At 43.4% G+C, this 60,948-nt stretch overlaps 4 protein-coding genes and 1 long non-coding RNA gene across 7 annotated transcripts; all 5 read left to right on the forward strand.

Moving 5' to 3' along the window:
• The first annotated feature begins 8,955 nt into the window (after positions 1 to 8,955).
• LOC308661140 (zinc finger protein 197-like) lies at positions 8,956 to 18,636 on the forward strand. Of its 3 annotated transcripts, XM_081315930.1 has the most exons (6): positions 8,956 to 8,988; positions 9,891 to 10,319; positions 11,425 to 11,539; positions 11,654 to 11,721; positions 13,290 to 13,419; positions 15,350 to 18,636. In XM_081315930.1, exons 2-6 carry the CDS (start codon positions 9,903 to 9,905, stop codon positions 17,230 to 17,232), a joined length of 2,613 nt encoding a protein of 870 aa, XP_081172056.1. In that variant the 5' UTR covers positions 8,956 to 8,988; positions 9,891 to 9,902; the 3' UTR covers positions 17,233 to 18,636. The 3 variants fall into 3 exon arrangements, with proteins under 3 accessions (XP_081172056.1, XP_081172055.1, XP_081172057.1); XM_081315929.1 differs by lacking the exon at positions 8,956 to 8,988 and having other exon boundaries at positions 9,839 to 10,319; XM_081315931.1 differs by lacking the exons at positions 8,956 to 8,988; positions 15,350 to 18,636 and having other exon boundaries at positions 9,839 to 10,319; positions 13,290 to 13,504.
• A 5,710-nt stretch (positions 18,637 to 24,346) lies between these two features.
• Positions 24,347 to 56,186, forward strand: LOC308662196 (zinc finger protein 197-like). The gene is made up of 6 exons (XM_081317749.1): positions 24,347 to 24,361; positions 25,260 to 25,688; positions 50,475 to 50,589; positions 50,699 to 50,766; positions 51,982 to 52,111; positions 55,383 to 56,186. Exons 2-6 carry the CDS (start codon positions 25,272 to 25,274, stop codon positions 55,385 to 55,387), a joined length of 735 nt encoding a protein of 244 aa, XP_081173875.1. The 5' UTR covers positions 24,347 to 24,361; positions 25,260 to 25,271; the 3' UTR covers positions 55,388 to 56,186.
• LOC308661321 (uncharacterized protein) lies at positions 27,088 to 34,541 on the forward strand (the record flags this gene model as incomplete). The annotated part of the gene is made up of 4 exons (XM_081316244.1): positions 27,088 to 27,193; positions 27,303 to 27,370; positions 29,487 to 29,616; positions 32,300 to 34,541. 4 exons carry the CDS (start codon positions 27,088 to 27,090, stop codon positions 33,592 to 33,594), a joined length of 1,599 nt encoding a protein of 532 aa, XP_081172370.1. The 3' UTR covers positions 33,595 to 34,541.
• LOC308663549 lies at positions 34,713 to 37,592 on the forward strand. Its single transcript, XR_014025432.1, has 2 exons — positions 34,713 to 35,565; positions 35,607 to 37,592. It is a non-coding gene; the product is annotated as an uncharacterized lncRNA (long non-coding RNA).
• LOC308662197 (zinc finger protein 202-like) lies at positions 45,225 to 47,611 on the forward strand. Its single transcript, XM_081317750.1, has 4 exons — positions 45,225 to 45,251; positions 45,767 to 45,828; positions 46,287 to 46,715; positions 47,470 to 47,611. The coding sequence occupies exons 3-4, from the start codon at positions 46,299 to 46,301 to the stop codon at positions 47,509 to 47,511; spliced, it is 459 nt and encodes a 152-aa protein (XP_081173876.1). The 5' UTR covers positions 45,225 to 45,251; positions 45,767 to 45,828; positions 46,287 to 46,298; the 3' UTR covers positions 47,512 to 47,611.
• Positions 56,187 to 60,948: the final 4,762 nt, after the last annotated feature.

A 60,948-nucleotide genomic window follows, 5' to 3' on the forward strand; every position in this document is an offset into this window, starting at 1 on the left:
TTTGGAGAATTCAGTGTCCATTATGTTGATGAATTCTCTGTCTTCAACTGACATGGCTATTTTGTTGTCATGCATGGTATAAAACACTGTGCTGCCTAAGTTATCATCACAGGTGATGGGGATAACATCAGATGCCTGGATGATTTCAAGAGGCTTCTCCTTTACTTCATGGTGGTGAGGGTATTGTCTGAAGTGAGATGCACTCCCATTCCTTAACATGTTAGTTTTGAAGGAGTTGATCTCTGATGGTGTGCACATTCTATTTAAGCATATATCTCCCATTATTACCCAGCCTAGGTCAGGTCTTTGTGCATATGGGGCATCATAAGGTCTATTGCAATGCTGGCGTACTTTATGAACTCTAAGAATGTCTCTTCCCAGCAAGACTAAGATGTCAGCATCCATGTCCATTGGAAGAATCTCAGTAGCCAGGTGCCTTAAGTGGGGATGATGATATGCAGCTTCTAGAGTGGGAATCTCTTCCCTGTTGTCTGGTATTTGGTCACACTCCACCAATGATGGCAATGGTATGCCATTCTTTGTTTTGATATGAGAGATCATGAACCCTTCAGCTCTTCTGCCAGAGGTCTCTACATGACCAAAACAGGTGTTAAGAGTATATGGTGTTGCATGTCCCTGTATGCCAAAGATATCAAAGAATTTGAGTTTGACCAGGGATCTGTTGCTCTGCTCATCTATTATGGCATACATCCTGGTAGCTTTTTCAGGTTGACTCTCTGGATATATCTTGACTAGTCATATCTTGGCACAGCATTTGTGACTAAACCTTTCCCACACACTTCAGTACATGAAGATGAAACATTTATTGTGACTGGAGCATGACTTTGTTGCTCCCTGCCATGATTTGAAGCAGAGTTGGATGCAGGTGGTTGCTGTGGATTGCCTGGAAGTGGAGTAGGATGCATAGCTGTAACGTGCTTGTCACTACTGTATTCTGTGCACTTGACAAAGGCTTTACAGTCTTTAACAAAATGATCATAAGAAGCACAGCACCTGTAGCATATTCCAAGTTTTTGGAGAACCTCTTTCCGCTCTTGTATAGTCTTTGCTCTAAGCTCACGACATTTCCTAAGAGGGTGAGGTTTTTTGTGAATAGGGCACCGACGATTAGGATCTATCTCCATCACCTGAACCACTCTGTTGGGCAGATGGTACAGGAGGTGAGATGTCCGTCTTTTTTGTAAACACAGGTCCACATAAGTCTCTGTGTTTAGCTGCTGTGTTGTCATACCTTGATGATGGTGGTGGAGCAGGCACACTGGATTAACTGAAGTTGAAGCTGGGATCATTTCTTGTCCAGACTTGTTCGCTGATGAACCTGTAAAAATATGAGAATGGAGGGAAAGATACATTATAGTGTCTTTTATATTTTGAGCCTTGTTGTGTCCATTTCTCCTGCAGGTTGTATGGCAGTTTTAACATCTCTGGATTGACACCATGGGAGGTGTCCAGGTAGATTAGACCAGGTAGACGTGGGTCTGTTTTTGTCAATTCTATCTCCATGAGGATATCACTTAGTTCTTGAAGCTTGTGATTATCTTTGTTGCCTATCTTTGGAAACTTTTGCAGTCGTTTGAATGGAGCATTCTCTATTGCTTCCAAGCTTCCGTAGGTTTGTTCAAGTCTTGCCCATGCAGCAGCAAGACCTGCATCTGGAGAGCCAACAGGTACTGTTCTCAGTCTTTTAACACGATCTGCAGATTCTGGCCCCAGCCACTTTATGAGTAGATCAAGTTCCTCCTTGGTGGTATGGTTGAGATCAGCAATAGCAACTTTGAAGGTTGATCTCCAGGATCTGTAGTTATCTGGACAGTCATCAAACCTTGAGAGGCTAGTGTTGATGAGCTCTTGGAGAATCATGTATCTGGCAAAGTCAGAGAGATCTGATCTCTCACTCCTTGGTGCCAAAGAAACTTGTGGGACCCCTTGGGTGTGAAAGTTCTCTGGTGAATAAGGGTGAGGTGTACCAGGATTGAATGACATTCCAAGACGATTCAGCTGTGGTTTAGTCTCTAAGGCTTGTGCTGGCTGTTGATTAAACCATTGCTTGTTGCTGGAAGTCACCTTGTCATAGGCAGGAGGTGGTGCGGTTTGAAGTGTTGATGCACTTGTGGAGTTGAAGAGGCTCAGGCTTTTGCAGGTTTGAGGTCTCTGTGTTGAGAGTCAGAACAGTGTTGTTCATAGGAGGTACAGAAGATGGCTCTGTATCATTGCAAATGTTATGCTTTAGCACATATTTACTTGTGTGTTCAACTGGATCTTCCATTTCTGTTGGGATAGAACAATCTGAATCAGTGCTTTCCTTCATTGCTTGTTCAAAGACCTTTTGCCTTGCTAGGGCAGCTGCTTCTTCCCTTTCTATTCGAAGAATCTTTATTTGGGATTCCGCCTCTGCTTGGCGGGCCTCGCTCTGAGCTTCCACCTCTGCTTTGCAGGTCTTGCTCTGAGCTTCTATTTCAGCTTCCTTTCTGGCAAAGGAAATTTGCACTTTCTTTACTTCTAGACATGCACGGGCTTCTACCAGCTTGTCACTTAATGTTGAAGTCCTGGAGCGAGAGGATCTAGAAGAACGTGCTGTGTGTTTAGTTGATGTGGATCTATGAGATCTGGTCTCCTGCAGTTGAGCAATACGGAGTTCTGCCTTATCCTTTGCATCTAGCACTAGGAGAGCTCTTAGGTGGTTTAGTGCATCAGTCTTGGTTAGTTCTGCTGAGGAGTCATCTATATTAGAGTCCTTTAAGAAGGCTGTGTATTTTGCAGACAGCCGCTGGTAACGTTCATAGGCGGCAGATAGGCGATCTATAGTCCTTAATTCAGCAGGATTATCATTAAAGCATGGGAAAACTGACATGAAGTGTGCAGTTCTGTCGCATAGGTCTGACAGATTACTGGAGAATTCATCTCTAATTGTCTCATAGTTTTCTCTGATTTTCTGTGTTGGTCTCATTGTACGATTGGGTTTTACACTCTGCTCAGCAGAATCAGCTCCTTGTACATCTGTGTGGTCAGAAGCATGATGCATCTGCGTTGATTCAGCGATAAAAGAGTGTTCAGAGCCTTGTCTAGACATTTTTAACATTTTGCAAAAAATGGGTACTGTCTCTTTAAGAAGACGAATTGCAGCTTAGACAGGGTTTATAACACAGTCCAATGTACAGAAATAGTTTTCAGCATACACAGGAGATGTGCAGTAAGCTTGTGCGACCATGTGCTTTCACAAGATGGCAGATTGCACTGAGCTTGCTTGTAGATATGACACACACATATGGATTGCAGGCTGTAGGAATTCTACTGTCTTTGACTATTCTGACTCTGACTGTTGTTTAATGATGTACCCCCTTGCTGAGACCCCTGTGCCTAGCCTGTATAAGTGGATACTATCACTGTTAACAGCCTTTGCCAGATAGCAGAACTCATGAAATTACCATTTTATCATCCACGAGGACCTTTATTTGCATGCAGAGAAGATTACAGCAGACAAGATGTAGTAGATGATGAAATGGACGGTATTTCAAGGTCAAAGACAGTAATGGTCCTACCATGAGAGGAGACTGCATGTGAATGGTGCTCTGGAACTGATAGAACATTCAGGGTAAAGAAGAAACAGGAGGTACGTCACAAATGGGAGGGGTTGGCTGAACAAATTAACATAAATATTGTAGTTCGCAAACAACACATGGTGGCAGCACAATATGCACTGCATAATACTTTATGGCTGATGTAACAGCACAAAACGAGATTACAACATATCTATGGGAGGACTGTTATTTAATTAAACAATAACCACAGAAATGTAATAGTTGAAGGTTGCAATTATACTGAGAAAGTTACTCGGATTCCAATCAATTTTAAACCCTGTTCTGCAGCTTGTTCTTCTTGCCTATTTTTTATTTTTATTTTTTGTGCTGCTGTGTAGTTTATGTCTCATCCAGGTTCCTTTGCCTACATCTCCGAAGGCTGTCACTTCTGATGGATTTCCTCATCTTTGTGCAACCTAACTTCTATTAAAAACCATATTGCAATTAGCTAAAAATTGATGAGCAGGACTACCCAGTGAGTCGAGGAGGGAGAACTCTAAATTCTGAATCATGCATTGATACATCAAACCCAAAGATGAAATTTCCCTGGAATCATGAGCCCTATAAACTCAAATCTGTTCCATCTTACAGAGATCACCCTTCTGTTGCTTCCCATCTAATCTGTAGGTTAGCAATTCCACCACATTACCAGTTTTCCCTAGAGACGTCTATATTAAGTGGGTACAGGAGGTCCTGTGGATTTTACTCTGGTAGAGGGGCGGTGCTCATCAGCATTTCAACCCCATTGAGCCAGTACTGTCCAAAGACATTTCTGAGGTCAAGTGGCCAGCATGGCATCACAGAGCCCTGTCACGCTCTCACTGAAGTGGTACTTAATTTATCTATTGGCATTTGCATGCTTTCAAACTGCTATGTTGGCAGGAGCTGACGCAAGGACAGGAGCTCATCACATCGCAGGGCAACTGGGTCTTGAATCTGGACTGACAGTTTTCCACCTGACAAGCCTAACATCTTAACCACTGAGCCACCATCCTGCTCTATAACTAGGTATGATAATATGTAAGTCAGAGCTGAAGAAGCTTCTTGGAAGAGAAGCAAAATGTCTCCAAAGAAAAACAAGAAAGTCCAGCTGCCTCTTGAAAAAGCACCTTTGTGACATCCATGGAGCACACACAGAATAGATATCTCTTTCGACAGATATTTCCATAATGATCCATAAGTGTAACTACTGCAATGTCTATGTTGCAACCTGGGCAGAAAGTGATTGCCAAGGAGCTCAACAGTTTGCTTCCTTGAAGGATCTCTCCAATGGGAGGGTACCAGCCCTTTCAGGCAAGCAAGGCCAAGAATTGAGCACCACAAAGCCTATTGGGGCTCTATGATATTGTTGTGAGATATAATAACAGAATGTTGAAAGCCTGTCAAGTTTCCCACTGATCTCTTTTATGGGATGCAGAACCAAGAGAGCATTATTGTGACCATCTTGAGTACAAGGAACACTATATTCCATTTTGTGTCTGTTCCTTTGATCCCCGTTACCTTTATTCAGGGGTGTGGTTTCTACAGAATCGTTCTTAAAAATAGATTGTCGGGCCTGGCATGCCCGACATTCGGAAGGGCCGCGGAGCGACCCGCCCGGGCCCGAAAACCACCGCCGGTGCCCGCGGAGCGCCCCGCCAGGCCCCGGAGTCAAGCGCCAGCCCCCTTGTCTTCCTAGAAGGCCGGGACAACGCTCGGCCTTCCCCGCGCCTCAGCAACCGCCCGCCCAACGTCCGGGGAAGCCAAAAAGCACCTTACCGGCTTCCAGGGACTCCCGGCGGCCTCATCCTTGCTCTTCCTCCCTCGGTGGCGCCCGGAACGGAGAGAAGCGACCACGAGGTATCGGCTGCAGCCTCCCAGCCTGGGGCCCGCTTGCCAGCACGTCCCACAGCGCCGCGCCGCTCTTGCCGACTCCCGGAAGCGACCAGCAAGTCGGGAGGGAGTGCGGTTGGCGTGCAAGGCCATGGAGCGGCCAGCTGACTTTCGGGAGCTGGAGGGGAGGGCAAGAATGCCGTCGCGGATCAAAAGCCTTCGAGGCCGACCAGAGGGCCAGGGAGCAGCTCAAACGGCAGGACAAGGACGGGTGCCAGGAGGGTTCAAGGGGTGGTGGAGACTGCCGGCGAGTTAGGGAGGGGCTCGGGGCACAGCTCTCGTCAGACTGGAGAGACTGGAGAGATGGGGGGGGAAATGAAATTATGCGGAGCTCTGGGGGAAAGGAGGGTGGTTTGCGCTGGGGGGTGGCTTACCGGCTGCAATGGTGGTGGGGCGGGTGCCAAAGGGTGGATACTGTAGGGGGTGGTAGTTAAGTTAGGTGTGGGCGTGGTGGAATAATTAAGGGTGTGGTGGAGGGTGTTGACTTTACTGGCTATTTAGCAGCGTTGATTGTACTGTAAAATCAACGCTGACTTCGCCTGGTGCGCCAGTTGCGGCCCTATCTGGACCGGGAGGCCTTATGTACGGTCACTCATGCGCTCGTGACCTCTCGCCTAGACTACTGTAATGCTCTCTACATGGGGCTTCCCTTGAAGACTACTCGGAGGCTCCAACTGGTACAGAATGCGGCCGCGAGAGTTGTCTTGGGAGTTTCCCGGTACTCCCATGTTACACCTTTGCTCCGTGAGCTGCATTGGTTGCCAGTTGTCTTCCGGGTAAGGTTCAAGGTTTTGGTTATGATCTTTAAGTCCCTACATGGCATGGGTCCGCGATACCTCGAGGACCACCTGCTGCCGGCGTCGACTCCCCTCCGCCCTGTGCGCGCCCACAGAGAGGGCCTCCTCAGGGTGCCTCCTGTCAAGGAATGTCGACTGGTGGCCCCCAGGGGGAGGGCCTTCTCTGTGGGTGCTCCGGCATTATGGAACCAACTGCCGGTTGAGCTCCGGACGGCATCAGACCTCCGATCCTTCCGTCGCGGGTTGAAGACCCATTTATTTGAACTAGCGGGTCTGGCCTGATGAGGGTACATGGGTTTTTATAGGCTTGTTTTATTATTCTTGTTTTAACTTGGGCATTATTTAATTGTCTTTTAATTTTTGTATTGTCATTTATATTTATGCCCTGTGAACCGCCCTGAGTCCCTTTGGGAGAAGGGCGGTATAGAAATCTCAATAAATTAAATTAAATTAAATTAATCAGTCTTCGAGCATTTGTTTATGAAGCTAATAAACGTGGCTTAGAAGAACCAGCTCCCGTTCCGGTTTCATTTGTTTGGTGATTCGTCGGATGGGCCCTGAAATAGATGTTTGGAGAGGAGTCTTATATTGTCAAAAGCACATGGATTCATAAGGCTTCTTGCTCAGGGCGGACATAACAGCCTCCTTCCTCCTCGCCTCTCATGGGAAATGTACCTTTTCTCCCTGCTTTGTATGAGCACCTGCCTTGCACGGAGAGTCCACCAGGGGCTCCTCTGCAAAGAGAAGGCAACCCAATGGGCCTCCATCATTGAGCCACTGGAGGGCGAACGCCACACAGTGCTTTCCAGAGGGGAGATTGAAAGGCATTGACATCAACCGGTCTTGCCTCTTTAGGATGCTGTATTCACTCTCTTGAGCATTTGAGCTGTGCAGAACTCTTGAAGGAAAGAGATCCAGAAAGGGCCAGGATAAGTGGCCAGATTCTTCCAGTGTGAAGGGAGGGCTCTTGAACTTAAGAAGTTAGAGATACATCCCAAGTTCCTGTCTTAGTAATAAATAAGAAGGAACTAAGTCACTAAGGAAAGAAAGTAAAATATCACTCAATCCAGACAAAAGAAATTGGACAAGAGCTGATGTGAAAGCTCTCTCCAAATCCCATCAACAGCTACCAGGCTTGAAAATCAACAAGAATAACTGTCATCTGATGAATCAGCAAAAAGCAAGGATTTTTTTGGAGGAAAAGGATCCTGAAGTACACACACTTTTTGAATTGCTCTTCATCTAGAGTTGGCAGCTGGCAGTTTCTGTCCCTCTGGCTAGTGCCAGCCAGCCTAGTCGAGAAGGACTTAGGTAAGTATGGATGAGCGTGGATGTGCATGTACATGTGAAAAAGAACAAATATATATGTTGTACCAGTAAACGTCTGTTATTTTTTTTTTATTGAAAAGTTTTAACATACAATTTTTCTTTAAAAATCCCCCCTCCCCCTCCCTTCTCCCTCCCCCCCTACCTCTCCCCCCTCCCCCCCTCCCCCCCTGACTTCCCAGAGCTAAATACAAGGTATATATAAAAAAAACAATCATAAACAACCATATACTAACAACTATAAACTCTAAAATCCATCACTCTCTAGCTTATATAGGATAAAACAAACCTTAGTAATATTAAATATATATAAAGAAACTAAAATAGAAAAAGAAAAAAAGAAAGAAGACTTATTCAAATGCTACATGAAACTTCTTAACCCTATACTTGTTCTGGATAAACTCAATCCATTTTCTCCATTCCATAATATAGCGTTCTTGCGAGTGATCTTTCAAATAGGCCGAAATCTTCGCCATCTCTGCCAGGTCGGAAACCTTTAAAGTCCACTCTTCTATGGTCGGCAGTTCCTCTTTCTTCCAATACTGACCTATCAAAAGTCTTGCTGCCGTAATTAAATTCAACATCAACTTAGTGTCCACAACTGTGGCATCTGTAATTATTCCCAACAAAAAAAATTGCGGACAAAACTTTATCCTCTGTTTAAAAATCTTCTGCATGTTCCACCAGACTTTTATCCAAAAAGCCTTAACCTTTTTACAAGTCCACCATATGTGAAAATATGTTGCGTCTTCATCACCGCACCTCCAACATTTAGGCTGATAATTCGGATACATACTTGCAAGCTTTTTAGGATCTAAATGCCATCTATAAAACATTTTGTAAAAATTCTCTCTTAGATTTTGAGCTTGTGTAAATTTTACGTTCCTCACCCAAATCTTTTCCCACGTGTCCATTGTGATGACTTCCTGGATGTTTGTTATTTTAAATTCACTGACTCTCCCTGTATTTTAAAGAACCATTTGTGCCTCAGAGTGTGGGTGAAAGTGTGGCTATTTCCCAGGGCTGTGAGACTGTGAGTGACCATAAGCTTTAAATACAACATTCTTCAGAAGTGTAACATTGCCTAAAGCAGGTTGAGGCGGCTTCCTGATCAAGGGAAATGTGAGCGCCCCCTCCTGCCCCCGCATGGGAAATGCTCCGTCTCTCCTTGTTCCAGGAGCGCTTTCCATTCACAGAAAATCCACCAGAGGGCGGCCTCTGCAAAGAGAAAGGGACTCCACGCACTTCAGCGTTGGGCCGCTGTGGCCGGTTGGGAAGGAAGTGACATCAGTAAGCCTTGCCTTTCTAGGATGCTGGACTCGCCCGCTTTAACCCTTTGAACTTCGCAGGCGGTTAAAAAGGCTGCAAGGAAGTCTTGAAGGAAAGAGGCACAGGTGACAAAGGGGGTTGTTTGTCTGTGTTTGTGTGTATGTTTCTCTCTGTGTGTGCTAGTCTAGACCACGTACGTTGCCCTCAGGAAGAAATCCAGATGCCAGAAAGGAAAGGGGGGGGGCCCTACACGCCCTATTTCCTGGGTAGTGGGAGAGCTTGCATGGCAAATCTCAAGGAGGAAATAAGAAAAGGTTTGAAAATGCAAAAGATTATGCCTACGTTCTCACTCTGTGCTGGATGACAGTAAACTAGGTTCGACTCCTCTGCAGCTCAATTTGTTTTAGGACGGTAAACAGATCATTATGTTAAGCTTTGTGCATTTAAGCCTTTGTGTTTCATGTGGACTGAGCCCCTGGATCTGATTGACCTTTTTGTGCTTAGGACCCATTGTGTGAACCTGCCTTCCTGTGTGAAGGAACAGAAATGGAACATCCTAAGCCAGGGTCAATTGAATGGCATTCGGTTTTTTGTGAACTGAATTTTCATGCTTTGTTAACCTGTTCTGAGTTTTTGTATGCTGCCTGAACCCTGCTTATAGGTAAATGTAGATCTATATTTTTAAAAAGCAAGTCTTTCCTTGTGAGTAAAAAAAATAGAAATAATCCAAAATGCCAAATACACTGAATCTTCTTATTGAAGTTATCAGTTTACCAGGCCAGAAAAATACTTTCTTCTATGGGGATGAGTATCGATGAACAATCCAATCCACTACTTTCTATTTGTTGGAATTTGTTTTCTATCAGAGAGTTGCAAAAGGAGGTCATTCCTTCATCTTCTTTAGAGACAAAGTTATCTCTTTGGCAAAGAGGGTTAATGGCTTGTTTTGATTCCCATGGCTAGATGAACATTGCTATGAATGAAAAAGAATTTGGTTTCCTTGAACTCATTTGGATTTGTGTTACAGGACGGAGAAAGAATGGCGAGCCTTCCTTTAGCAAGTGGGGGAACTGGAAAAGGCCCTTCCAGTGTTCAGTCTGGAATCGGTGAGGAGATCTGGGCAAGAACTGGCCAGAAGATCCTGGATGATGGAACCATCCTTTCACCACTTCAGTCCTGGAATTTTAGGAGCATCCGGTATCAGGAGGATGAGGGTCTCCGAGGACTTTGCAGCCGACTGCACTACTTTTGTAGCCAATGGTTGAGACCAGAAAAGCACACAAAAGCGCAGATGCTGGACTTAGTTGTTCTGGAGCAGTTCCTGGCCATTCTGCCCCTGCAGATGGAGAGCTGGGTGCGGGAGTGTGGAGCAGAGAGCAGCTCCCAGGCGGTGGCCCTGGTGGAAGGCTTCCTCCTGAGCCAGGCAGAGGAGAACAAGGAGCAGGCTGAGTTGCAGGTGAGAGGACTTCCTCTTGGGAGCCCAGAAGGACTTGGATATAATAATATGTTCAAATTTTTGTTTCCTTTTAAAATATTATTAAGCTTATCAAAATATAAAAAACAAAGAATTGAAAATAGTAGGAACTGGTGGGAATTGAAGAGAAAGACGTATAGGGTAAAGGGGAAAAGGAAAATGATTGACTTTGACTCTTTAAGGTAAAGGTAAAGGTTCCCTCGCAGTCAAATAAAATGGTAACATTACAGCCTCTGACTTCTACTTTTACATCCTTAATATGTACTAGAACTAGCCATTCTATAACAAGAAACTCTAAATTTCATTATTTTTTTATCCCAAGAAAAAGATCCAGAAGTGATTTCCAAGTAGAAACAAGGTTGGATGTGTTCTTTTCTTTAACTAAAGCAGTTAATTTTTCCGTCTCTGCTAGGTCCGTCAGTTTTTCCAGCAACTTCTCCATTATGGCAATTAATGTATCCTTCCGTTTTTGTGCAAAAAGCATTCTTAATGCTCTCAACATATAAAACAGCAAAGTTTGAGATTGTTTTTCAATCTCTTTGTCTATTAAAGTCCCTGGTTTTGTTTTTATACCCACTTTGAGAATCTTCTGCAGTAAAATATAAATCTTACACCAGTATTTCTTCGGTTTGTCCACCGAAATGGGTTTCTTATTTACATTTATATTTTGAACATGTATTTGAATTTCCTTTATACATCTTTGGCCGGTTATCATGCATTAAATAGAATTGATACATCATTTTATAAAACATGTGTTCCAAATTATAATTTAATAGAAATTTTAAAGTTTTCACCCAAATATCTTCCTGTTGTTCAGGCATTATATTATACACAAAATTCTTTGCCATTGGATCAATGTATTCAAATTCTTAATACCTCCTTACCAGAGTTCTCTGGCATTCATACTATGTGGAGATGCTTCACTAATCTTTCTATAGTTGCTTATCCTTTCTAGAAGAAAGATTTTGCAGAGCCATTTATTTCTTACTTCTCAGCCTAATTGATCGATACTGAGTGCTTTGCAGTAAAAAACCACTTCATGATGTTTGATGACCATTAATGCTTTTCTCCTTCATACTATGTCAAGTCCTTTACAATGGACATCAGAGATCCTGAAAGAATGAGGCATCCTTCAAATCTCCCTCAAGAACTGTTTTTCAGGAGGATCTCTCAGGAAGATCCAAATCAGGACACCTCAAGAGGTAACAATAAGGTCCTTCCACTCCTCTGATAAATCCTAACTTTCTTACCTTCTGTGTTTTCCCTTCTATAGCATTTCATTAATTATGCTTCTTGAAATTCTATCTACCTCACAGGGAAGAATAGAAGGAAGTTGACATTTTGTTTTGGGGGAACGGAAACCATGATTGAACCTCCAGCTCAGGTAAGAGAAGAACATTCATTTACTAGATTTGTATTTTCCTTTTCCCTCGGGAAATCAGCTGATGTACATAGTAGAGGTAGTCCTTGATTTATGACCACAATTGAAACCCAAATTTTTGTTGCTAAACAACACATTTGTTAATTGACCTTTGCTCCATTTTACGACCTTTCTTGCCACATGTGTTAAGTCAATGACTGCAGTTGTTAAGTTTGTAATATGGTTGTTAAGTGAATCTGGCTCCCCTATTGACTTTGCTCTGAGAACGTCACAAAAGGTGATCACATGACCCAAGGACCCTGGAACCGTCATAAATATGAGTCAGTTGCCAAGCATCCGAATTTTGGTCATGTGGCCACGGGGATGCTGCAGCAGTCGTGGGTGTGAAAACTGGGTATAAGCCATTTTTCATGGTGCTGTTGTAACTTTGAACACTCACTAAAAACTGTTGTAAGTAGAGGACTATCTCTACTGTCTTCTTCCATTGTCCCCTCAGCTTTTGATTGGGGATTTTTTTAGGATTTTCTTTTAAGACTACTACTTTAAAAACAAAACTCTTTCCCGTAATTATTCTCCCAACCTTTCAGTAAATAATGTTTTACAGATATTTTCATGGCACCCATTCTTTCTGTAATTCTTTGAGTTGCATTTGTGCAAGGATCCTCAAAAGTATTTAATATTCACACCGGGATATTAACATTTTTAAAAGTTTTATTTACCATCATTGATAAGAAAATACGTGATTAAGAAGAAAGATTTTATAAATCCCAGGACATTCCTCCAAATAAAAATTGTTCTGAAAGCGCACATAATCAAGGCCCTGTTGGCTTGCAAAATACCTTTTAATCCCCTGAGTCCTGCCTGGATTTGCAGGCCAAACTATCCAGCTTTGCAAAGGCTAAGAAATGCCTTCCTCAAAAAATGTTCTCCATTTTCTTATTTACTGTCGAGTCAATGGCTCAGACTACTACCAGTTTCCTTGCAATCGGAGGAGGGGCAGAGTCTCTGGATATTGATGGCACAAAACACAGATCCATGGCTGATCTCTCCCAGCTCTTTCATGAAGGCGTTGAGGATGAACAGGATTGCTCCTTCTTAGCCACTTCATAAAATTCTACAAAGAATCCCTTCCTCTACAGAGACATTTATGCCTTTAAACCCAGGTTAAACAAGTTAGTGTCACTGATTGGTGGGTTTTCCAAGGGCCACCTGCTAATTGATTGTCTCCTGACACTGAGTCCCTTTTGATTGAGGATGGATGAATTGATCCTGGCTGGCTGGCTGGATATTTGGTAAATCCAGAAGGATCTTGAGGTTGATCCAGAAGGAAATTGGGGTTACTTAACTGAATTGCACTGAAAGTCCTACAAAATCATTCAAGTTGATGAAACCTGTCTAAAACATTTCTTCAATCAAAAGTTTTTTTCTTCTGTCCACTTTCTCACCTAAACTATGGAATCCTACTAAACATAACCATTTACCTTAGTTCATAGCTTTGCTTTGGGAATTTCTAATCAATAGGATAGATCCTATAGTCCCTCCTCAATCTGTTCTGACCTGTTGCCTTTCAGGAGGGTCTTCTGCCCTTTGAGGAGGTGGCTGTGTATTTCTCAGAGGAGGAGTGGTCTCTACTGGATCCTCACCAGAAAACGCTGCATTGGGAAGTCATGCTGGACAATTATAAGAACGTGGCCTCTCTTGGTAAGGGTTTCCTATTCTGCAGTCAGGCAGTTCAGGAAGACATTTTGTAGTCAGATGCCACGGATTGCTTCTTATGAAATCATCTCCAAATAGATATCCTCTCTTCAGAGGGAGAAGGAAAAGTCATGCTGTTCCACTGCTCCTATTAAGGAAATAGGTCAATGGCAATCTGTATTTGTTTTTTGTATTTCTATTTAAACATATTAGTAACAAAGTAATTCCTTGGTTTGCAGTAATACCAAACTTCATCAAACAGTTTTCAAATATTTTGGCCCAGGTGCTTCCGTATCAATCCTATCAAGAATTGCCACTCATGTTTTTTGACTTAATGCCTTTATTCTGGAACCGGGAACCGAGATGCATTATAGTTCTGATCCAGACAGCATAAACTCCATGAAAATGGTTTTAAACAAATATTTATTGTCCAGAAATTCTAAGCAGGGACTTACTTTGCAGTAGATACATCCAGTCATAGTCATATCTGTCCATTCTTGTAGGTAAAAAAGGAATAATTCCCCATCTCAGCTAGGCATGGTTACGGATGTCAATAGATGCTTGCATGATGCTTGATTAGACACTGTGGCACATATCCAGGACATCCTGTAATAATCTTCAAAGCTCCTCCCACTGAGTAGATAAGATATAGGACTGACTAACAACTAGACTACATTTCCCAGAGGCCATCTCTTAAGGAGGCAGCGTTTAACCCTTTAAATGCTAAATGCTCTAACACAGTTCTTAATTCCTAATCTAGCTATATAATGGACCAGAGTTACATACTGGTCCAGCACAGCCTTTTACAAGTTTTTATGCTTTTTGAATTGCGATATTATCATTTCTATACCAAACCATAATAATTATACAAATATACAATATATTGGAATCTGGCAAAATACCTGAAGGCAATTACAGGTAGTCCTCAAGTTACGAATATAATGGAGCCTGCCCATTTCATTCGTAACTCAAAAATTCATGGGAATAAATCTTGTACCTCAAAGAAGATCACCTCCTGCTTTCATCCATATATTTGCTAATTGAATGCATGGGGAAATAGGCGGTTCATTATTTGCACATGAGGTATCTCGGTGGGGAAGGCCATGGAAGGCCTAGTGATGGAACAGGCCCCCAAGGCCTCCACGATTCACAAAGATATCTCATGCTTCCCCCTCCATTTCTGCCGTGGCATATTGACTTACCTTGAAAAGACCCATCTCTTCTGTGCCGGCCTGCTTTTGAGGCATAGGAGGGTCAATGGAAGCTCCTCTGTGCTGTAATATCTTGTGAGTTCAGGTACCCATCCTCTTTTGCAGAGAATGAGTGCCTGAACTCTCACGACGCTTGTGGTGCCTATCTCCTGCTCACCCCCACCCCGAACTCGAGCCACATGGCCACCGCCCTTGGCTTCTGTTCTGCCGAATTGGGCCTCCGGAGGCAATTGGAAGCCTCCCCCAGCTTCCGTTCAATTCTCTGTTGCAGAAAAAGAGGTCTAAACTACTGTGAGATCATTCGAAATCAGTAGTGTGAGATCTCACATCACTGATCTCACATGATCTTGCGTTACTTTAGGCTTCCATTTTCTATGAAAGCACCAAAGGCCTAGAACAGCCAAGAAAGCAAAGGTGCATACCCACAGTTCTAGGGAGACTGGGGTGCGGGGGGAGGAAATAGCTAGGGTGAATGTTGCAGTGCTACTGTGGTTATTCCTAATGGTGAATGACTGCCGTAGTGTGGAAACATTCGTAATTTCACGAGTTTTTCGTAAACACTACTGGGAGATTATCGTGTAAATTCGAACATTCGCTAAGGGAAGGTTCATAACTCAGGGATTTTCTGATTTCTGACAGAGTGATCTTTTCCCCTATTTGATTTCTGACAGAGTGTTCATTTCCCCTAACATTTCTATCACTTTCATTTCTCTTTTCCTTTGAAGGTGATAATGAGAATGACAATAAAGTCGCTAGAGAATTAATGAAAGTGTTCAAACAAAGAGACGTAATGGAGAAGCCTGCAATTCGGACGGGATTCCAAAGGCAGGAAAGAAACACTTCAAATAATTGGAATAAAGAAAGCTCATCTTCCATTGATGCACAGATGCAGGACTTTATTGATCAACAAGGAAAAATAAAGAAAAAATACATTGGGAAAGGTTTAAGACTATTCAAAGATACAATAGATGTAAACGAGCACTATCTATCCCAAGTCAAAGGACAAGATTATATATCCAAAGACAAAGGAAAAAATTACAATTGGACTTTCACACTTTCTCAAGAAATTGGGTCTCTTATGTCACAGAAAAGTTTTCACATGGGAGAGAAGCCAAATAAATGCACTGAGGATGGAAATAAGACTGTTTATAAAAGAATAAGCACAAGGGAAAAGCTATATAAATGCAGGAAGTGTGGAAAGGGCTTCAGCAAACCAAGTCATCTTACATCCCATCAAAGGATCCACATAGGAGAGAAGCCATATAAATGCATGGAGTGTGGAAAGGATTTCAGAACAAGAGGTGAACTTACATCCCATCAAATGATACACACAGGGGAGAAGCCCTATAAATGCACGGAGTGTGGAAAGGGCTTCAGAACAAACAGTCAACTTACAATCCATCAAAGGTTCCACACAGGAGAGAAGCCCTATAAATGCACAGAGTGTGGAAAGGTCTTCACAACAAACAGTCAACTTACAATCCATCAAAGGTTCCACACAGGAGAGAAGCCATATAAATGCATGGAGTGTGGAAAGGATTTCAGAACAAGAGGTGAACGTACATGCCATCAAAGGATACACACAGGGGAGATGCCTTATAAATGCATGGAGTGTGGGAAGGATTTCAGAACAAACACTAATCTTACATCCCATCAAAGGATCCACACAGGAGAGAAGACATATAAATGCATGGAGTGTGGAAAGGGCTTCAAGACAAGCAGGGAACGTACATGCCATCAAAGTATCCACACAGGGGAAAAGCCATATAGATGCACGGAGTGTGGAAAGGCCTTCAGAACAAACGGTCATCTTACATCCCATCAAAGGATCCACATAGGAGAGAAGCCCTATAAATGCATGGAGTGTGGAAAGGACTTCAGGACAAGCAGTGAACTTACATCCCATCAAAGGATACACACAGGGGAGAGGCCATATAAATGCATGGAGTGTGGGAAGGATTTCAGAACAAGCTGTGAACGTACATCCCATCAAAGGATCCACACAGGGGAAAAGCCATATAAATGCACGGAGTGTGGAAAGGGCTTCAGAACAAACACTCATCTTACACTCCATCAAAGGATCCACACAGGAGAGAAGCCCTATAAATGCATGGAGTGTGGAAAGGACTTCAGGACAAGCAGTGAACTTACATCCCATCAAAGAATACACACAGGGGAGATGCCATATAAATGCATGGAGTGTGGAAAGGGCTTCAGAACAAGCAGTGAACTTACATCCCATCAAAGAATACATACAGGGGAGAGGCCATATAAATGTATGGAGTGTGGGAAGGATTTCAGAACAAGCTGTGAACGTACATACCATCAAAGGATCCACACAGGGGAAAAGCCATATAAATGCACGGAGTGTGGAAAGGGCTTTAGAACAAAGAGTCAACTTACAATCCATCAAAGGAACCACACAGGAGGGAAGCCCTATAAATTGATGGAGTGTGGAAAGGGCTTCAGGAGAAGCGGTGACCATACTTGCCATCAAAAGATACACACAGGGGAGAAGCCCTATAAATGCATGGAGTGTGGAAAGGGCTTCATCAGCCATTATCATCTTACAATCCATCAAAGGATACACACAGTGGAGAGGCCATAGAAATGCATTGAGTGTAGAAAGGTCTTCAGGAGAAGCAGTGACCATACACACAGGGGAGGAGCCCTATAAATGCATGGAGTGTGGGATGGGCTTCACCCGAAATACTCATCTTATTTCCCATAAAAGAATCCACACGGGAGAGAGGCCATATAAATGCATGGAGCGTGGAAAGGGCTTCGCCGAACATAGGTGAAGGTGTCCACACAAGAGAAAAGCCATATAAATGCATGGAATGTGGAAAGGCCTTCAGTCAACGCAATGAACTTGCATCCCATCAAAGGATACACACAGGAGAAGCCCTATAAAGTGTGGAAAGGGCTTCGGCCGACACCATACTGTTACTTCCCATAACATGATGCGTAGATGTGAGAAATCAATCCCCAAAACAAAGATACATTTGGGTGAGAATTTATGCTAATTATAGACTTAGTGAGCTTAGTCTGTGGATTTCCAATGTACACAGACTGAATTCTGGAAAGAGGGTTGGTTTTTTTTGTCTGTTTCATCCTTCTAACTTAGAGGCCTAGAGAGATGAATTTAGTAACGAAAATAAAAACAATGGGCATGTGCCATTATAATTATTATCTATAGGTTTTTGAATTTGTTTGTATAGGTTCATTTTATTTTATTTTTTTAGTAATGCGCTTCCTGCTCCCCAACTGTCATGTTTCTCCCACTTGGTCATAGCTCTCAAAAGAATGTGAAGACATTGAAAAGGTGCTGCTTTCCCAAGCACAAATGAAAAAATAAAAGAAAAATCAAATGTATACCCTTGGTGTAGAACTGGGGCATCCCAAATGTAATCAAATTTGCATTCTCAGTGTACAACTGAGACATGAGTCAACCAGTATCTATGGAGAAATAGGGAACATTATTCATTCCAAGGCCTGAAGATGTATGAGGGAATTGTCACATGCCCATCAATGTTTAGCGTCTGGGAAGAGCTGAAACAATGAAGAAGGCAAGGGAAAAAGTGGATAAGAAAAACAAGATAACATGATAGTCAATGGAAGGACTAATTTAATTAAACAACAAAAGAAATTGAATAGTTGGCAACTAAATGATTTCCCTTATTTCAAATAATATGATTTATTAAAGGGGATACTGTATTGTTATAGATCAGACATGTCAAACACAAGGCCCGGGGGCCAGATCCGGCCCGCGAAGTGGTTTCATGTGGCCCGCGAAGCCATCCTGGAAACAGTGAGGGAATGGCCCCCGCTGCCTTGGCTCCGGCCCAGGCCAGCCAGGAGCCAATGTACAATTTTGTGGTGGCCATCTATGTTGAAATACATTCAGTCTTAGCTCCACAAGGCCATCTGGAAACAGTGAGGGACCGTCCCCTGCCGCATCGGCCCCGCCCCCTGGGTGCATGCTAGGGAGATATCACCCTTTGTGAGGAATGAAGAAATGAACCATCGCCTGGAAGTGGCCAGCACATGGCCCTGGCTACTTCAGGCAGGCTAGGGGCTGGGCAGCGTTGTGCTTCTCTTCAGATTTGTGCCACCCGGCTCAGCCTCTTAGCGCTGTGAGGAGAGGGCCATGTGCTGGCCACTTCCAGATGATGGTGCATTGCTTCATTCCTCATGAAGGATGACACTTTCCCAGCTGCATTTCTTGCCTGTTTTTCTCCCTCATCTCAAATATTTTCCCATCACTCTCTTCTTAGGAAGGAAGGAAAGAAGGAAGGAAGGAAGGAAGGAGGAAGGAAGTAGAGAAGGAGGGTCTGAGGGAAGTCCTGCCTTAGTCCTTCCCTGCTGCCATTTCACCATCCCCTTGCCACCGCCTCCTGGCCTAACCTGGGGGGGTCTCCCATCCTATTGCTAAGGAGGTTTTGGATACAAAGCCAGGTCTCCTCACATGGAGAGGAAGTGGGCCTCCCTCTTGATGTTGTCCTCATACCCATCATGAGCAACCTGGCTAAGGAGAGCAAGCACAGCAGCAGGGCGCCCCCTTGGGGAAGTGGGGCTGGGCTTAGTGCTGCGGGTACTTGAGGGCTGGGCTGGGCATTTGACCTCCGCACCACCATCCAGCCTTCCCCCCCCCGCATGGCCTGAGAGGAACAGTGAAGCTCTTCCAGTGGACCATGCCTTGGCACTTGCCCCAGTCCCATCTCCTGCCAGAGACCCTCAGATTTGTCCCACTCCTGCCCAGGCTCCCGTAGGCACCATTGACGCAAACAATGTAAGGCTGGCCATGCCCACCCAGTAGGTCACACACACTCCAGCCACGCCCACCCAGTAGGCCACGCCCACCCTGGCCACACCCACCCGGCCCCTCAAGGGTAACTGCAATGCTGATGCGGCCCTCAATGTATTCGAGTTTGACACCCCTGTTATAGATGATTTAATGTGGTGGGAAATAGATAGCTTTCAGGAAATTGAACAAGACTATATTCAAATAGATAAGATGTGATTCTGTTATGAATTGAGATGAGGGAAACTATTACCTAAAGCCTGGGAATTACAAATATCAAATGTTAAGTTTGAATATTGATGGGAAACTAAAAATTGGGAAAAATCAATAACAGGACATTGATAGTCTATAAAGATTGAATGTAAAAGTAATTAAGATATGTATAAGCTAAAAATTTATTGATAAATGTAATAATGATGTTTTCACTTAGTTGATATAATAAGAACTGTAGTAGCTTAAATACGAGATAGTAGATATTAAGGGAAAAAGAGGAAATATTTAATGTTATAACTTGAAGTTTGTACTAAAGATTTTTGTATGTTATTGAACTATTGATTAACACAGCCACCACGTTGCTTTTTAAATACTTAAATGTAAAATTAGAAAATTAATAAAATACTATTTAAAAAAGAAAGAAAAAAAGTTTTGTGAAAACAAGGGGTGTCTGGCTTTCCTTTTACACACTGCTGCCTGCATGCTGAGGAAATACACCCAGCTTCTTCGGAAACCTGGACAGATGCCCTGGACGCAAGCTGGCTTGGAGAGATATTTGGTGATTGGCGAAGGGAAATTTTTCTGGTTGTGTTAGCTTTTTGAGGTCTTCTGGTTTTGCCATGTTTGATTCCTGTTATCCAAAGAACAGTTGCTTCTACCATCTCAGGGATGATGGTCATAGCATCCTCTGATAAACCCCATAAGCCAGCCAAGTTCCTGACTATCACCGCAACAACAAAGGAATATATATCATTGGTCGCCAAGTAACAGAATGCATTCTGTTACAAAATTAAAAAGGGAGGAATGAAGGGTCCTGTAACTGGAACAAAAAGAAATTGTTTAGCTAACTACTTCTGTCTCGCTTCTATAATCAGCATTTGTGTCAGGGACAAATTTCACACAAGTGTGGGAAACATGTACATGGATGGGATGTACAGAAGGAGGGAATAAGGGAGTGTACAAGAATGATTGATGTCTTCCTTATGAAAGGAATAGATTATTATTCAGAAATTTCTAATGAGTCTAAAGATCGATAGAAGAAGCCAGCTGAAAGTCATAAATTCTGACAAGTAGTTGTAGCTAACCTAAACCACAAGCAGAGGAAATACAGAAATAACTATAGGAGCCGAGCTTTGTTAATGGAAAATTAGATGGTGATAGATATGATGTGTACAAAGGAGCTTCCTGGAACATGAGAGGGACAGTGGTTTTAGGCGGTTTGGATAATTTATTGGATGATTAGGGAAGGGGCGTTGAGTGTGATAGGGGAGGGGGGAATCTGCGTCGGGAGCAGGATATAAAAATGTGTCAAACAGCTGTTTAAGGTGTGACTGAACTCCTGTGTGTGTGTTTCAGTTCACCAAGCCTTTGCAGATGCTTCTTTTTAAATAAAACTTTGTTGCTGGAATTCCAAGTGACTTTGTTTGTTTTGGGATCTTGAGCCACGTTCCAAACACTTATCATGTAATGGCTCTGTTGTCTGATTTTCATTGGCTAGCAAAGTTTATAAAGCAATGTTTTATAAGGTGCGGCACTTCTGGATGTAACTCTTCCAGGGTTCCAGATTGTTTGCAACCCAGCTGTTTTATTTGATCAATTAAAGCACTGTTTCCTCAAGAAGCCTCAGCTTGAGTTGCCTGAATAAAGTTTTAATGGTATCTCAAATTTAAGTAAGGGCCAGTGAACTTACAATAGTTAAAGATGCAGAGGCTCATTATTAACAATCAACCAATAATAATTATCAATAATCTAAAGGGCCAAGAGGCAGCCAGAACAGAAAAGAAAAGTAGTTTGTGCTGGGGCTGAGAAAGTAATATAAGGGCCCTCCTCTTGAAACTTGGAGTACATCAACCTATGCAACTATTGCTGATATGCGGTCTGAGGTCGCCTCCTGTGATGGTTCTGCCCACTGGAGACAAAGGTCCTAACATGCTTAAATCTAGAAAATCCAAGAAGGGTCTCGAATTCTGAAGCAATGGTCAGTCTGCAGAAAGTAAAGGGAATAAGCAATCAAATGGAAAAAAGAATAATGTCTAGTATGGATGAATGAAGGAGGTGAAAGAGAATGCAAGTGAGAAAGTGAATAAGAGAAACGTATTCTGACTAACTGTTGTTTAATGATGAATCCCCTTGCTGAGACCCCTGTGCCTGGCCTGTATAAGTGGATACTATCACTGCTAACAGCCTTTGCCAGATAGCAGAACTCATGAAATTACCTTTTTGTCATCCACAAGGACCTTTATTTGCATGCAGAGAAGATTACAGCAGACAAGATGTAGTAGATGATGAAATGGACGGTATTTCAAGGTCAAAGACAGTAATGGTCCTACCATGAGAGGAGACTGCATGTGAATGGTGCCCCGGAAGTGATAGAACATTCAGGGTTAAGAAGAAACAGGAAGTACGTCACAAATGGGAGGAGTTGGCTGAACAAATTAACATAAATGTTGTAGTTCCCAAACAACCACATGGTGGCAGCACAATATGCACTGCATAATACTTTATGGCTGATATAACAGCACACTCCCCATCTGGTATTGTAAAATACCACTATATAATCCTATAATGATAGTTATTCAAATGCAAAAAATATTGGTGATTTGCTTGTTGTCTTCAAGACCTGAAAGACATAAAAGAGGAACATGCATATATTGCAACAATAACAACTGCAATTTCAGGCCTCAAATAGTCTAGATTAAAGTTTAAATCACTTTTCTTCTTGAACTCAGGATCCAACAAGGAAAGGCGACGGGTTCAGTCTCCAAGGGGCAAAAGCAAGACAAGTTCTGTGATGGGTCTGTTGAAAGTTTATGGTGCCTTGCCTTGCAACCTTTACCTCCTCCTTACGTATGTTCCCATCATCACTGGGAATGGCTTTCACAATGAGTCCCTTGGGCCATTCAATTCTTTCAGCTTATTGGTCCTTGAGCAGAACAAGGTCTCCAACTTGGAGATTGGGGTTCTGATGTTGCCATTTTCTGCGTCCTTGCAAAAGAGAAAGATACTCCATCTTCCATCGATTCCAGAGGCAGTTGTCTTTTGCAGAGAGAGGTTTTTGGCAGAAGTGCCAGCCTTGACCATTCAGTGTCATTAGATTTGGTGTGATAGCATTGTGCAATATGGACTAACCTTGCAATGATGCGTACAAGCTTTGTCCAGTTGGAGAACCATTCAAAGCATTGACAGTCGATGATGGTGCTCTGCTCAGATCTGGTGAGAAGGGTCTTGACGTCAGGACGAATCTCTGGATCGTCAGGATCTTGAAGATTGAAGACCTCAGCTGTGCTTTCTCCTGAGGCATGAAGAGGTAATGGTGCAACTCTTTTGTGGGATGCAGAACGAAGAGAGCATTATTGTGATCCTCTTGAGTACAAAGGACACTATATTCCATTTTGTGTCTGTTCCTTTGATCCCCCTGTTACCTTTATTCAGGGGTGTGGTTTTTACAGAATCGTTCTTCAAAATAGATGTTTGGAGAGGAATCTTATATTGTCAAAAGCACATGGATTGACAAGGCTTGTTGATCAGGGCGGACGTAACAGCCTCCTTCTTCCTCGCCTCTCATGGGAAATGTACCTTTTCTTCGCACTTTGCATGAGCACCTGCCTTGCACGCAGAGTCCACCAGGGGCTCCTCTGCAAAGAGAAGGCAACACAATGGGCCTCCATCATTGAGCCACTGGAGGGCGAACGCCACACATTGCTTTCCAGAAGGGAGATTGAAAGGCATTGACATCAACCGGTCTTGCCTCTTTAGGATGCTGTATTCGCTCTCTTGAGCATTTGAGCTGTGCAGAACTCTTGAAGGAAAGAGATCCAGAAAGGGCCAGGATAAGTGGCCAGATTCTTCCAGTGTGAAGGGAGGGCTCTTGAACTGAAGAAGTTAGAGATGCATCCCAAGTTCTCGTCTTAGCAATAGATAAGAAGGAACTAAGTCACTAAGGAAAGAAAGTATCCAGACAAAAGAAATTGGACAAGAGCTGATATGAAAGCTTTCTCCAAATCCCATCAACAGCTACCAGGCTTGAAAATCAACAAGAATAACTGTCATCTGATGAATCAGGAAAAAGCAAGGAATTTGTTGGAGGGAAAGGATCCTAAAGTACAAACACTTTTTCAATTGCTCTTCATCTAGAGTTGGCAGCTGGCAGCTTCTGTCCTTCTGGCAAGTGCCAGCCAGCCTAATCGAGAAGGACTTAGGTCAGTATGGATGAGCGTGTACATGTGAAAAAGAACAAATATATATGTTGTACCAGTAAACGTCTGTTATTTTAAATTCACTGACTCTCCCTGTATTTTAAAGAACGATTTGTCCCTCAGGGTGTGGGTGAAACTGGCTATTTCCCAGGACTGTGAGAGTGTGAGTGACCATAAGCTTTAAATACAACACTCTTCGGAAGTGTAACATTGCCTAAAGCACGTTGAGAAGGCTTCCTGATCAAGGGAAACGTGAGCGCCCCCTCCTGCCCCCGCATGGGAAATGCTCCGTCTCTCCTTGTTCCAGGAGCGCTTTCCATTCACAGAAAACCCACCAGAGGGCGGCCTCTGCAAAGAGAAAGGGACTCCACGCACTTCAGCGTTGGGCCGCTGTGGCCGGTTGGGAAGGAAGTGACATCAGTGAGTCTTGCCTTTCTAGGATGCTGGACTCTCCCTCTTTAACCCTTTGATCTTCGCAGGCGGTTAAAAAGGCTGCAAGAAAGTTTTGAAGGAAAGAGGCACAGGTGACAAAGGGGGTTATTTGTCTGTGTTTGTGTGTATGTTTCTCTCTGTGTGTGCTAGTCTAGACCACGTACGTTGCCCTCAGAAAGAAATCCAGATGCCAGAAAGGAAAGGGGGGGAGCCTGAATAGTCCTACACGCCCTATTTCCTGGGTAGTGGGAGAGCTTGCATGGCAAATCTCAAGAAGGAAATAAGAAAAGGTTTGAAAATGCAAAAGATTATGCCTACGTTCTCACTCTGCTGGATGACAGTAAACTAGGTTCGACTCCTCTGCAGCTCAATTTGTTTTAGGACGGTAAACAGATCATTATGTTAAGCTTTGTGCATTTAAGCCTTTGTGTTTCATGTGAATTGAGCCCCTGGATCTGATTGACCTTTTTGTGCTTAGGACACATTGTGTGAACCTGCCTTCCTGTGTGAAGGAAGAGAAATGGAACATCCTAATCCAGGGTCAATTGAATGGCATTACATTTTTTGTGAACTGAATGTTCATGCTTTGTTAACCTGTTCTGAGTTTTTGTATGCTGCGTGAACCCTGCTTATAGGTAAATGTAGATCTATATTTTTAAAAAGCAAGTAAAAACAATATAGAAATGATTCAAAATGCCAAATACACTGAATCGTCTTGACTGATGTCATCAGTTTACCAAGCCAGAAAAATACTTCCTTCTATGGGAATGAGTATAGATGAATGATCCAATCCACTACTTTCTAGTTGTTGGAATTTATTTTCTATCAGAGAGTTGCAAAAGGAGGTCATTTCTTCATCTTCTTGATAGACAAAGTTATCTCTTTGGCAAAGAGGGTTAATGGCTTGTTCTGATTCCCATGGCTAGATGAACATTGCTATGAATGAAAAAGAATTTGGTTTCCTTGAACTCATTTGGATTTGTGTTACAGGACGGAGAAAGAATGGCGAGCCTTCCTTTAGCAAGTGGGGGAACTGGAAAAGGCCCTTCCAGTATTCAGTCTGGAATCGGTGAGGAGATCTGGGCAAGAACTGGCCAGAAGATCCTGGACGATGGAACCATCCTTTCCCCACTTCAGTCCTGGAATTTTAGGAGCATCCGGTATCAGGAGGATGAGGGTCCCCGAGGACTTTGCAGCCGACTGCACTACTTTTGCAGCCAATGGTTGAGACCAGAAAAGCACACAAAAGCGCAGATGCTGGACCTGGTTGTTCTGGAGCAGTTCCTGGCCATTCTGCCCCTGCAGATGGAGAGCTGGGTGCGGGAGTGTGGAGCAGAGAGCAGCTCCCACGCGGTGGCCCTGGTGGAAGGCTTCCTCCTGAGCCAGGCGGAGGAGAAGAAGGAGGAGGCTGAGTTGCAGGTGAGAGGACTTCCTCTTGGGAGCCCAGAAGGACTTGAATATAGTAATATGTTCAAATTTTTGTTTCCTTTTAAAAATATGATTAAGCTTATCAAGATATAAAACGCAAAAAAAATGAAAATAGTAGGAACTGGGGGGAATTGAAGAGAAAGACGTATAAGGTAAAGGGGAAAAAAGGAAAATGATTGACTTCTGACTCTTTAAGGTAAAGGTAAAGGTTCCCCCACACATGCGTGCTAGTCGTTTCCAATTCTAGGGGCCGGTGCTCATCTCCGTTTCAAAGCCGAAGAGCCAGCGCTTGTCCGAAGACGTGTCCGTGGTCATGTGGCCGGCATGACTAGACGCCAAAGGCGCACGGAACGCTGTTAGCTTCCCACCGTAGTGGTCCCTATTTTTCTACTTGCATTTTTACGTGCTTTCGAACTGCTAGGTTGGCAGAAGCTGGGACGAGTAACAGGCACTGACTCTGTTACGCGGCACTCGGGATTCGACCCACCAAACTGCTGACATTCTGATCGACAAGCTCAGCGTCGGACTCTTTAGTGCAGTCAAACAAAATGGTAACATTACAGCCTCCGACTTCTACTTTTACATCCTTAATATATACTAGAACTAGCCATTCTATAACAAGAAACTCTCCAGAAGTGTTTTCCAAATAGAAACAAGGTTGGATGTGTTCTTTTCTTTAACTAAAGCAGTTAATTTTGCTGTCTCTGCTAGGTCCGTCAGTTTTTCCAGCAACTTCTCCATTATGGCAATTAATGTATCCTTCCGTTTTTGTGCAAAAAGCATTCTCAACATATGAAACAGCAAAGTTTGAGGTTGTTTTTCAATCTCTGTCTATTAAAGTCCCTGGTTTTGTTTTTATACCCACTTTGAGAATCTTCTGCAGTAAAATATAAATCTTACACCAGTATTTCTTTGGTTTGTCCACCAAAATGGAAAAAGGTTCCTTGTTTACATTTATATTTTGAACATGTATTTGAATTTCCTTTATACATCTTTGGCCGGTTATCACGCATTAAATAGAATTGATACATGATTTTATAAAAAATGTGTTCCAAATTATAATTTAATAGAAATTTTAAAGTTTTCACCCAAATATCTTCCTGTTGTTCAGGCACTATATTATACACAAAATTCTTTGCCATTGGATCAATGTATTCAAATTCTTAATACCTCCTTACCAGAGTTCCCTGGCATTTATACTATGTGGAGATGCTTCACTAATCTTTCTATAGTTGCTTATCCTTTCTAGAAGAAAGATTTTGCAGAGCCATTTATTTCTTACTTCTCAGCCTAATTGATCGATACTGAGTGCTTTGCAGTAAAAAAACACTTCATGTTGTTTGATGACCATTAATGCTTTTCTCCTTCATACTATGACAAGTCCTTTACAATGGACATCAGAGATACTGAAAGAATGAGGCATCCTTCAAATCTCCCTCAAGAACTGTTTTTCAGGAGGATCTCTCAGGAAGATCCAAATCAGGACACCTCAAGAGGTAATAATAAGGTCCTTCCACTCCTCTGATAAATCCTAACTTTCTTATCTTCTGGGTTTTCTATAGCATTTCATTAATTATGCTTCTTGAAATTCTATCTCCCTCACAGGGAAGAATAGAAGGAAGTTGACGCTTTCTTTTAGAGGAACGGAAACCGTGATTGAACCTCCAGCTCAGGTAAGAGAAGAACATTCATTTACTAGATTTGTATTTTCCTTTTCCCTCGGGAAATCAGCTGATGTACATAGTAGAGGTAGTCCTTGATTTATGACCACAATTGAAACCCAAATTTTTGTTGCTAAACACATTTGTTAAGTGACCTTTGCCCCATTTTACGACCTTTCTGGCCACATGTGTTACGTCAATGACTGCAGTTAAGTTTGTAATATGGTTGTTAATAATAATAATAATAATAATAATAATAATAATAATAATAATAATAATAATAATAATATTAATAATAATAATAATAATTTTATTTATATACCGCCCTTCTCCCGAAGGACTCAGGGTGGTGAACAGGGCAAATATATAAAAAATACAAAAATACAAAAGTTAAAAGAAAATTAAACATATGCCCGACTAAAAACAGTAAATACAAATATTAAAAATGACCATAAAACCCAACCCATCCCCCATCAGGCCAGGCCGGCTTGTTCAAATAAGTGTGTCTTCAGATCGCGACGGAAGGAGTGAAGGTCGGGCGCCATCCGGAGCTCAACCGGCAGCCGATTCCATAGCTCCGGGGCGCCCACAGAGAAGGACCTCCCCCTGGGGGCCAGCAATCGACATTCTCTGATCGGTGGCACCCTGAGGAGGCCCTCTCTGTGGGAACGCACAGGGCGGAGGGAAGTTGATGCCAGCAGCAGGTGCTCCCTAAGGTACTCCGGACCCATGCCATGTAGGGCCTTAAACACCATTACCAGTACCTTGAATCTCACCTGGAAGACAACTGGTAAGCAATGCAGCTCACGGAGCAGAGGTGTGACATGGGAGTATCGGGAGACTCCCAACACAACTCTCGCGGCTGCATTCTGTACCAGTTGGAGCCTCCGAGTGGTCCTCAAGGGCAGCCCCATGTAGAGAGCGTTGCAGTAGTCCAGGCGAGAGGTCATGAGCGCGTGAGTGACCGTACATAAAGCATCCCGGTCTAGATAGGGCCGCAACTGGCGCACCAGGCGAACCTGGGCGAAGGCCCCCCTAGTCACAGCTACTATGTGGTCTTCCAAAGTGAGCCGTGAATCTAGAAGGACTCCCAAGTTGCGAGCCCTATCTACGGGGGGTAAAAGTTCACCCCCCCATTGAAAGAGATGGAATGTTCTGAATATCCCGGGATGCTGGTATGCACAGCCACTCAGTCTTGTTGGGGTTGAGTTGAAGTCTGTTCCTCCCCATCCAGACCCGAACCGCCTCCAGGCAACAGGACATCACGTCGAGGGCATCACTGGGTTGGTTTGGGGTCGAAATGAAAAGCTGGGTATCATCGGCGTACTGATGATACCCAACTCCAAAGCCATGGCCCAAGGACCCTCGAACTGTCATAAATATGAATCATTTGCCAAGCATCTGAATTTTGGTCATGTGGCCACGGGGATGCTGCAACAGTCGTGGGTGTGAAAACTGGGCATAAGCCATTTTTTCTGGTGCCGTTGTAACTTTGAATAATCACTAAAAACTGTTGTAAGTAGAGGACTATCTCTACTGTCTTCTTCCATTGTCCCCTCTGCTTTTGATTGGGGATTTTTTAAGGATTTTTTTTAAGACTACTACTTTAAAAACAAAACTCTTTCCCGTAATTATTCTCCCAACTTTTCAGTAAATAATGTTTTACAGATATTTTCATGGCACCCATTCTTTCTGTAATTCTTTGAGTTGCATTTGTGCAAGGATCCTCAAAAGTATTTAAATATTCACACCGGGATATTAACATTTTTAAATGCTTTATTTACAATCATTGATAAGAAAATAAGTGATTAAGAAGATAGATTTTTAAAATCCCAGGACAGTGGCCGTATAGAAATGCCAGGATCCTGAGGTTGTTCCAGAAGGAAATTGGGGTTACTTAACTGAATGGCACTGAAAATCCTACAAAATCATTCATGTTGATGAAACCTGTCTAAAACATTTCTTCAATCAAAAGTTTTTTCTTCAGTCCACTTTCTCACCTAAACTATGGAATCCCACTAAACATAGCCATTTACCTTAGTTCATAGCTTTGCTTTGGGAATTTCTAAACAATAGGACAGATCCTATAGTCCCTCCTCAATCTGTTCTGTACTTTTTTGCCTTTCAGGAGGGTCTTCTGCCTTTTGAGGAGGTGGCTGTGTATTTCTCAGAGGAGGAATGGTCTATGCTGGATCCTCACCAAAAAATGCTGCATTGGGAAGTCATGCTGGACAATTATAAGAACGTGGCCTCTCTTGGTAAGGGTTTCCTATTCTGCAGTCAGGCAGTTCAGGAAGACACTTTGTAGTCAGATGCCACAGATTACTTCTTATGAAATCATCTCCAAATAGATATCCTCTCTTCAGAGGGAGAAGGAAAAGTCATGCTGTTCCACTGCTCCTACGAAGGAAATAGGTCAATGGCATTCTGCTTAGATAATATTCTATACCATTTGTTTTTCTGTTTCTATTTAAACATATTAGTGACAAAGTAATTCCTTGGTTTGCAGTAATACCAAACTTCATCAAACAGTTTTCAGCTATTTTGGCCCAGATACTTCCGTATCAATCCTATCAAGAATTGCCACTCAGGTTTTTTGACTTAATGCCTTTATTCTGGAACTGTGAACTGAGATGCATTATAGTTCTGATCCAGACAGCATAAACTCCATGAAAATGGTTTTAAACAAATATTTATTGTCCAGGAATTCTAAGCAGGGACTTACTTTGCAATAGATACATCTGGTCATAGTCATATCTGTCCATTCTCGTAGGTAAAAAGGAATAAGCCCCATCTCAGCTAGGCATAGTTATGGATGCCAATCGATGCTTGCATGATGCTTGATTAGACAAGGGCTTTAACCACCCTGGCACATAGCCAGGACATTCTGTAATAAACTTTGAAGCTCCTCCAACTGACTCGATAAGATATAGGACTGACTAACAACTAGACTACATTTCCCAGAGGCCATCTCTTAAGGAGACAGCGTTTAACCCTATAAATGCTAAAACACAGTTCTTAATTCCTAAGCTAGCTATTTAATGCAGGGCTTTTCAACCTTTTCACCCATTGTACCACTTTTAGGATATGGCAACATCTGAGTACCACCAGTTGCCCTAGCAAGGTGTCAAAAAGTTGATGACCAAAAAAAAAGGGAAAAAAAAGATGAAGTACAGGTAGTCCTCGACTTACAACAGTTCGCTTAGTGACTGTTCAAAGTTACAAAGGCACTGGAAAAAGTGTCCCCCAAGCCACAGCCGAGCAAGACACCTGCCTGCCTGCCCGGCGGCGCTCTTCCTCCTGTCTGAGGTTTTCATTGTTGTGAGCATTTCTGTTGAGGATTGGCAGCAGGGGTGGGGGGTGTTTGGTTTTTATTCCCTGTCTGCTGGGTGGTTGCAGCAGGTTTTGGTCACTTCACATGACCCTGGGACACTGTGACTGTCATAAATATGAATCAGTTGCCAAACATCTCAATGTACATCACAAGACCCTGGGGATGCTGCAACATTCCAGCTGATCGGCGCTTCTTCTGGGCTCAGCAGAAGCACCGGGAGCAGCACTGAGCTCCAGCTGGAGACTGGCGCTGATTCTGGCGCTTCCACTGAGCCCTGACAGCCCCGAAGAAGTGCTGATCTTGGCGCTTCCGCTGAGCCCTGACAGCCCTGCAGCTCCAGCCATCTCTCGCTCAGGTGGTGCTGCCATCGGTTCAGGTCATTCCCCTCTCCTGCTACCACTTTTCTAGGATGGTCGTATACCACCTGCCAGGTGCCAATGTACCACAGGTGGTACCCGTACCACTGGTTGAAATGGACCAGAGTTACATACTGGTCCAGCACAGCCTTTTACAAGTTTTTATGCCTCATGAATAGTGATATTATCATTTCTATACCAAACCGTTATAATTATACAAATATACAATATATTGGAATCTGGCAAAATACCTGAAGGCAATTACAGGTAGTCCTCGAGTTACGAATATAATGGAGCCTGCCCATTTCATTCATAACTCAAAAATTCATGGGAATAAATCTTGTACCTCAAAGAAGATCACCTCCTGCTTTCACCCACATATTTGCTAATTGAATGCATAGGAACTAGGCGGTTCATTATTTGCACATGAGGTATCTCGGGGAAGGCCATGGAGGGCCTAGTGATGGAACAGGCCCCCAAGGCCTCCACGATTCACAAAGATATCTCATGCTTCCCCCTCCATTTCTGCCGTGGCAGATTGACTTATCTTGAAAAGACCCATCTCTTCTCTGCCGGGTTCCTGCTTTTGAGGAGGGTCAACGGAAGCTCCTATGTGCTGTAATATCTTGTGAGTTCAGGTACCCATCCTCTTTTGCAGAGAATGAGTGCCTGAACTCTCACGACGCTTGTGGTGCCTATCTCCTGCTCACCCCCACCCCGAACTCGAGCCACATGGCCACCGCCCTTGGCTTCTGTTCTGCCGAATTGGGCCTCCGGAGGCAATTGGAAGCCTCCCCCAGCTTCCGTTCAATTCTCTGTTGCAGAAAAAGAGGCCTAACCTACTGTGAGATCATTCGAAATCAGTAGTGTGAGATCTCACATCACTGATCTCACGTGATCTTGCGTTACTTTAGGCTTCCATTTTCTGTGAAAGCACCAAAGGCCTAGAACAGCCAAGAAAGCAAAGGTGCATACCCACAGTCCTAGTGTCTAGAGACTGGGGTGTGGGGGGAGGAAATAGCTAGGGTGAATGTTGCAGTGCTACTGTGGACATTCCTAAGGGTGAATGACTGCCACAGTGTGGAAACATTCGTAATTTCAGGAGTTTTTCGTAAACACTACTGGGAGATTATCATGTAAACTCGAACGTTGGCTAAGGGAAGGTTTATAACTCAGGGATTATCTGGTTTCTGACAGAGTGATCTTTTCCCCTAACATTTCTATCACTTTCATTTCTCTTTTCCTTTGAAGGTGGTAATGAGAATGACAATAAAGTCGCTAGAGAACCAATGAAAGTGTTCAAACAAAGAGACGTAATGGAGAAGCCTGCAATTCGGACGGGATTCCAAAGGCAGGAAAGAAACACTTCAAATAATTGGAATAAAGAAAGCTCATCTTCCATTGATGCACAGATTCAGGACTTTATTGATCAACGAGGAAAAATAAAGAAAAAATACATTGGGAAAGGTTTAAGACTATTCAAAGATACAATAGATGTAAACGAGCACTATCTATCCCAAGTCAAAGGACAAGATTATATATCCAAAGACAAAGGAAAAAATTACAATTGGACTTTCACACTTCCTCAAGAACTTGGGTCTGTTATGTCACAGAAAAGTTTTCACATGGGAGAGAAGCCAAATAAATGCACTGAGGATGGAAATAAGACTGTTTATAAAAGGATAAGCACAAGGGAGAAGCTATATAAATGCAGGGAGTGTGGAAAGGACTTCAGCAAACCAAGTCATCTTACATCCCATGAAAGGATCCACGTAGGAGAGAAGCCATATAAATGCATGGAGTGTGGAAAGGATTTCAGAACAAGCTGGGAAGTTACATCCCATCAAAGGATCCACACAGGGGAGAAGCCGTACAAATGCACGGAGTGTGGAAAGGGCTTCAGAACAAACAGTCATCTTACATCCCATCAAAGGATCCACACAGGGGAGAAGCCATATAAATGCTTGGAGTGTGGAAAGGGCTTCACCAACCAGAGTCATCTTACATCTCATCAAAGGATCCACACAGGGGAAAAGCCATATAAATGCATGGAGTGTGGGAAGGGCTTCACCAACCAGTGTCATCTTACATCCCATCAAAGGATCCACACAGGAGAGAAGCCATTTAAATGCATGGAATGTGGAAAGGGCTTCAGTCAACACAGTAAACTTACATCCCATTTAATGATACACACAGGGGAGAAGCCCTATAAATGCATTGAGTGTGGAAAGGGCTTCAGGGCAAACAGTGAACTTACATCCCATCAAAGGATACACACAGGGGAGAGGCCATATAAATGCATGGAGTGTGGAAAGGGCTTCAGGACAAGCGGTGACCGTACATGCCATCAAAGGATCCACACAGGGAAGAAGCCCTATAAATGCATGGAGTGTGGGAAGGGCTTCACCCGAAATAGTCATCTTATTTGCCATAACAGAATCCACACGGGAGAGAGGCCATATAAATGCATGGAGTGTGGGAAGGGCTTCACCCGAAATAGTCATCTTATTTCCCATAAAAGAATCCACACGGGAGATGCCATATAAATGCATGGAGTGTGGAAAGGGCTTCACCGAACATAATGTTCTTATTTCCCACAAAGGTATCCACACAAGAGAAAAGCCATATAAATGCATGGAATGTGGAAAGGGCTTCAGTCAACACAATAAACTTACATCCCATCAAAGGATACACACAGGGGAAAAGCCCTATAAAGTGTGGAAAGGGCTTCGGCCGACACCATACTCTTACTTCCCATAACATGATGCGTAGCTGTTAGAAGTCAATCCCCAAAACAAAGATACATTTGGGTGAGAATGTATGCTAATTATAACTTAGTGAGCTCAGTCTGTGGATTTCCAATGTACACAGACTGAATTCTGAAAAGAGGGTTGGTTTTCCTTCTAACTTAGAGGCCTAGAGAGATGAATTTAGTAATGAAAATAAAAACAATGGGCATGTTCCATTATAATTATTATCTATAAGTTTTTGAATTTATGTGTATACATGTTCATTTTATTTTATTTTTTTAGTAATGTGCTTCCTGCTCCCCAATTGTCATGTTTCTCCCACTTGGTCATAGCTCTCAAAAGGATGTGAAGACATTCAAAAGGTGCTGCTTTCCCAAGCACAAATGAAAAAATAAAAGAAAAATCAAATGTATACACTTGGTGTAGAACTGGGGCACCCCAAAAGTAATCAAATTTGCATACTCAGTGTACAACTGAGACCTGAGTCAACCAGTATCTATAGAGAAAGAGGGAACATTATTCATTCCAAGGCCTGAAGATGTATGAGGGAATTGTTACATGCCCATCAATGTTTAACGTCTGGGAAGAACTGAAACGACGAATTCCTCTCTCAAAAACGAAGCCAGAATGACCAGAAGCCCCACAAGTGATTGTGCAATTTTTTTTCAAGCATTTTGCTATTCTATAGTGTGATGAGGGCTGAGAAGAAGTCTAAATTTGATTTAAATAAAATTAAATATCAATTCTGTGGTTATGTTCGAGTCATGTATTATACTCATGTATTAAACTCTAGTTGCTTTAAAAATGTATTAACACATGAAAGTTTTTGGAAGGATTTGAGAAGCTCATGTTTGAAGCTTTTTATTTAATTGTCAGTTCTGTGTCAAACTGGACAGTAAGACTGAAAATTTCGGAAGAAAACAGAGTGTTTAATGATGCATGGGCACATTCATTTGCTTTCACAACTGACAAGACTGGTTTACCAGTATGACTAATATGTGGTGAGAAATTTGCAAACAAGAAGTCTAATGTTGCAAGACATTTCCAAAATAAACACGCAGCCTTTGCTGAAAAATACCCAGAAGGAGAAGAGACAAAAAAAGTCATTTCGGAATTGATGCGGAAGGTTGATCAGAGCAAGAATCAATTTAAGAAGTAGGTGACGTCTGCAAGTTCAACTACATATGCTAGTTTTGTGGCTGCTCAGGAAATAGTCAAGCACGGGAAGCCGTTCACAGATAGAGAATATATGAAGGAATCATTAAGATTTCAGAACATCTATACTCGGACTTCAAAAACAAGAGTGAAATTGTGCAGAAAATCAGAGATATGCCCCTCTCTGCAAAGACTGTGAAAGACAGAACCCTAAAAATGGCAGAAAACATCACCAGACAGCAATGTAAAGACATCAATTCACCTGAGGCATACTCAATTGCCTTGATGCATCCAAAGACAAAGGTGATATTGAACATATGTGAACTCTGCTGGGCCACAGGAAGAAATGTTTGAGTTGATAACACTGAAAGGCCAAACAAGGGGGGAGGACATCTGTGAGGCTGTCTTGGATTATTTAACAACCAATGAAATAAACACCACCCACCTTGTGTCAGTGGCTACTGATAGGGCACCGAGTATGACAGGAGCACAGAAGGGCTTTGTGGCTTTACTGCAGAAGTCGCTGGGTTGAAAGCTGCTAACATTTCATTGCATCCTGCACCAAGAGGCATTGTGCGCTCAAACATTTCCTCCAGAATGCACAGAAGTGATGTACCTTGTGATTCAGATTGTCAATTAAATAATGGCACAAGGTTTAAATCACTGTCAGTTCCGTTTGCTACTAGAGGAGGTGGAAAGCACGTAGTCTGATCTGGTGCACAACAAATTCCGGTGGCTGTCCAGAGGAGAGGTGCTAAAATGCTTTGCTGCGTGTCTGGAAGAGGTGAAAACATACCTGGGCAGCAAAGGGCTCACCTATCCTGAGCTGGAACGTCCAGAGTGGCTGGAAAAGCTACACTTCATGGTAGATATGACAGCACACATGAACAAGCTGAACACAAGTCTTCAGAGTAAAGGAGGCACAGCCCTGCACTTGCTGGAGGAAGTTTTGGCATTTGAACACAAGTTGACAGTGTTTGACAGAGATTTACAGAGATGTTAAGTAGCGGGCTCTGGACCGCGTGGACCACATGGAAGACTCCGGACAACAGGATGCAGCATATTAGTCTTTATTGATGTCAGCACAGACTTGGCAAACAAAGGGTGACTAGCTCCTCTTATATATCTAGCCAGACATACCTGGGACTAATCCCCTTATCAAGATTTCCCGCCAAGGAATGCCCTGCCAATCCTGACAAGGAACCCTGCCACCTGCTGGTGTCAGTGGCTCATTGCTGTGGAAACATCCCCTATATACATAACAAGAGAGGTACATGTCTCACTTCCCCTCTTTGAGAGAGTTCAAACAAGGTAACAATGTGATAAATTCAGAGTATTTGCAGTCTGTAATCCTTGCAATGCAAACATCATTTGGGAAGCAATTCTGTGAGTTCAGAGAGGAAAAAAATACATTATCTTTCCCTGTCACTCCCCTGAGCAGCCATCCATCTGCATTGAATATGACTGCATTTGCAGGTGTAAGTCAACCCGATCTGGAGGTGGAACTTGCAGACATAGCTGACAAAGAGATATGGGTGTCCAAGTTCCAATGTTTGACAGATACTCTTGAAGATGTTGCCTGTCAGAAGGCCAGTCTTGCGCTGAATGACAAATGGAGTGATATTGAAAACCTTCCCAAACAGTACAAGCTTATACTTGATACATGGAATGCCCTCCCCAGCACGTACAGAAATATGAAGAAATATGCATTTGGAGTCCTGTCAATCTTCGGATCTACATATGTATGTGAACAGGTCTTTTCCAATATGAACTACATTAAAAACAAATATCGCTCACGCCTCACAGACAACAGCCTGCAATCTTGTTTAAAAATGAAGGTGACGTCTTACAGCCCTGATATGCAGATGCTGTGTGCTGATGTTGAGAAGCAAAAATCACATTAACCAGGTAAAATATTTTAATTGGCTATTATTTTGCAAATATATATTTGAAGTTCTTCAGTGAAAGAGTGCTTTTTTATTCCTTGCCAGCTCACTGCACACTCCAGTACAGATGGACTGATTTACGGGCAGACGCACAGACAGGCAGACAGACTGGCAGACGGACAGATGGACAGACAAGCTGACGGATGGGCAGATGGACTGGCAGACGGGCACATGGACTGGTGGATGAGCAGACGGATGGACAAGCGGACGGATGGGCAGATGGACTAGCAGACAGATGGACAAGCAGATGGATGGGCGGATGGACTGGCAGATGGGCACATGGACTGGCAGACGAGCAGACGGACAGACAAGTGGACGGATGGGCAGATGGACTGGTAGACAGACGGACAAGCGGACGGATAGGCAGACTGGCAGATGGGCACATGGACTGGCAGATGAGCAGATGGACGGACAAGCGGACAGATGGGCAGATGGACTGGTGGGCAGATGGACTGGCGGGCAGACAGATGGGTGGACGGAAGGACAAAATGACAGAAGCAGACAGCATTTTGGGTTTGCTGCAGGCGGATAAGTTAAGTTTGGATTTTTATTTCATAAATATGAGGATTCAAATAGACATTGAGTATTGTATTTGAAATTAATATTTAACCCAGTGTCTTTTTTTGCAGTTCAAAATGTTTCTGTTGCATGCTGAAATAAAAATTGGCAATTATTTTGCAAATATTTATTTGACATTGTTCAGTGAAATAGTCCTTTTTTTATTCATTGTCAGCGGACTGGATGCTACAGTACAGACATATGGACTGGCAGATGGGCAGATGGATGGGCGGGCAGATGGACAGGTGGACGGGCAGATGGATGGACAGATGGACGGGCGGGCAGACGGACGGATGAGCGGACAGATGGCAGATGGACTGGTGGACAGATGGCAGATGGCGGGCGGATGCATGGATGGACAGACGAGAGGACGGATGGGCAGATGGACTGGCGGACAAGCAGATGGGTGGATGGGCAGATGGGTGGATGGACAGAATGACAAGCAGACAGCATTTTGGGTTTGCTGCATGGGGAAAAGTTGAGTTTGACTTTTTATTTAATAAATATGAGGAGGACTCAAATGGCCCCTTCATGGATTACTGCCTTGTCGTGGCGAAGGGGCTTGCGTAATTCAATGAAGCTATGAGCTATGCCGTGCAGTGCCACCCAAGACAGACAGGTCATAGCAGAGAGTTCTGACAAAACGTGATCCACTGGAGAAGGAAATGGCAACCCACTCCAGTATCTTTGCCATGAAAACCCTATGAACAGTACCAAAAGGCAAAACGATATGACGCTGGAAGATGAGCCCCTTAGGTCGGAAGGCGTCCAATATGCTACTGGGGAAGAGCAGAGGGCTAGTACTAGTAGCGCCAGAAAGAATGAAGCGACTGGGCCAAAGCCGAAAGGACGCTCAGCTGTGGATATGTCTGGTGGTGAAAGGAAAGTCCGATGCTGTAAAGATTTTTTCTCCATAGGAACCTGGAATGTAAGATCCATGAATCAAGGCAAGCTGGACGTGGTCAAACAACAGATGACAAGACTGAACATCGACATCTTAGGTATCAGCGAACTAAAATGGACAGGAATGGGTGAATTTAATTAAGATGACCATCAGATATACTACTGCGGGCAAGAATCCCTCAGAAGAAATGGAGTAGCCTTCATAGTCAATAAAAGAGTAGGAAAAGCAATATTGGGATACAATCCTCAAAATGACAGAATGATCTCAGTTCGAATCCAAGGCAAACCATTCAATATCACAGTAGTCCAAGTCTATGCCCCAACCACCGGTGCTGAAGAGGATGAAATTGACCGGTTCTATGAAGCCCTACAGCACCTTATAGAACTAACACCAAAAAATGATGTCCTTATCATCATGGGGGATTGGAATGCTAAAGTAGGAAGCCAAAAGATAACCGGAATAACAGGCAAGTTTGGCCTTGGAGTACAAAATGAAGCAGGGCACAGGCTGATAGAATTTGGTCAAGAGAATACGATGGTCATAGCAAACACTCTTTTCCAACAACCCAAGAGACGGCTCTACACATGGACATCACCAGACGGTCAACACAGAAATCAGATTGACTATATGCTCTGCAGCCAAAGATGGAGAAGCTCTATACAGTCAGTAAAAACAAGACCAGGAGCTGACTGTGGCTCAGACCATGAGCTTCTTGTTGCAAAGTTTAGGCTTAAACTGAAGAAAGTAGGGAAAAGCACCAGGCCAGTCAGGTATGAATTAAATCATATCCCCATTGAATATACAGTAGAGGTGACAAATAGATTTAAGGAATTAGATCTGATAGACAGGGTGCCTGAAGAACTATGGACAGAGGTTCGCAACAATGTACAAGAGGTAGCAACCAAAACCATCCCAAAGAAAAAGAAATGCAAGAAAGCAAAATGGCTGTCTGAGGAAACTTTGCAAATAGCTGAGGAAAGGAGGGAAGCAAAAGGCAAGGGAGAAAAAGAAAGATACGCCCAATTGAATGCAGAATTCCAGAGAATAGCTAGAAGAGATAAGAATGCCTTCTTAAATGAACAGTGCAAAGAAATAGAAGAAAACAATAGAATAGGGAGGACCAGAGATCTTTTCAAGAAAATTGGAGAGATGAAGGGAACATTCAATGCAAAAATGGGCATGATAAAGGACCAAAATGGCAGGGACCTAACAGAGGCAGAAGAGATTAAGAAGAGATGGCAAAATTACACAGAAGAACTATACAAGAATGAGCTTAACGTCCCTGATAATCACAATGAGGTGGTCACTGACCTCGAGCCAGACATCCTAGAATGTGAAGTGAAGTGGGCCTTAGAAAAGCTGAGCAACAACAAAGCTAGTGGAGGTGACAGTATTCCAGCTGAGCTATTCAAAATCTTAAAAGACGATGCAGTAAAAGTGCTACACTCAATTTGCCAGCAAATTTGGAAAACTCAACAGTGGCCACAGGATTGGAAAAGATCAGTTTACATTCCAATTCCAAAGAAAGGCAGTGCCAAAGAATGTTCAAACTATCGCACCATTGCATTCATTTTTCATGCTAGTAAAGTTATGCTTAAAATCCTACAAGCTAGACTCTAGCGGTATGTGGATCGAGAACTACCAGAAGTACAAGCAGGATTTTGAAGAGGCAGAGGAACTAGAGATCAAATTGCTAATATATGCTGGATCCTGGAGAAAGCTAGGGAGTTCCAGAAAAACATCTACTTCTGCTTCATTGATTATGCTAAAGCATTTGATTGTGTGGATCACAACAAATTGTGGCAAGTTATTAAAGAGATGGGAGTATCAGACCATCTTATTTGTCTCTTGAGAAACCTATATGCGGGCCAAGAAGCAACAGTGAGAACTGGACACGGAACCACTGATTGGTTCAAAATTGGGAAAGGAGTCTGGCAAGGCTGTATACTGTCGCCTTGCCTATTTAACTTATATGCAGAGCACATCATGGGAAAGGCAGGGCTAGAGGAATCAAAAGTTGGAATTAAGATTGCTGGAAGAAATATCAACAACCTAAGATATGCAGATGATACCACTCTAATGGCAGAAAGTGAAGAAGAACTAAAGAGCCTCTTGTTGCAGGTGAAGAAGGAGAGTGCAAAACTTGGGTTGAAACTTAATATTAAGAAAACCAAGATCATGGCATCCGGCCCTCTCAATTCCTGGCAAATAGATGGGGAAGAAATGGAGGTAGTGACAGATTTTATTTTCCTGGGCTCCAAGATCACTGCAGATGGGGACTGTAGTCAAAAAATTAAAAGACGCTTGCTCCTCGGGAGGAAAGCCATGGCAAATCTAGACAGCACACTAAAAAGCAGAGACATCACCCTGTCAACAAAAGTGCGTATAGTCAAGGCTATGGTCTTCCCAGTTGCAATGTATGGCAGTGAAAGTTGGACCATAAGAAAGGCTGAGCGCAAAAGAATTGAGGCCTTTGAACTCTGGTGCTGGAGAAGACTCCTGCGAGTCCCTTGGACTGCAAGGCGATCAAACCGGTCAGTCCTAGAGGAGATCAACCCTGACTGCTCTTTAGAAGGCCAGATCCTGAAGCTAAAACTCAAATACTTTGGCCACCTAATGAGGAGGAAGGATTCACTGGAGAAGAGGCTAATGCTGGGAAAGATTGAGGGCAATAGAAGAAGGGGACGACAGAGAATGAGGTGGCTGGATGGAGTCATTGAAGCAGTAGGCGTGAGCTTAAATGGACTCCAGAAGATGGTAGAGGACAGGAAAGCCTGGAGGAACATTGTCCATAGGGTCGCGATGGGCCGGACACGACTTTGCAACTAACAACAACAACTCAAATGGACATTGAGTATTTTATTTGAAAGTAACCTTCAACCCAGTGTCTTTTTTTTGGAAGTTCAAAATGTTTTTGATGCATACAGAAATAAAAAAAATTTCTTTGTAGCAGTTCATTGATTTCATAAATGCAACACACTATAGTTTTTTTATACATAGCACAAAGGTAAAAAACGATATACACAGTGTTATTTTCATTTTAAATGTCAAAAGGGTTTTGAGGCTCCCAGTGTTTTGTTTTCGGTGGGAAACGGGGACTCCAAGGTGTTCAAATCTGGGTGGGCTCCCAGCAAACATGCGCCAAAGAAGTGATGGGAGAAGGAAGAGAGGAAGAGAAACACCGGGGGGGGGGGGGAGCACCCTGTTTCTTCTTCTTCAGGCAAAAACTCTCTGATCAAGCCGGAATGAAGAGGGGGATGAGGAGGAGGAAGAGCAGCGATTGACAAACTGCCAGCCAAACACTTTGGGGGAGGCGTGCAGGATGGAGAGGCGGGCAGCTTGCCTTGGAGAGGGAGGGGGGAGCCCTTCTCGTCTGCCTTTCGTTCTCTCTGCTCTATTCCCCTCGCTCCTTTTTTTTAAAAAAATATTTTTTTCTTTCTTTCTTCGCAATCTTGCCCGCTGTTTCTCCACCTCCTCCATCCTCCTCCCCACCATGCAGAAAAAAAGGAGAAGGCAGGCGGTGGGGCAGGGGTTTCCCTTCCTTGCCCAATTCCAGTGTTTGCAAGAGAGGCAGAAATGATCGCCCTTTTGCAAGCAGAAAATCTTGCAGGTCTCCTCGTGAGGAAGGAAACCCCAGATACGGGCAAGCCAGGAGAAGTGTGTGTGTGTGTGTGTGTGTGTGTGTGTGTGTGTGTGTGAATGCCCGGCTGCAATTCCCGTCCAAAGTGAAAGCAAAAGTAAGCATCGGGCAAAGCGGAACTCCATTTCTCGGCTTGCCTCCGTCCTTTGGAGCCGGGAGGTGCACCTTTGGAGGAAGAGGAGGAGGCGTCAATCCGGTTGCTGCATCTCTTCCCTCACGGGTGGGGGGGCCATTTGGGGAGGCTCCTGAGGCCCGCAGCTCTTCCAAGGGGAGGAGGAGGAGAGTGGGATCGGGGTTGCTTGTGCCTGCTGAAGAGCACCATGGCTCCGTTTGCCTGGCAAGGTGGGGGAAATTTGCTCAGCCTCACCTCCGGCCCCAAGCAGCACCTTTCCCTTGCGCGCATTTTTGACAAGCCTCTCTTTGCCTGGCAAGGAGGGGAAAATTTGCTCGGCCTCCTCTCTGATGTATGTCTTGCTTAGGTAAGCTCCACTTTAATCAAACCCTGTTCTGCACATCCCTCCGACCAGTCTGGGCCACTCACATTTAGATCAGGTTTCAGGGCGCAGCGAGAGGAACTGCCGCCTCTCCTGCCACTGAGCTCCGGGCAGGCGGATCCACATCCACCACAACCCCCGGCTAGCAGAGCCGGCGGTGGAGCAGGGTGGGGGGAGACCTGCCGGACAGAGAAGAGGTGGGCCTGGGGCACCCCAAGACTGGGCGCCCCTACCCGTGCAGCAGGTAGAAAAAGGGCCTACTCACCTTTCCAGTCCTCCCGTCTCTTCCTCCACTGCCACCAAGTGCAGTCAGAAGAAACAAAGAGGTTTGTTTGTGGGCAGTCCCACAAACGGCTTGTGGGCGGTCTCATAAACCAAAGTTCAACCAATCAATCCAAACTTTGCAAGGTTTTTTTTTTGGTGAGAAGTTTGAATTGATTGGTTGAACTTTTTTAGTGCCACTTTTTTTTTCAGGACTAAACATGGCAGAGGTGGACTGGGAGCCACAGGGGATGACTCAAAGAGCCGCATGCGGCTCCGGAGGCGCGGGTTCCTGACCCGTGCTATAGGCTATTCTAGAATATCTTGTTGCAATTAGATAAAATGTAAAAACAGGATATTGATATGTATTAGTGAAAATATATTTTAAATTTTGTTGATTGACTACGTTATAACTAGAAGAGTACTAACTTGCTTATTTTGACTATGTAATCACTAAGGGAATTAGAGAGGGCATCTCTGTTGATGTAACCTGAACTATTTACAACTGGTTATGTCTTATTTTAACTACCCAACCACCATATTGTTTCACAAATACATGTTTATGTAAATATTTAAAAAATCAATAAAACTTGTATACAAAAAAAGTTTTCCACTGATCACTTTTATGGGATGCAGAACCAAGAGAGCATTATTGTGACCCTCTTGAGTACAAGAACACTAAATTCCATTTTGTGTCTGTTCCTTTGATCCCCGTTAACTTTATACAGGGGTGTGGTTTCTACAGAATCGTTCTTAAAAATAGACATTTGGAGAGGAGTCTTATATTGTCAAAAGCACATGGATTCACAAGTCTTCTTGATCAGGGCGGCACAAGGTTTCTTGATCAGGGCAGACGTAATAGTCTCCTTCTTCCTCGCCTCTCATTGGAAATGTACCTTTTCTCCCCGCTTTGCATGAGCACCTGCCTTGCATGCAGAATCCACCAGGGGCTCCTCTGCAAAGAGAAGGCAACACAATGGCCTTCCATCATTGAGCCACTGGAGGGCGAATGCCACACAGTACTTTCCAGAGGGGAGATTGAAAGGCATTGACATCAACGGGTCTTGCCTCTTTAGGATTCACTCTCTTGAGCATTTGAGCTGTGCAGAACTCTTGAAGGAAAGAGATCCAGAAAGGGTCAGGATAAGTGTCCAGATTCTTCCAGTGCAAAGGGAGGGCTCTTGAACTGAAGAAGGAAAAGATGCATCCCAAGTTCTCGTCCAGGTTCTGTCTTAGCAATGGATAATAAATGAATGAACCTTTACTGTCAAAGTACAACCATGCATACATTGAGAATGGCTGAGCCTCCATTCGTGCTGAGCCTCCATTTGTGTCAACTTACAGTGACACAAACCCTCCATCTTATTACACCATGTGAACTAATTGCACAACGCACCGGCCTCGCAAGTCAATTATGCATAAAGTTTATAAAATTATTTCCCATTCAAAAGCCTGACAGCCCATAGATAAAAGCTGTTCTTCAGCCTGTTGGTATGGCTGGCTATACTCCTATATCTCCTACCTGATGGTAGGAGAGTAAAGAGATACCATCCAAGGTGTGAGTCATCCCTGAGAATTTTCCTCACTCTTCCAACCAGCGAGCCCTGGCGATGTCATCCAGTGGTGTCAGGGGACAGCCCACAATGTCTTGTGCTGTGCTCACCACCCTCTGTAATACTAAGTCACTAAGGAAAGAAAGTAAAATGTCACTCAATCCAGACAAAAGAAATTGGACAAGACCTGATGTGAAAGCTCTCTCTAAATCCCTTCAAGAGCTACCAGGCTTGAAAATCAACAAGAATAACTGTCATCTGATGAATCAGCAAAAAACAAGGATTTTTTTGTGTGTGGGGTGGAAGGATCCTGAAGTACAAACACTTTTTGAATTGCTCTTCAACTAGAGTTGGTAGCTGGCAGCTTCTGTCCCTCTGGCTAGTGCCAGCCAGCCTAGTTGAGAAGGACTTAGATAAGTATGGATGAGTGTGAATGTTGCATACATGTGAAAAAGAACAAATATATATGTTGTAACCAGTAAACGTCCCTTATTTTAAATTCAGTCTCCCTGTATTTTGAAGAACCATTTGTCCCTCAGTGTGTGGGTGAAACTGTGGTTATTTCCCAGAGCTGTGAGAGTGTGAGTGACCGAAAGCTTTAAATACAACACTCTTCGGAAGTGTAACATTGCCTAAAGCACGTCGAGAAGGCTTCCTGATCAAGGGAAACGTGAGCGCCCCCTCCTGCCCCCGCATGGGAAATGCTCCGTCTCTCCTTGTTCCAGGAGCGCTTTCCATTCACAGAAAACCCACCAGAGGGCGGCCTCTGCAAAGAGAAAGGGACTCCACGCACTTCAGCGTTGGGCCGCTGTGGCCGGTTGGGAAGGAAGTGACGTAAGTAAGCCTTGCCTTTCTAGGATGCTGGACTCTCCCTCTTTAACCCTTTGAACTTCGCAGGCTGTTAAAAAGGCTGCAAGAAAGTCTTGAAGGAAAGAGGCACAGGTGACAAAGAGGGTTGTTTGTCTGTCTCTCTGTGTGTGGCGGGGGGGGGGAGGGGGTTTCTTCCCATACAAGCAGAGGCAGAGAGTTCTTGCACTAGAGAAGGAAGTGGCATATGCCAAGTCCTCATCCAGGTTCAATCAGGAGTGGGAGACCCCCAGATCCCATATTTCCCTGCTGCCCTTTTCCATGATTGTTGCCCTCAGGAAGAAATCCAGATTCCAGAAAGGAAAGGAGGGGACCTAGATCGTCCTTCACGCCCCATTTCTTGGGAAAAGCTCCTGGGTAGAGGGAGAGTTTGCATGGCAAAGCTCAAGGAGGAAATAAGGTTTGAAAATGCAAAAGATTATGCCTACGTTCTCACTCTGTGCTGGATGACAGTAAACTAGGTTTGACTCCTCTGCAGCTCAGTTTGTCTTAGGAGGGTAAACAGATCATTATGTTAAGTTTTGTGCATTTAAGCCTTTGTGTTTCATGTGAACTGAGCCCCTGGATCTGATTGACCTTTTTGTGCTTAGGACACATTGTGTGAACCTGCCTGCCTGTGTGAAGGAAGAGAAATGGAGCATCCTAAGCCAAGGTCAATTGAATGGCATTCGTTTTTTTGTGAACTGAATTTTCATGCTTTGTTAAACTGTTCTGAGTTTTTGTATGCTGTGTGAACCCTGTTTATAGGTAAATGTAGATCTATATTTTTAAAAAGCAAGTCTTGTGAGTAAAAAAAATAGAAATGATCCAAAATGCCAAATACACTGAATCTTCTTATTGAAGTTATCAGTTTACCAGGTCAGAAAAATACTTCCTTCTGTATGGCGTTGAGTATTGATGAATGATCCAATCCACTACTTTCTAGTTGTTGGAATTTATTTTCTATCAGAGAGTTGCAAAAGGAGGTCATTTCTTCATCTTCTTTAGAGTCAAAGTTATCTCTTTGGCAAAGAGGGTTAATGGCTTGTTCTGATTCCCATGGCTAGATGAACATTGCTATGAATGAAAAAGAATTTGGTTTCCTTGAACTCATTTGGATTTGTGTTACAGGACGGAGAAAGAATGGCAAGCCTTCCTTTAGCAAGTGGGGGAACTGGAAAAGGCCCTTCCAGTGTTCAGTCTGGAATCGGTGAGGAGATCTGGGCAAGAACTGGCCAGAAGATCCTGGACGATGGAACCATCCTTTCCCCACTTCAGTCCTGGAATTTTAGGAGCATCCGGTATCAGGAGGATGAGGGTCCCCGAGGCCTTTGCAGCCGACTGCACTACTTTTGCAGCCAATGGTTGAGACCAGAAAAGCACACAAAAGCGCAGATGCTGGACCTGGTTGTTCTGGAGCAGTTCCTGGCCATTCTGCCCCTGCAGATGGAGAGCTGGGTGCGGGAGTGTGGAGCAGAGAGCAGCTCCCAGGCGGTGGCCCTGGTGGAAGGCTTCCTCCTGAACCAGGCGGAGGAGAAGAAGGAGCAGGCTGAGTTGCAGGTGAGAGGACTTCCTCTTGGGAGCCCAGAAGGACTTGAATATAGTAATATGTTCAAATTTTTGTTTCCTTTTAAAAATTTGATTAAGCTTATCAAGATATAAAACGCAAAAAAAATGAAAATAGTAGGAACTGGTGGGAATTGAAGAGAAAGACGTATAGGGTAAAGGGGAAAAAAGGAAAATGATTGACTTCTGACTCTTTAAGGTAAAGGTAAAGGTTCCCCCACACATGCGTGCTAGTCGTTTCCAACTCTAGGGGCCGGTGCTCATCTCCGTTTCAAAGCCGAAGATCCAGCGCTTGTCCGAAGACGTGTCCGTGGTCATGTGGCCGGCATGACTAGACGCCAAAGGCGCACGGAACACTGTTACCTTCCCACCGTAGTGGTCCCTATTTTTCTACTTGCATTTTTACGTGCTTTCGAACTGCTAGGTTGGCAGAAGCTTGCACAAGTAACAGGCACTCACTCTGTTACGTGGCACTCGGGATTCGACCCACCAAACTGCTGACATTCTGATCGACAAGCTCAGCGTCTGACTCTTTAGTGCAGTCAAATAAAATGGTAACATTACAGCCTCCGACTTCTACTTTTACATCCTTAATATGTACTAGAACTAGCCATTCTATAACAAGAAACTCTAAATTTCATTTATTTTTATCCCAAGAAAAAAAATCCAGAAGTGTTTTACAAATAGAAACAAGGTTGGATGTGTTCTTTTCTTTAACTAAAGCAGTTAATTTTGCCGTCTCTGCTAGGTCCGTCAGTTTTTCCAGCAACTTCTCCATTATGGCAATTAACGTATCCTTCCGTTTTTGTGCAAAAAGCATTCTTAATGCTCTCAACATATAAAACAGCAAAGTTTGAGATTGTTTTTCAATCTCTTTGTCTATTAAAGTACCTGGTTTTGTTTTTATACCCACTTCGAGAATCTTCTGCAGTAAAATATAAATCTTACACCAGTATTTCTTTGGTTTGTCCACCAAAATGGAAAAAGGTTTCTTGTTTACATTTATATTTTGAACATGTATTTGAATTTCCTTTATACATCTTTGGCCGGTTATCACCCATTAAATAGAATTGATACATCATTTTATAAAAAATTTGTTCCAAAGTATAATTTAATAGAAATTTTAAAGTTTTCACCCAAATATCTTCCTGTTGTTCAGGCATTATATTATACACAAAATTCTTTGCCATTGGATTAATGTATTCAAATTCTTAATACCGTATTTTCCGGCGTATAAGACGACCCGGCGTATAAGACGACCCCCTACTTTTAAGAAGTTTTTCAAGGTTTTTTGTCTTATACGCCGGAAAATACTTACATGCCCTGCCCTCCCTGTCCGTCATAATCCAAAATTCCGTTTGGATCAATCAAACACAACTCAGTGATGCTAGACTGGATTTGCAAACAGATCCAAAACTGTCACATTCAGAATCACCATGGTATCATGTTCTCCTAGAGTCCTCCATTGAATTCAACAGACTGAAGTAATGAAGGAGAGGTTTGAATGAAAAATACGCTAGACAGTTTTAACTGGAGTGTTAAATCACCACTCTAACACCCACGCCCCCCCCTTTCAAAGGATTGTTTTTATGGTCCTGTCTTTCGATGTTCTTATCCCATCTCTTTCCATCTGCAATTTTCGGACAGCTTTTTGTTTAAATAAAAAACGTATCCCAAGTGTCCGACAGAAGCCCGATTCAGCCCCGTCTGATGCAGATGGTGCAAAGCCAGACTTACGGCGGGCCGGGGAAGAGCGTGTCTGCCAGCCCATTCCAGCCCCTCCCCCTCACCCAAGCGGCATCTGACCATAAGCAGAGCGCGCCCTGCTACCCGCTATGTCTCCTGGCAGACGCCCGCATCCGGCCTCACAACCAGCCGCAGAAGCCCACGCCCGGCTTTCCTTACCCGCACCCGGCTACCTGTTCCTGGGCCCCGGCCCTAGCTGCGGGCCAGCTCGCCAGCGACCAGGCCGACGGACTCCCGGCCGCCAGACGCTGCGCTTTGGGAGACGCTCCCCGGCGGATCGGGGAGGGAGCGCCCGCCCGCCGCCAGGCAGTTCCAAGTTTGGGGGACTTCCGGCGGGCCGGGGAAGAGCATGCCTGCCAGCCTGTTCCAGCCCCTCACCCTCACCCAAGCGGTATCTGACCATAAGCAGAGCGCGCCCTGCTACCCGCTATGTCTCCCGGCAGACGCCCGCCTCCGGCCTCGCAACCAGCCGCAGAAGCCCGCGCCCGGCTTTCCTTACCCCCACCTGCACCTGGCTACCTGTTCCTGGGCCGCGGGCCAGCTCACCAGCGACCAGGCCGACGGACTCCCGGCCGCTAGACGCTGCGCTTTGGGATCGGGGAGGGAGCGTCCGCCCGCCGCCAGGCAGTTCCAAGTTTGGGGGACTTCCGGCAGGCCGGGGAAGAGCGTGCCTGCCAGCCCGTTCCAGGAACTTCCGGGGACTTCCGGCAGGCCTGGCGCCCCTCTTGCCCGCAGACCACACAGCGGCCCTCGCCAGCCGGCCTCAGCATGGCCGCCCCAAGCCCGCCTCTCCAGCGCGTCTTCCGAGCCCACCTGGCTGACTGCCTCCTGGGCGGGGCTTGGCTCCAGACGCGCGGCTGCTCCGTCTGCAAATGTGCTCTTCCACCCACCCATTTGAGAAAACTTCCTGTCGCTGGGGAAGGAGGACGAACAGGAAGTTTTCTCGAGTCCCTTGCCGCCGCCACGGCCGCCGCCTCTTCGCAGAAACACGACTCCCGCTCGGCTGGAGCCCTGGGCTGAATGGAGGCAGGCGATGGTGACCCGTGGTTAAGCGGCCGATGGCGAACGGGTGATGGAAGGCAAACTCGTCAGCTTCTGGGGCGGCTAGTGCAGCTTCTGCCGTTGCTCGCTCAAGGACTGGCCGTGCTAGCGCCTCCAATGCTTGGCTGTCAGGTCCCCGACGAGAGGACGGGCAGGTGGTCCCCAGAGGCGCCCCGCTCGACCGTAGGAAGGGAGAGCCTTTACTCCCGCCGAGGCACCGCCTGACTCGCGCTGACCACAAGAATTGCTTGCACGGAGTGCGGAACTGAGAGCAGCAGCGCAGCAGGCGAGAGAGCTCAGAGACAATAAGGCGAGGCGCCCCTTTGGCGGGAAAGGAGCAAAGCTGGGCCAATCACAGAGCAGGCGGAGCAGGGAAACAGGGAGGGAAACAGGGCAGCGGCTGTTCAAGATGACGGGCACGGGCTAGTCCCGCTCCTCTCATCAGGGACCTGTCAGCCAGCATTGGAGGCGCTAGCACGGCCAGTCCTTGAGCGAGCAACGGCAGCAGCTGCAGTAGCCGCCCCAGAAGCTGACGAGAGTTTGCCCTCTATCACCTGTTCGCCGTCGGCCACTTAACCACGGGTCGCCATCGCCTGCCTCCATTCACCCAGCGATCCCGCCGTCCAGCAGAAAAAAGATCCGAAGGTGTTTTTTTTCCGGCGTATAAGACGACCCGGCGTATAAGACGACCCCCCAACTTTTGAGGTGATTTTCAGGGGTTCAAAAGTCGTCTTATACGCCGGAAAATACGGTACCTCCTTACCAGAGTTCTCTGGCATTCATACTATGTGGAGATGCTTCACTAATCTTTCTATAGTTGCTTATCCTTTCTAGAAGAAAGATTTTGCAGAGCCATTTATTTCTTACTTCTCAGCCTAATTGATCGATACTGAGTGCTTTGCAGTAAAAAACCACTTCATGATGTTTGATGACCATTAATGCTTTTCTCCTTCATACTATGTCAAGTCCTTTACAATGGACATCAGAGATCCTGAAAGAATGAGGCATCCTTCAAATCTCCCTCAAGAACTGTTTTTCAGGAGGATCTCTCAGGAAGATCCAAATCAGGACACCTCAAGAGGTAATAATAAGGTCCTTCCACTCCTCTGAGAAATCCTAACTTTCTTATGTTCTGGGTTTTCTATAGCATTTCATTAATTATGCTTCTTGAAATTCTATCTCCCTCACAGGGAAGAATAGAAGGAAGTTGACGTTTTGTTTTGGGGGAACGGAAACCGTGATTGAACCTCCAGCTCAGGTAAGAGAAGAACATTCATTTACTAGATTTGTATTTTCCTTTTCCCTCAGGAAATCAGCTGATGTACATAGTAGAGGTAGTCCTTGATTTATGACCACAATTGAAACCCAAATTTTTGTTGCTAAACACATTTGTTAAGTGACCTTTGCCCCATTTTACGACCTTTCTGGCTACATGTGTTACATCAATGACTGCAGTTGTTAAGTTTGTAATATGGTTGTTAAGTGAATCTGGCTTCCCTATTGACTTTGCTCTGAGAACTTCACAAAAGGTGATCACATGACCCAAGGACCCTGGAACCGTCATAAATATGAGTCAGTTGCCAAGCATCCAGGCAACAGGACATCACGTCGAGGGCATCACTGGGTTGGTTTGGGGTCGAAATGAAAAGCTGGGTATCATCGGCGTACTGATGATACCCAACTCCAAAGCCATGGCCCAAGGACCCTCGAACTGTCATAAATATGAATCATTTGCCAAGCATCTGAATTTTGGTCATGTGGCCACGAGGATGCTGCAACAGTCGTGGGTGTGAAAACTGGGTATAAGCCATTTTTCCTGGTGCTGTTGTAACTTTGAACACTCACTAAAAACTGTTGTAAGTAGAGGACTATCTCTACTGTCTTCTTCCATTGTCCCCTCAGCTTTTGATTGGGGATTTTTTTAGGATTTTTTTTTAAGACTACTACTTTAAAAACAAAACGCTTTAAAAACAAAACTCTTTTCCCAACTTTTCAGTAAATAATGTTTTACAGATATTTTCATGGCACCCATTCTTTCTGTAATTCTTTGAGTTGCATTTGTGCAAGGATCCTCAAAAGTATTTAAATATTCACACCGGAATATTAACATTTTTAAATGCTTTATTTACAATCATTGATAAGAAAATAAGTGATTAAGAAGAAAGATTTTTAAAATCCCAGGACAGTGGCCGTATAGAAATGCCAGGATCCTGAGGTTGATCCAGAAGGAAATTGGGGTTACTTAACTGAATTGCACTGAAAATCCTACAAAATCATTCAAGTTGATGAAACCTGTCTAAAACATTTCTTCAATCAAAAGCTTTTTCTTCTGTCCACTTTCTCACCTAAACTATGGAATCCCACTAAACATAGCCATTTACCTTACTTCATAGCTTTGCTTTGGGAATTTCTAAACAATAGGACAAATCCTATAGTCCCTCCTCAATCCATTCTGTACTTTTTTGCCTTTCAGGAGGGTCTTCTGCCTTTTGAGGAGGTGGCTGTGTATTTCTCAGAGGAGGAGTGGTCTATGCTAGATCCTCACCAAAAAACACTGCATTGGGAAGTCATGCTGGACAATTATAAGAACGTGGCCTCTCTTGGTAAGGGTTTCTTATTCTGCAGTCAGGCAGTTCAGGAAGACACTTTGTAGTCAGATGCCACGGATTACTTCTTATGAAATCATCTCCAAATAGATGTCCTCTCTTCAGAGGGAGAAGGAAAAGTCATGCTGTTCCACTACTCCTACGAAGGAAATAGGTCAATGGCATTCTGCTTAGATATATTCTATCCCATTTGTTTTTCTATTTCTATTTAAACATATTAGTGACAAAGTAATTCCTTGGTTTGCAGTAATACCAAACTTCATCAAACAGTTTTCAGCTATTTTATTTATTTATTTTATTTATTTTATTACATTTATATACCGCCCTTTCCTGGAGGACTCAGGGCGGTTTACAGGGTAATTAAAAACCAAAATACAAAAGTTAAAAAACCAAGTTTAAAAAAAAATTAAATTTATCCCTGTATAAGTAAAACCCCAGATATCATGTAAATTCGAATGTTCGCTAAGGGAAGGTTCATAACTCAGAGATTATCTGATTTCTGACAGAGTGATCTTTTCCCCTAACATTTCTATCACTTTCATTTCTCTTTTCCTTTGAAGGTGATAATGAGAATGACAATAAAGTCGCTAGAGAACTAATGAAAGTGTTCAAACAAAGAGACGTAATGGAGAAGCCTGCAATTCGGACGGGATTCCAAAGGCAGGAAAGAAACACTTCAAATAATTGGAATAAAGAAAGCTCATCTTCCATTGATGCACAGATTCAGGACTTTATTGATCAACGAGGAAAAATAAAGAAAAAATACATTGGGAAAGGTTTAAGACTATTCAAAGATACAATAGATGTAAATGAGCACTATCTATCCCAAGTCAAAGGACGAGATTATATATCCAAAGATAAAGGAAAAAATTACAATTGGACTTTCACACTTTCTCAAGAAATTGGGTCTCTTATGTCACAGAAAAGTTTTCACATGGGAGAGAAGCCAAATAAATGCACTGAGGATGGAAATAAGACTGTTTATAAAAGAATAAGCACAAGGGAGAAGCTATATAAATGCAGGGAGTGTGGAAAGGGCTTCAGCAAACCAAGTCATCTTACATCCCATGAAAGGATCCTCGTAGGAGAGAAGCCATATAAATGCATGGAGTGTGGAAAGGATTTCAGAAGAAGCTGGGAACTTACATCCCATCAAAGGATCCACACAGGGGAAAAGCCATATAAATGCACGGAGTGTGGAAAGGGCTTCAGAACAAACAGTCATCTTACATCCCATCAAAGGATCCACACAGGGGAGAAGCCATATAAATGCATGGAGTGTGGAAAGGGCTTCACCAACCAGAGTCATCTTACATCCCATCAAAGGATCCACACAGGGGAAAAGCCATATAAATGCATGGAGTGTGGGAAGGGCTTCACCAACCAGTGTCATCTTACATTCCATGAAAGGATCCACACAGGAGAGAAGCCATTTAAATGCATGGAATGTGGAAAGGGCTTCAGTCAACACAGTAAACTTACATCCCATGAAAGGATACACACAGGGGAGAAGCCCTATAAATGCATGGAGTGTGGAAAGGGCTTCAGGACAAACAGTGAAGTTACATCCCATCAAATGATACACACAGGGGAGAAGCCCTATAAGTGCATGGAGTGTGGAAAGGGCTTCAGGACAAACAGTGAACTTACATCCCATCAAAGGATACACACAGGGGAGAAGCCCTATAAATGCATGGAGTGTGGAAAGGGCTTCAGGACAAGCGGTGACCGTACATGCCATCAAAGGATACACACAGGGGAGAAGCCCTATAAATGCATGGAGTGTGGGAAGGGCTTCACCCGAAATAGTCATCTTATTTGCCATAACAGAATCCACACGGGAGAGAGGCCATATAAATGCATGGAGTGTGGGAAGGGTTTCACCCGAAATAGTCATCTTATTTCCCATAAAAGAATCCACACAGGAGAGAGGCCATATAAATGCATGGAGTGTGGAAAGGGCTTCACCGAACATAATGTTCTTATTTCCCACAAAGGTATCCACACAAGAGAAAAGCCATATAAATGCATGGAATGTGGAAAGGGCTTCAGTCAACACAATAAACTTACATCCCATCAAAGGATACACACAGGGGAGAAGCCCTATAAAGTGTGGAAAGGGCTTCGGCCGACACCATACTCTTACTTCCCATAACATGATGCGTAGCTGTTAGAAGTCAATCCCGAAAACAAAGATACATTTGGGTGAGAATGTATGCTAATTATAACTTAGTGAGCTTTGTTTGTGGATTTCCAATGTACACAGACTGAATTCTGTAAAGAGAATTTTCTGTTTCATCCTTCTAACTTAGAGGCCTAGAGAGATGAATTTAGTAATGAAAATAAAAACAATGGGCATGTGCCATTATAATTATTATCTATGTGAATTTATATGTGTATAGATTCATTTTATTTTATTTTTTAGTAATGTGCTTCCTGCTCCCCAATTGTCATGTTTCTCCCACTTGGTCATAGCTCTCAAAACGATGTGAAGACATTCAAAAGGTGCTGCTTCCCCAAGCACAAATGAAAAAATAAAAGAAAAATCAAATGTATACCCTTGGTGTAGAACTGGGGCACCCCAAAAGTAATCAAATTTGCATTCTCAGTGTACAACTGAGACATGAGTCAACCAGTATCTATGGAGAAAGAGGGAACATTATTCATTCCAAGGCCTGAAGATGTATGAGGGAATTGTCACATGCCCATCAATGTTTAGTGTCTGGGAAGAACTGAAACGACGAGGAATTCCTCTCTCAAAAACGAAGCCAGAATGACCAGAAGCCCCACAAGTGATTGTGCAATTTTTTTTCAAGCATTTTGCTATTCTATAGTGTGATGAGGGCTGAGAAGAAGTCTAAATTTGATTTAAATAAAATTAAATATCAATGCTGTGGTTATGTTCGAGTCATGTATTATACTCATGTATTAAACTTTTTAGTTACTTTAAAAATGTATTAACACATGAAAGTTTTTGGAAGCATTTGAGAAGCTCATGTTTGAAGCTTTTTATTTAATTGTCAATTCTGTGTCAAACTGAACAGTAAGACTGAAAAGAGCAGAGAGGTTAACTGAATTCTTTTTAAACCCTTTTTTCTCTCATCTACATTCTTTCTTTCACTAATTATAGCTAAATCTCTCTTTTTCCCCCTCTTGCATTGTCACCTACAAATCCAGAAGTATCTCTTCAAACCATTGGAATCTTCAGGTCTTGCAGTTAAAGGAGAATTTGTACTTACGTTTTTCTCTGTTCATTCCTGATCTATAGATTGATGGGTTCCAGTATCATTGCTGTGGCTAGTCCAGATTCTTGCCTCTGAATGACAATTTTTGGGTCGTAGAGGTAAGCCAGAAGAGATAAGGCCTGTCACAAGCCAGTGTAGTTATCTTAGACTTCCAAAGACCCTTTTTGCCTTCTATATTAAAAGTTGTAAAGTCACATTCCTGCATTCCTACATTTACAATTATAAAGTCACATTCCTGCATTCCATTCCTGCCTCTGGTGATAAAACTCTTTCTTCTCCATTTACAATCACATTCCTGCCTCTGGTGATTCTTCATTTACAATTGTATATAACAAGACTTGTTTCATGTAATTGCCCATGCCTCAAGATATGGCTTCCTGTCTCCTGTAATTGTCTTTGCTTCAAGTTATGCCTTTCAAGTCATGCCTTCCTGTGATAACCCTTGTCTTCCCTGTTAGCATTTGTATATGGTTCCTGTCTCCTGTAATTATCCCTGCCTCAAGTTATGTCTTCCTATGATAATCCTTGTCTTCTTTGTTAACATTTGTATAAGATAAGCTATGCTTTATTGTTTCCTGTAATGACCTTTGCCCTCTTCATTAGCAGTTCTCTGTTAGCATTTGTATATGATAAGCTATGCTTTATTGTTTCCTGTGATGACCTTTGCCCTCCTCATTAGCAGTTGTATGCTACGAACTATGACCTCACATATGTTAATTCCTCATGTGTACTTCCCCCTCCCTGGTGAAACCGCCCAATAAAAGAGGGATGTGCAAAGCTGTTCGGGGGCAACAACATCCACCCCGGGCACTCTGTGCTCTCTCACCTTGAACAAACTTGTGTTGGTGCCTCAGTTTGTCCTAGGACTGTGTTCCTGCGCTATCGCAGTTCCCAAGTGTGACCGTTGGAACGTCCGGCACACTGGGTCGGTGGCAAAGGGCAAAATCCTTCCAAATTCAAGGTGTTCACCCTTGCGATGGTCCCTCTAAATTCTCACCCCTGCTACGGGGCTCTAAGAGTTGAGGCCAGAACCCTGACCGGTCGCTCGACGCAACAACTGGGGGCTCGTCCGTTGGATCGCGGCTTCAACTCCACAGTACGACTCCTGTCCAGGGGTGTACTGCCTGCACTCTTGTTACCACGCACCTCGGAGAAGGCTTCTAAATCGTGAGTAATGGGCTCCCCACTTTCCAAAGTTTCGTCAGGTCATAGGGACGAACTTTTTAATATAGTGCAGAATGCTAATTTTGTTCAAAAACACAATGGCACCATGGTCCATCCTGTAGGGAAGAGACTTTTAACAAAACTTTTACGATATATCAACAAAAATTGTCCGGCTTATCCGGAATCAGGCACTTTGTCTGTTATAACCTGGGAAAAGCTAGGTAAATATCTTCACAATCATCCCAGGGCACCTGCTGACATTTTGTCCGCATGGCAAGCAGTGATGGCAGCATTAAAACTTTTGCCATCTCCTTTAGATCTGACATCTTCTACCTCTAAACCTCTTGATCACTCTTCTGATCTTCCGCCTTCATCTGAAGCCCCCCCACCCTATCCTTCCGCACCATCTACAACATCTTCTGAGAAACCTTCCTTACATTCTACATCTTCATCTGAATTTCTAGCCTCCTCTTCTCCAACCTTATTGCCAGGAGGCCAATTAACAAATCTTCTTACTTCCTCTATTTTTCTGATGGATTCTCCTGAAGAAACATCTCTTTATCCTTTAAATTTAGCCCCGGGCGGAGGGGGTCCTGCAATTCATCAAAATATACCTATAAAATTATTAAAAGATTTAAAAATGGCAGTAAAAGAATATGGTATCCAATCGCCATATGTTAAAGGATTACTTGATTCATTAGTAGATGCTAATTTGGCAATGTTACTTTATGATTGGAAAACTCTTTTTTCTATGCTTTTAACTCCTGCTCAATATGTCATTTGGCAATCAGAATACGAAAAACATGTTGAATCAGAGGTCCGAAAAGGACTCCCTCAGGCTGTAACACGTGAACACTTGTTGGGCATCGGCAGTTCCCAAGTGTGACCGTTGGAACGTCCGGCACACTGGGTCGGTGGCAAAGGGCAAAATCCTTCCATATTCAAGGTGTTCACCCTTGCGAGGGTCCCTCTAAATTCTCACCCCTGCTACGGGGCTCTAAGAGTTGAGGCCAGAACCCTGACCGGTCGCTCGACGCAACAAGCCAGAACTTTTATTTCAGGAGCTGCTAATGTGTCGCCATCTTGTCTCCTCCCTGCAAGCACATCTTCCTGAGGTGTATTCCCTACGTAATAAACAATAAACTAGAAAAAGGATTATGAGGGATGAATAAAACAGGGATGGATGAATGAAGAAAGAAATGAAAGGCAAGGCCAGGGTAAAAAGTGGATAAGAAAAATGAGATAACATGATAGTCAATGGAAGGACTAATTTAATTAAACAATAAAAGAAATTGAATAGTTGGCAACTAAATGATCTCCCTTATTTCAAATAATACATATAGTAATAGAGGGAGATCTATTTGATGATCTAAAAGCACTGACACGGAAGGCTAGTTGGCAAAGGAAAGCGAGAAGGCTGAAGAAAATTGGGGTTTTGATTTATTAGAGAGGATTTCATTACTAATTGATATGAAAATCAAGAAGTTGAGATAAGGGGAATTTGGGTCATTAAATTTAAAACATTTGGAAATTAGTTGAAAATAAGGATTCTATTTGTTTAATATTTAAAAATTAAACCCAAAAGAAAAAAAAATATGAATATGTTTGATTTATTGATTAACCCAGACAATATATATATATACTGTATAATGGTTTTGGTTTATTAAAGGAGATACTGTATTATTAATTGGATGATTTAATATGGTGGGAAATAGATAACTTTTAGGAAATAGAACAAGACTATATTCAAATAGATAAGATGTATTTTGAATATTAGATTCTGTTATGAATTGAGATAAGGGAAACTGGTTACCTAAAACCTTGAAATTACAAATATCCAATGTTAAATTTGAATATTGATGGGAAACTAAAAATTGGGAAAAAACAGGACATTGATAGTCTATAAAGATTGAATGTAAAATTAATTTAAGATATGTATAAGCTAAAAATTTAGTGATAAATGTAATAATGATGTTTTCACTTAGTTGATATAAGAACTGTAGTAGTTTAAATACGAGATAGTAGATATTAAGGGGAAAAGCGAGGAAATATTTAATGTTATAACGAAGTTTGTACTAATGATTTTTGTATGTTATTGAACTATTGATTAACCCAGCCACCACGTTGCTTTTTAAATACTTAAATGTAAAATTAGAAAATTAATAAAATACTATTTAAAAAAGAAAGTAAGAAAGAAGGTTTTATGAAAAGAAGGGGTGTCTGGCTTTCCTTTTACACACTGCTGCCTGCATGCTGAGGAAATACACCCAGCTTCTTCGGAAACCTGGACAGATGCCCTGGACGCAAGCTGGCTTGGAGAGATCTTTGGTGATTGGCGAAGGAAAAATTTTCTGGTTGTGTTAGCTTTTTGAGGTCTTCTGGTTTTGCCATGTTTGATTCCTGTTATCCAAAGAACAGTTGCTTCTACTATCTCAGGGATGATGGTCATAGCATCCTCTGTAAATAGTGATAAACCCCATAAGCCAGCCAAGGTCCTGACTATTGTTGTTGTTGTTGTTAGTTGCGAAGTTGTGTCCGACCCATCGCGACCCTATGGACAACGTTCCTCCAGGCTTTCCTGTCCTCTACCATCTTCTGGAGTCCATTTAAGCTCACGCGTACTGCTTCAGTAACTCCATCCAGCCACCTCATTCTCTGTCGTTCCCTTCTTCTATTGCCCTCAATCTTTCCCAGCATTAGGCTCTTTTCCAGTGAGTCCTTCCTTCTCATTAGTATTTGAGTTTTAGCTTCAGGATCTGGCCTTCTAAAGAGCAGTCAGGGTTGATCTCCTCTAGGACTGACCGGTTTGATCGCCTTGCAGTCCAAGGGACTCGCAGGAGTCTTCTCCAGCACCAGAGTTCAAAGGCCTCAATTCTTTGGCGCTCAGCCTTTCTTATGGTCCAACTTTCACTGCCATACATTGCAACTGGGAAGACCATAGCCTTGACTATACGCACTTTTGTTGACAGGGTGATGTCTCTGCTTTTTAGTGTGCTGTCTAGATTTGCCATGGCTTTCCTCCCGAGGAGCAAGCGTCTTTTAATTTCTTGACTACAGTCCCCATCTGCAGTGATCTTGGAGGCCAGGAAAATAAAATCTGTCACTACCTCCATTTCTTCCCCATCTATTTGCCAGGAATTGAGAGGGCCGGATGCCATGATCTTGGTTTTCTTAATGTTTAGTTTCAACCCAACTTTTGCACTCTCCTTCTTCACTCGCAACAAGAGACTCTTCAGTTCCTCTTTACTTTCTGCCATTAGAGTGGTATCATCTGCATATCGTAGGTTGTTGATATTTCTTCCAGCAATCTTAATTCCAAGTTTTGATTCATCTAGCCCTGCCTTTCTCATGATGTGCTCTGCATATAAGTTAAACAGGCAGGGCAACAATATGCAGCCTTACCGGACTCCTTTCCCAATTTTGAACCAATCAGTGGTTCCGTGTCCAGTTCTCACTGTTGCTTCTTGGCCCGCATATAGGTTTCTCAAGAGACAAATAAGATGTTCTGGTACTCCCATCTCTTTAAGGACTTGCCACAGTTTGTTATGATCCACACAATCAAAGGCTTTAGCATAGTCAATGAAGCAGAAGTAGATGTTTTTCTGGAACTCTCTAGCTTTCTCCATGATCCAGCGTATGTTGGCAATTTGATCTCTAGTTCCTCTGCCTCTTCGAAATCCTGCCTGTACTTCTGGTAGTTCTCGATCCACATACTGCTGGAGTCTAGCTTGTAGGATTTTAAGCATAACTTTACTAGCATGAGAAATGAGTGCAATGGTGCGATAGTTTGAACATTCTTTGGCACTGCCTTTCTTTGGAATTGGAATGTAAACTGATCTTTTCCAATCCTGTGGCCACTGTTGAGTTTTCCAAATTTGCTGGCAAATTGAGTGTAGCACTTTTACTGCATCGTCTTTTAAGATTTTGAATAGCTCAGCTGGAATACTGTCACCTCCACTAGCTTTGTTGTTGCTCAGCTTTTCTAAGGCCCACTTCACATTCTAGGATGTCTGGCTCGAGGTCAGTGACCACCTCATTGTGATTATCAGGGACGTTAAACTCCTTCTTGTATAGTTCTTCTGTGTAATTTTGCCATCTCTTCTTAATCTCTTCTGCCTCTGTTAGGTCCCTGCCATTTTGGTCCTTTATCATGCCCATTTTTGCATTGAACGTTCCCTTCATCTCTCCAATTTTCTTGAAAAGATCTCTGGTCCTCCCTATTCTATTGTTTTCTTCTATTTCTTTGCACTGTTCATTTAAGAAGGCATTCTTATCTCTTCTAGCTATTCTCTATTACCTCAGTAACAAAGGAATATATATCATTGGTCGCCAAGTAACAGAACGCATTCTGTTACAAAATTTAAAAGGGAGGAATGAAGGGTCCTGTAACTGCAACAAAAAGAAATTGTTTAGTCTAACTACTTC

This window comes from Vipera berus (assembly GCF_964194415.1).
Source record: "Vipera berus genome assembly, chromosome: 2".
Classification (NCBI taxonomy): Eukaryota; Metazoa; Chordata; class Lepidosauria; order Squamata; family Viperidae; genus Vipera; species Vipera berus.

Coding starts and splice junctions, on each gene's coding strand:
- LOC308662197 (XM_081317750.1), top strand. CDS start 46,299: ATGGCAAGCCTTCCTTTAGCAAGTGGGGGAACTGGAAAAGGCCCTTCC. Junction 46,716..47,469: donor AGGAGCAGGCTGAGTTGCAG/GTGAGAGGACTT, acceptor CGTCTCTGCTAG/GTCCGTCAGTTTTTCCAGCA.
- LOC308661140 (XM_081315929.1), top strand. CDS start 9,843: ATGAAAAAGAATTTGGTTTCCTTGAACTCATTTGGATTTGTGTTACAG. Junction 10,320..11,424: donor AGGAGCAGGCTGAGTTGCAG/GTGAGAGGACTT, acceptor TACTATGTCAAG/TCCTTTACAATGGACATCAG. Junction 11,722..13,289: donor TGATTGAACCTCCAGCTCAG/GTAAGAGAAGAA, acceptor GTTGCCTTTCAG/GAGGGTCTTCTGCCCTTTGA.
- LOC308662196 (XM_081317749.1), top strand. CDS start 25,272: ATGGCGAGCCTTCCTTTAGCAAGTGGGGGAACTGGAAAAGGCCCTTCC. Junction 25,689..50,474: donor AGGAGGAGGCTGAGTTGCAG/GTGAGAGGACTT, acceptor TACTATGTCAAG/TCCTTTACAATGGACATCAG. Junction 50,767..51,981: donor TGATTGAACCTCCAGCTCAG/GTAAGAGAAGAA, acceptor TTTGCCTTTCAG/GAGGGTCTTCTGCCTTTTGA.